Below are 72089 nucleotides of genomic sequence, written 5' to 3'. Positions count from 1 at the left end.
TATGGTACATATGGGCCAACCTTTACTCCCTGACAGCTAGATTAGACTCAAACTTTCCGTCTTCCCTTCCAAGGAAGCTCAGCAGTGCAGAAGATGCCGAGGGGAAGGTCTGGAGCTGGAAGCATCCAAAGGAAAAAGGCACAGGAAACCAGGATCCCAGTGTTCCCCATTCATGTTCCCATGACCCTCAAAATAATGCCAGTCCTACAGCCTATCCCCAACCCACTTCAAGCAGTTCATCCCAGCCCCATACACAAACCAGAAGCACTCATCCAGGACAGGAAGGAACCCATTCCAGAGTGAAGACAGTGGGATAAGGGACACAAACAGGGGGAGAGACAAGCCACCTTGTCAAGGAGGAGAGGGTGAGAGGAGGAGAAATCCTGCCCTGGCAGTCTCCCCCTGCCAATCACACCCTGAGTAGTTCCAAAGGCAAAGTGGCAAAGGGGTGCTGGTCCAATGGCACTAGTGGCTATTGGAGGAAGTGAGTAGGGCTTGTTCAACACCTGATCTTGGAGGGGAAGTCAATGCCACTTCTACTTCTGGCTTCTCAGCCTTCTTATCCCTCGGGGCTTACCCCACCTTGCTGCCCCATGGAGACAGCTGGTCCCACAAGAAGGAAGTTCAGTACCTTGTGAGCAGAGCAGTGGCCAGATAGATTCAGGCTGTGAACCAGCTGCTTCTCCCCCAGAACTCCTCTTTGGGATGCTGGCTCACCTTTACTGCATCCAGTAAGGGAAGGCAGGGAACTCTGCCTTTCATCATGTTGCTTTTAGATGACAGACCAGGAGTAGGCCAGCCTCTTTTCCTGGGTAGGCAGAGAGGTGTTGCAGTGATGCAGGGCTGATGCTCTTGGCAGCAATGCGGGCTGGAGTGCCCTGACCAGGTAACAGCAGCCTCCTAGGTTATAGTGAGAGGAGCCTGGAGGCCCAGGAGGGAGCACAGCACTCAGTCCTCTATGATAATTCTGGCACACTCCCAAGCCTCCCAGGAGGTTGTGAAATGTCCCCCTCACTATGTCTCCCACTTCTGTTGCACAGCTTGCTGTGCATGTGGCATATGATGTTTTCACATCAAAAGGGTGTGGGTTAGTTCAAGACGTAGCTAGTTGACTGCCTCGGCCTGACTTGGGGATCTCCCAGTCTTCAGTCCCATCGCAAACCAAAGCCCCTTGCTAGTGATTAAGTAGCAAACTAGCCGACACAAGTCTGTGGAAAGCCCTTTTTGTGGAAAGATATTATTTTATACACCAGTTGTTTTGTTGGAATCCTGTTGACAGTATTCATTGCAAATATTATATTATTTTTAATATTTTCTGTATTGTAGATCTGCTCCTCGGAAGACTGTGTATTGAGTTCTTTTATGAAACGATATTGTACTCAAGACACTTTCTAGCACATTTTGCCTATTGCATGTTGATATAAATGAAAATTCATTTTCTGTTGTTCCACTTGTTGTTTACATAAGTAATACTCATATCTTGATTTTTTTTTGGTAAATATCTATACAACCAGGAAAGCTCCTGGTAATTATGATCAAACTAATTTAATTTCTCATAGAATTCCCAGAGAGTTATTTTGATGACCAGTATTAGTCAGTTTTTCATTTTCACTTCCTCTGCATCCAATATTTTTTTCTGTTTGAATTAGTGGTAGATTCTCTGTGAAAACAATTTATTGCTTAAATATATTTAAAGGGGAACTATTAAAGGACAATAAAACTGGTATTTTTAAAAAACGCAGGCAACAAAATTTTTGTAATTCTACATTGGCAATAAGCTGTTCCGGGCAGCTCTTCTGTGTCTCATCATATTTTGTATTTCAGGGGAGTCATTCAGTCCTGAATGTCTTTCGAGTACTCTCATGGGTACCTGAAATTGCTACATGTCAGGATCTCATTACTGGTGCACTATCGGCTTCTCTATTGCAGGCATAGCAAAAATATGACAGCTTGTTTTCTAAGAGTCTCCCTTCCCAGGATTTACTTACTCTATATGTCATCTCATTCTTTACTTCAGATGTAGCAAAACAATATTCAGTGTGCATGCAATACATTTTCTATATTTCTATATATTAGAATCTCATATTCTCAGAGTACAATAGTGACCTGATGTACAGTTCTCTGCCCTGCCATGCTGGAGAGTACAATACAGTCAGAAGACCTATAAGTTATTGCTACCAGACAGCTGGATGGTACTCTGGGAAATTTTGTAACACAATCAGAGATAAAGGGGGAGGGGGAGGGAGAGCAGAGCACTGGGTCACATATGACTTCCTTGTTGCTCTACCAATATATTCAATTTGTTTTCATTCTCCGGCCACCCTATTGATTGTGGATGAATACTAGTTACAGATGCTAGTATCTATTAGTCAATAATTATGCAGTGATTACGGGCTGCTTGAGTTAGGGGAGGGGATTGTGCCTGCTGTTATTTTTGTGCCTGGACAAGATTTTTTTTTTGAATTCAAGGAGCCTATTTCCTACTCTGAATTGGGTCCACCACGCTTGGAGAGATGGAATTTAGCCTTTCTGCATTATTTTAATTTCTCAAACTAAATCACCTGGAAGGTCCAATTTGAACCACTTTAACTTATAAGAATTCCATATGAAATCCTATTATCCAGTTTATCTCTAATGGGGGAAAGAGCTGGAGAAAAACTTTCAAAATATCAAATTAAATCTAGACCCACAAGCCAATTTATACAATAAATGTGTGACTAAACAACGCACAAAGCAAATTATGTTTCCTATGGAGATTAAATCAATTTCATGCATAATTTATTAAGGACTATCGTGGGTGGCCTATTTTAAAGGGGGGGGAGACTAGGAAAACTGACTGATTTTTCTTCAGCAGCACCAAATGTATTTATATAATGCTGGAGCAAGTTGTACCATGTTCAAAAATGAAAACAAGCCAGTTTACATGGCCACTGAGCCAAACATTGCTTTAGTGCATGTATAGTACTGTACATACATAGTGCTAATATACACAAATCTCCCCTCCCTAAAATGGGTGAACAGAAATGTTGCAGTAATCAGATCAGACCTATATACCCAGATTTTGACTGGGTTGCCCATGATTTCTGTTACCTTATATGACATTCTTGCTCAGTCCTCCATTACATGAGAAAGAACTGCAGCCAAAGAATGTGTGATCTGACAAGTAGCTGAACTTCCAAGGATCTCCTCTTCACTGAAGAAGGATCTATGGTCTGATGATCAGCCATAATAATTAGATGAGCTATTTGGCTGGAGGCAGCCAAACTAAGATGGAGGTTTTTGGATCTTCCTCTGTTATGAGAAATCTATTCCAAAGAAAATTCTGTAGTCAGTTTCCCTCCCTCTGATAGTAAAGTGAGCTGGGCTCCACCTGCACTTTGCAGCAATGCTGGTCACTACTACCCTGATCGTTCAGAAGTAATGTGTCTTTTAGCACCCTAACCCTGTCAATACAGAAATGCTAGAACATTTGTTGGTGCTCTGCCCTGTGTTTGTAGACTACCCAAGCAATGGCAGCTGTAGTTACAAAACCTCAAACATTGAAGAAAGACACAGAAGGAAAACTTGACCATGTTTTGCCCTAAGGCTGCCATTTTCCAGGTCAGACTTTAAGAACTCCTGGAATTATAACTGATATCCAGACAACCAATAACTGTTCCCCTGGAAAAAATAGCTGTGCTAGAGAGTGGACTCTGTATACCATTACTAAGTAATCTTTCTTTAGTGGAGGAAATGGAGACAAAGCCTAAGTATTGTGTCTACCTCACAAGCAGAGTTATGTAAATCATGGCCCATATGCAAATGTTTTGAATATAACAAATAGTTCTACAAAGATTCAATAGCACTAACTATGACTTCTGGAATAGCTGTGAGCAAAACCAGCAAGTGATACTGTATTCCTGAATAAGGAATTCCTTCCAACTTTGAGAAATCATACTGATTTCATTATTGAAATGACATAAATATTGGTGGTTATGGGGGATGAGGTAAGGTGACATGTATGCCTCGTGCTTCAAGCCCAGAATAGGAGCTACTTGCCTTCATTTTATTTATTTCTTTTCAAGTTGAAAGATGTGCATACAGTTGCACAGAAGAGTTTGCATATCTGAAATAATTTCTTCTGAAAACATTTGCCATTATTCGAGTTTCCCAAATGTTCATTATCTACTTATAAGATCATTTAGTTAGGAGATAAAAGCAAACTATTTTCTAGTTTTAACATCTAGCAGGTGGACTGTAGGATGGTTTCTGCTTTGGGGTTGTATTTTTGAAAGTTTCTCAAAAATTCTTGCTACACTACCATCTGACGAACCTTTTCCCCATGTGCTTCTGGTAAGCAGCATCTGGTATTCAGCACTTCTAGTATTAGACTCATGAGAAATTAACTGTGTATATAACAGAGATGATTTTTTAATTATTTGTAACCTAACAGCTTCTATAGTTTCAAAGATTCTGTGGACCCTCTGCCTTTTCCTAGAATCAGGAATGTTCCTTGATTTTATGCAGAGCTTTGAAAGATGAACAGGCAAATATTTAGAGTACAAATGGAGAAAAAGTAAAAGTAAAGGTGATTATGGCAGCAAAGTAAATTCACTTCTTTGACATAATTGGGTCTCCCCATTGATATCCAATGGAGTTTTCAGGATTTTGAAGGAGCTGTTATTACAACCCCAAAAAGATGTTGACCTGGAAAACATAGAAGTCCTGGAGGGGGTAGCACTCCCCCAAAGGAGCAGGTTCATAACCTGTAGTTGTTACAGTATCCTCGTTTAGGGTAGGAGGCTTTGTTTTCCTCTGTGGCATGCAGCAACTTTTATTAGCTTTGGCTGGCTTGCCAGCTATCATTATTCCTCTAAAACCATGATTAAAGGTAAAGGTAAAGGTATCCCCTGTGCAAGCACCGAGTCATGTCTGACCCTTGGGGTGACGCCCTCTAGCGTTTTCATGGCAGACTCAATACGGGGTGGTTTGCCAGTGCCTTCCCCAGTCATTACCGTTTACCCCCCAGCAAGCTGGGTACTCATTTTACCGACCTCGGAAGGATGGAAGGCTGAGTCAACCTTGAGCCGACTGCTGGGATCGAACTCCCAGCCTCATGGGCAAAGCTTTCAGGCGGCTGCCTTATCACTCTGCGCCACAAGAGGTTCTAAAACCATGATTACCACATCTAAATTAATAGTAATAGTAATAGTAATAGTAATAGTAATAGTAATAGTAATAGTAATAGTAATAGTAATAGTAATAGTAATAGTAATAGTAATAGTAATAGTAATAGTAATAGTAATAGTAATAGTAATAGTAATAGTAATAGTAATAGTAATAGTAATAAGAGTTGGTTTTTATATGCTACTTTTCTCTACCCAAAGGAGGCTCAAAGCGGCTTACAGTCACCTTCCCTTTCCTCTCCCCACAACAGACACCCTGTGAGGCGGGTGAGGCTGAGAGAGCGCTGATATCACTGCTCGATCAGAACAGTTTTATCAGTGCGGTCGCTAGCCCAAGGTCACCCAGCTGGCTGCATGTGGGGGAGTGCAAAATTGAACCCAGCATGCCAGAGTAGAAGTCTGCACTCCTAACCACTACACCAAACTGGCTCTCCTAATGTATCTATATTGGACTTCTTTTACAAATGGTTCAGAAACATCAGCTGGTCCAAAATGTGGTTGTCAGGCTATTGTCAGGGATTGATTATAGGGATCATATCATGCCTCCCCTCCCATGCAAAAAGATATGTACTGTTTACTGCCATATCTGCCATTTCCCCAGATGCATGATATCTCTAGCCCCTTTGGGCCTCCCATTAATCCCATCAATTCCCTGGGTATTGGTTTCCTCTGACATTATTCTAATTTTTCAACTTGGAGTCAATTACCAATGAACATTAGAATTGGACAGTTTCCTTAATTATACACCCTTCTCCCAATCAATTCAATTTATCCACTTACCAATGCTACAATTAACACTTGTTTCCACTGCTGTTCCCTTCAGTCACAGTTTAGATATCAACCTTATAATCCTATCTAACCTCTTCCCTTCCATAAAGTTTAAACTTCAAGTACAACGATATAGGCTAGATATCAGGAAAAGATTTTTCACAGTCAGAGTAGTTCAGCAGTGGAATAGGCTGCCTAAGGAGGTGGTGAGCTCCCCCTCACTGGCAGTCTTCAAGCAAAGGTTGGATACACACTTTTCTTGGATGCTTTAGGATGCTTAGGGCTGATCCTGTGTTGAGCAGGGGGTTGGACTAGATGGCCTGTGTGGCCCCTTCCAAGTCTATGATTCTGTGATTCTATGATTCTAACATTCAGTCCTGACTTTTAGTAATACCATCTACTCATATTTCCTATCTCTACTTCTATCCAACATTACCTAACTTCTAATCCTTCCTGTTTCTGACTATATCTCTCTTATGCAAAGCTACCTGTTCTTTCTTACCTCCAACAATATCTAACTTAAATCAACCTTCTGATATTGAGGTTCCATCCAGTTCTATGCTTCTACATCTTTAAGTCTCTTCTGTCCAGAAAGTGAAATAAAAACACTAACATGAATGAATGCATTATATTGGTTATATAGCCAGAATTTCCAATCAAATTTGCTTTTATGGCATTTTTCTGCATTGATATTATGTGCCATTTTTTTTGTTGACAAAATATATACCCTGCCTTTCTGTCCTCATTAAGACCACCAAGGCTGCTGTCATATTTTAAAAGATTCATTATAAAAACCACTTAAATCAAACAAAATCACATCATTCAAACCACTAACTGCCATGTTAAAATACACATACAATACAATTAAATACATATGCATTAAAAACAACAGCGAAAGACAATAATTATAAACAATACTGAGGGAACATTGGATGAAACAAAATATCTTCATCTTTTGGCAGACAGCCATTTTACACCATTGAATTGCTTTGATGGGAAGCCAGGCTTATTTTTAAATTATATATTCTTACAAAGTATTGTTAATTAGGAAAAAAGACAACAACAATTTATATGGTAGAAGCTGTTCATGTCCCCCTTATATATCTGTCATGTAGCCAAGCTTTCTTTGAGTGACTCAATGTTTCTGAATGTTACTAGCAGTGTGAACATAATGGCACATCTGTCACATGTGAGCTTTGCCCATTTGGCTTTTCTTAGTTATTGTAACAAAGCATGTTTGTGTTTATCAAGTGTTCTGAATTGGATCAAAAATATTTCAGCATGGTGAAGTGGTTAAGAGCAGCATGGTGTTATGGTGAAGGGCACTGTGATGTAGTGGTTATGAACATTGTGTAATGGTTAACAGTGATGGCCTCTAATCCGGAGAAAAAATGACTGAGACTTACCGCAGCTCCTCATTGACACCTGTGGCAGGCTGGCTGGAGGTGGACGCAATTGCCCCAGCAGCCTGTGGGCTGGGCACTCTGCTCGCATGCAGCATGGATGGTGTCAGGATGAACCAGAATCTGCATTGCCTATAAAAGGTGCCATGAGTGTGGTTCCTGGGCCTCTTGCCCAGGACACCACAGGGAGCAGCTTCCCTCGCCCCTCCCCTATGTTAATGAGAATACAGCCTTGTTCTGTGTCTTGAGGGATCATTTCCTGGTCAATAATTCATCACAGCTGCAGTTTTGCATGGAATGGAGCCTGTCGGCAGGTAGTCCCATGGGCGATCGGACTCCCTGAGGTTTGAGCCTTCCTATGAGATGACATGTAAATGAACATGGCTGACTCTGCTGGGTGGCCAGGGACTTGTTTGTCAGGCAGCCCAGTTATAGCCAAATGAGTTAGGTGCCTGTTGCCTTCCCCAAACAGGTTACTTCCCATCGGGCAGACTTCAGTAGGCAAGGGAATCTGCTCTCCTGGCTGGGAATGGTGCAGATCTCCAGGGAATCCCTGGACCCTTCCTGAGCTCCCCTGCAAGTTTCAAGAAGATTGGACCAAGGGATCCCATCCTAGGGGCTCCCAAAGAGGGAATGTTGGCAGACCCTCTTTGGGAGCAGGACCCCCTGTTGCAATCTTCCTGAAACTTTCAAGGGACTCAGGGAAGACACTCCCTGAGCTCCCCTGCAAGTTTCAAGAAGATTGGACCAGGGGGCCTGCTCCCAAAGAGGGTGACACCATTTCCCATAGACTTTAATGGTGGGGAAAAATAATTTCAGCAGGTTACTTAATCAGGAAATTGGCAATTAACCTGCTGAAATTATTTTTTCCCACCATTAAAGTCTATAGGAAATGGTGTCACCCTATTTGGGAGCCCCTAGGATGGGACCCCTTGGTCCAGTCTTCTTGAAACTTGCAGGAGAGCTCAGGGAGGGTCTTCCCTGAGTCCCCTGCAAGTTTCAGGAAGATTGCAACAGGGGGTCCCATCCTAGGGACTCCCAAAGACCATTCCCCATAGAAGTCTATGGGGAATCAAGTTAAAACCAAAGAATATGACTCTCCATTATATAGAATCATAGAATCATAGAATCATAGAGTTGGAAGGGGCCATACAGGCCATCTAGTCCAACCCCCTGCTCAACGCAGGATTAGCCCTAAGCATCCTAAAGCATCCAAGAAAAGTGTGTATCCAACCTTTGCTTGAAGACTGCCAGTGAGGGGGAGCTCACCACCTCCTTAGGCAGCCTATTCCACTGCTGAACTACTCTGACTGTGAAAAACTTTTTCCTGATATCTAGCCTATATCGTTGTACTTGAAGTTTAAACCCATTACTGCGTGTCCTTTCCTCTGCAGCCAGCAGAAACAGCATCCTGCCCTCCTCCAAGTGACAACCTTTCAAATACTTAAAGAGGGCTATCATGTCCCCTCTCAACCTCCTTTTCTCCAGGCTGAACATTCCCAAGTCCCTCAACCTATCTTCATAGGGCTTGGTCCCTTGGCCCCAGATCATCTTCGTCGCTCTCCTCTGTACCCTTTCAATTTTATCGATGTCCTTCTTGAAGTGAGGCCTCCAGAACTGCACACAGTACTCCAGGTGTGGTCTGACCAGTGCCGTATACAATGGGACTATGACATCTTGTGATTTTGATGTGATGCCTCTGTTGATACAGCCCAAAATGGCATTTGCCTTTTTTACCGCTGCATCACACTGCCTGCTCATGTTTAGTTTACAATCCACAAGTACCCCAAGGTCTCGTTCACACACAGTGCTACCTAGAAGCGTATCCCCCATCCAGTAGGCATGCTTTTCATTTTTCTGACCCAGATGCAGAACTTTACACTTATCTTTATTAAATTGCATCTTGTTCTCATTTGCCCATTTTTCCATTGTGTTCAGATCTCGTTGAACTCTGTCTCTATCTTCCGGAGTATTTGCCAGTCCTCCCAATTTGGTGTCATCTGCAAACTTGATGAGTAGTCCCTCCACCCCCTCATCTAGATCATTAATAAATATGTTAAAAAGTACCGGGCCGAGCACCGAACCCTGAGGTACCCCGCTACTCACCTCTCTCCAGTCTGATGAAACACCATTGACAACAACTCTTTGAGTGCGGTTCTCTAACCAATTCCCTATCCACCTAACGATCTGAAAATCCAGATTGCAGTCCTTCAACTTATCCATCAGAACATCATGGGGAACCTTGTCAAAAGCTTTACTAAAATCCAAGTAAATGACATCAACCAAATTTCCCCGATCCAGCAAACCTGTTACTTGGTCAAAAAAGGAAACTAGGTTGGTCTGGCAGGACCTGTTGGAGACAAATCCATGCTGACTTCCTTGGATCACCAAATTGTCCTCCAGATGTTTGCAGATCGCTCCCTTTAATATCTGCTCCATTATCTTCCCCACAACAGAGGTCAGACTCACTGGTCTGTAGTTTCCCGGGTCATCCTTCCTCCCTTTTTTGAAGATCGGAATAACGTTTGCTCTTTTCCAGTCCTCCGGGACATCTCCAGTCCTTAAAGAGGTTCCGAAGATGATATCCAATGGAGTGGATAGGTGTACCCTCTTTGGGAGGCCTAGGATTGGACCACTTGGTCCAATCTTCTTGAAAATTGCAGGGGAGTCAGAGAAGACCCTCCCTGAGCTGCCCAAGAGGTTTCAGGGGTGCAACATACACCCTTCCCCCAGCCCCCAGGAAAGGCGGGGGGGGGAAACAGGGAAAAAAACAGAAGCAGCCACGAGGCTGCCAATGGCTTGGTGATTCGGCTGAATCAATGGGATTCAGCCGTGATTCAGCCGAATCTCTTTGATCCAGCCATTTTAAAAGTAATGACGGACCGATTCGGAGCATTTTTGATTCGGAAGCATCTGAATCAGCCCCGATTCGGCTGATTCAGCCATTTCCGAATCCGAACCGCACATCCCTACTCCCAACCCTTCTATTGTCTAACCTCCTCCCCCTGCCTCTGGCCCATGATCGTTCATATCCCGGCCTTGTCATGATGAATGGTCAACAGCATCTTCAAATGTTTAACAGGACGGCTGCAAATTCTCTCTTGCACACAAACCCGAATAGTGTTTGTATCACAAATGTCCATGACCTTTCCTGCCAGTTTTTCCCACTTTCCTTTCCCAAGCCACAAATTAACATTTCAGAAGTAATTCAATCAATCATTCAGAAGTAATTTACCATCAGTATGCTATGTCCAGGGCCCATCTTTGCAGAAAATTACTCATCCCAGTCTTTCCAAGCATGATCAGAATGGAAGCTTTCTTAGGTTGCAGACTCAGTGCTCAGGGGAAGGGAGAGGTCAAGAAAGATGAGGGATCCCTCCTACACCAATAGTTAAGTAATTTAGTCATAACGTTGTTGCTTACAGCTGTAAGAAGTGTCAGCATAGCCTGGGACAAATGGATTTTGGCATCAAGTGACCCACATACCAGTCAATGAACTCCAGACTCACCCCAGCCCACCTGCTGGAGTGGTGGGAGAACTATGGGATGACAACATGTTGGATTACATGAGGATGACTGCCACTAAGTGGTTTCCTCTGGCACTTGAGTGTTGAAAATACTCTTACAGATTCCAACCAATCAGGTCAGAACATGTTCATGGCTGGAAGCTCCCCCATACTTTTTTGCAAATCTGACTCAGCTTGGTGTGCCCATGAAGCCCAGGTTGTTTTTGTCCAAATGTATCACCAGCACATCTGGGGGCTGATGATACTGTATCTGATGCTATACATTAGATAGCAGAGTGTGTCATCTCATTCCTCTGGAGCCAAACCAAGTGTTCTGCAGTTTATCTTCCAGGCTGATGTTACTGCCCCATTTAGATGAATCAGTGTAGATTCCTGCCCAGGGTTGTTATTGTGCCCACATGGGAATTGTAATTCCTGAATATCTGGAGAGCTACAGTTTGGCTACCCCTGGGGTAGAGCATAGGATACTGGAGCTTGTCCTGGCAGACTAGTGTTCTATACAGCTGTGGAAGTTCACAGGATAGCCTATGGCCAATTGTTACCTCTCAGTGTTAACTATTTCACAGGATCATCAGTACGGTAAAGGAAGAAATAAAATAATACAGGAGATGAAATCTCTATTTAAAAGACAATATTATTTAGGTATCTAAAACACAGAATATAAGAGAATAGGACTACTAAGGAATATATTTTTTCACTAATTAAAGGACTCTTGAAGTTCTTTACACTAGGCCAAGACTTATAACACAGCAGGACATACTTGAGGAAACGTTGTGTGATCAACTTCAATATACAAGGTAACAGAATATTTGAAATGAGTATGGCCACTGACACTGCAACTTTCTATCCCTAGGGAATAGATGCTTTAGGATGCTTTGGGCTGATCCTGCATTGAGCAGGACTAGATGGACTGTATGGCCCCATCCAACTCTATGATTCTATGATTCTATGATTCTATGATACTTGGAAGATTCAATAATCAATTTCCTCTCTTAGACAAATGAGCAGACATTACCCATAATTCCCTCATTCTTTCTTTTGTAGTGCCTTCCAGATGATTCAGGGATGCCCTCCCCCCTCAGCCACTGAACTGCAAAACTTGTTCTTTTTTGTCTCTACAGCAAATACACACACTTTCAAGAACAGAAGCCTCCCTCCAAATAGGCCACTTAAGCAGATTTCTTTCTGCTTACAAGCACGAGTTCTTGAACAGACCATATAGCTATATTTCATCATAATTATAGCTGGGGAAAATCCACCTGGCAAACAAGCTTGCGTGTTAAAAGTCTGTCTCAAGCTGCAAGTTTGGGACTTACCTGATGTGAACATGAAGGTAATAGGAATCAAAAGAAGTAGTACCAGACCATCAGGGGAGTCTTTGGGGGCATGAGTGTGGAATGCAAAATATAGTCCCCAGTCTATTATTAAAGAGAAGGCTGAAATGTATTTAGTAAGAAGGAATAGACCAATAGTTCAAGCATCTGGGGCCTGACCTCAAGAAGCTCTGCACTGTACTGTAATTTATTCCTTAAAAGTACATCCATTCATTTCTCCAGAATATTTTCTTCAGAAGAACCTTAGCATATTTTGTCTTAGATTTCTAGAGAGTTTTATATATGAAATAAACTGATAGGGATTGATCTATATTTCTTGGTGGTGGAAAGTACCAGCAAGTCAAAGCCGACCTGTAGGGTTTTGATGGCAAGAGACTAGTAGAAATGGTTTCCATTGCCCACCACTACATAGCAACCCTGAGCTTCCTTGGTCATCTCCCATCCAAGAACCAACCAAGGCTAAGCCTGTTTAAACTTCTGATGTTTGATGAGGCAAAGCAAGTCCTGGCCATCCAAGTCAGAGTATCTCCTTCTTATGCACCTAGATTTGCCTGGGCACTAATGTAGGAACCCACTCTTAGTCAAATTTGATGCAGAATTAGAATCAGGGAATACTGGAGAAGGTGATGTAATGGTGATAGGAAACGGGCAGATGGTTAATTTTAGAGGCATTACCAATGTGACACATATCTGCCAACAATGGTCAGGAGTGACAGCTGGCAAGTGTGGAGGAAGAAAAATGGAGATAAGGAGTGACACTAGATATGGGGACGGAGAAAAAACAGAGAGGATTGATAATAAGTAGGCATGGGAGAGGGGAAAAGAGAGACAGAAGGAGCAACAGGAGGGAGGTCTGAGTTCTGGGATTCCCAAGCCAAAAAGATACACAAGCAAAATCTGTTTCAGATAGTTACTATGATTTTTCTGGAACTGTTACAAATCTGGGATTCTTAGGAATGTTGAAATACCCCCTCCTACATCATGGCAGTGGTCCTGCCTTTCTTTCTCCTTTTCCTATCACTTACCCCACTTTACTCTTATCACCCCACCCCATGGTGAGGGGGCTGGCAAGCATTGCTTCAAGACCACTCCCATGATGGTGGGAGAGAGAGGAGAATCAGCTCCCAGAGCTGTCATTTGGGGGGGGGGGGTGGCAGACCCTGATATCAAGGGTGGGTGGGTAAGTGGCAGGCGGCAGGGCAGGGGGAGTGATGTGGATGGCTGCTAGCTTTCCACTCTGGTGGTCTAGAGCCTGCTGTTCACCCTGCTGTTCAAGCTTTGCAAAACAGGTTCCTAGTATTCTGTCATTCAGACAATTCACTCATCCTCAATCATCCTGCCGTCCCTTGTCATCTTAGGGTGATAGGTGGGTTTCGAATTCCCCAGGTAGACATTATCCTCAGCTCACCACAAGTTCAAATCCATCAGTAGGAAACAAGAGCCTGCACACGTGACCCAATGCCATCACAGAGTCTAAGTAAGCAAAGCTGACATTTAAAATCACAATAAGAATCCCTGGGAGAACACTGTAACCTTTTGAGGCATTCCATGGATCATCGAAGTGTAGCAGTTCACTTCAAAGACAGATTGCAATGTGTGAATGCTGAAGGAGAATTCATTAACAACATTAGGACGATCAACCTCACAGAACTAAATTGGAATCTAGCATTGTTAACACATTACAAATGCTAATTTTCTATATTTCCCACCTTCATGCACATCTCCTAGCTCTAATCAAGCTGATTACAATTTATATTGTTCCTCTGTATTCTGATTTTGGCTGTCCCATCATTGTAATACCCCTTCCACCCTATGTTCTGAATATAAGAACATTCTCTTTTGTATCTGATAAAATGATCTATGACTAACAAAATATCTTGGGGTAAAATAAACTTTAAGTGACAGAATCATAGAATATGATTCTATAAGTTGGGCGAGACCTCCAGGGTCATCTAGTCCAACCCTCTGCAAATTGCAGGAATTCACAACTACCTGTCGACCCACGGGATGCACAAGCAATCCCCCCCTCCACCAAAAATCTCCAGAATCCAGCCTGGACTCAAATTTTGTTTTACTACACCTATTATGCATTTACACAGTCACCTACCCAAAATGGGTTTTGTTACACAGCATGTCAAAGAGGAAACAAGGATAATGCCTTTTCCTCATTAGGTTACTTTTTACTAAGTAGGGTTTATTTATTTCATATGGAGGAACATACACATGCAGGCTGCAACCTTAAGAACATTGTCCTGGTGTGGCTAAAGATGTCGTCCTGAGAGGGTGGCAGGGCATCTGCTCTGCTATCTCTGAAGCCTGACAGGGGTCAATTGTGCAAGCAATTGGCAGAAAAGAGGAGGGGTACGCAAACCTCACCTCACCTTTCTACCCAGGAAGTTCTTGGGGCCGTCTCCAATCCTTTAGGGAGTATATCTCCCTGGATTATAGGCTGTCAGCGTTCCAGGTCCAGAGGACGACTGCCATTTTCTACCTCGGACTTTCTTTTCTTTCTTTAATCTTAAAGTATCTGCTTCAACCCTACATGATGATTTACCACAAATGAACGCTTTGAACTGAGGGGAGGACTTCGGCTGAGTTCCAAAACATCATTTACTGCAAGTATCTCTCGCTTTTTTTTTCTCCGTCTCTCTTCCTGCATCAAAGCCCTTTGTTTCCCCCCTCCTCTTACTCTGCTCTGCCTGAAGCCACCTCGTTAAGAGGCAGGCTAATTCTCCTAACTAAGCAGAAGAAGGATTCAAATCAACTCGAATTAATTGGCAAAAGCTCTTATTGTAATTGTTTTGGTTTTCGGAGATAGAGATAAGAGCAGTGAATGTGAAAATCTCACGAGAACTTTGTGCCAGTACGAGAATCCCTGCCTTAACCGGCTTCAATACGTCACATGCCTGTGCCGGAACATCAGAGGATAAAACAGAGGACCTCTACTGGCCACTTGTAAAATTGTTTGGGGCCGGGTTTTTTTAAAGTCAAAATCATGTCTATGTTAAAAAGATTGGCTCATCTAATAGAGATACAAACCCAAGATTACAAAGTATTCTTAGATGGATTGATCAAAAATATCTCCAAGGAGATCCAAGATGGCAAGGAAGAAGTCTTCAATAGGAATGATGGATCAATAACAGTGACTGATGACAGCTTTAAACAAGGTGGAAAACCAACAGCAGAAGAGAAATCTGAAATTCATATCTTCAAGGAGATCCAAGATGCCAAGGAAGACGTCTTTAACAGGAATAATGGATCAATAACAGTGGCTGATGACAGCTCTAAACAAGGTGGAAAACCAACAGTAGAAGAGAAATCTGAAATTCTGGAGACGGAAAATGGGATGCCGGAGTTCTGCAGCCCAGATAAGGACACCCTTTTTAAAAAGACATACAGCCATCTCAAAGCAAGAGTGTACAAAAATCAATCAAAAGAAATATGGATCTGCAGTGAAAGTAACCGATTTAAAGGATCTCTCTGGGGAAAAAATTGTATTGATACTGGAGTCCAGGAGGTGCAACGGCCTCAAGATTTATCGATGCATATTTTGCGGGAAAGAGTACAACTGCACTTTCTACGCCAAAGGCCAATGGGACAGAATATAATTTTACGGGAACGACAAGATGTAGCAAGCCTCGAGATGAGACCCCCTTAAGAAGACCGAAAGCTCATATTGTTTTATGTTTAATGTTATACCGTATTCTATATTTCCATTTTTATGAAAAAGGGGAAGCAGTGTCTCTTTCGCTCTTGTTTTTTTTTTTGTCTCTTTTCTTTTATAGGCATATAGGTAATATAATCATTAGTGCTGAAAATGTAAAATGGGGTTCTCCCCCCTTATTTTTTCTTTCTTCTATTAGTGAATTGTCCTAGGACTAAAGCCTACACTGAGGATGGTTCTTAGAATGGGTCAAGCAAAAATTGTTTTGTAGATGTATTAGAACCAAGGATAGGGAGAAGCTATAGAAGACTGAAAGCTTATATTGTTCTATGTTTAATGTTAAGCATTTAATCTAAACCTGGAAATCTTATTATTCTCTGTATTAACAACATATACTGTATCCTATATTGCTATTTTTATGAAAAAGGGGAAGCAGTGCCTTTTTTCTCTCTTGTTTCTTTCTCTTAGTAGGCATATAGGTAATATAATCGTTAGCGTTGGAAATATAAAATGGGGCTTTCCCCTCTTATTATTTTTTTTATTGGTGTATTGTTATAGGGCCAAAGCTCATATTGATCTGTAGAAAATGCAAAGCTCTCAACTTATACCTGTCAGGATGGCTCTTAGAATGGGCCAAGTATAAATGGTTTGTAGATGTATCTGTATTAAGGATAAGGAGAAATTATGAAATCCTTTTGTAATTTTTTTTCTTTGTACATCTTTAAGGCAAAGCCCTACTTTCCTCTCCCTTTATCAGGGTATTGATACAGGGCCAAAACTAATACTGTGCTATAAGAAATGTTTAATGTTAAGCATCTAACTTAAACCTAGAAATATCTGCTAGGATAGCTCTCAGATTGTATCAAGCAGTTAATGTGAGGTCTACGATCTCTCAAGTAAGTTGATTAATAATAACTTTTCTTTTGTATATCTAAACAGGCTTTTTTTTTTTTTAATGTAGTGGAAATGTGGATGGCTCTTAGACTCATGGCTCTTAGAGTTTTGGGCAAAAGTTTATATCACTGTGGAGTCAATGTGGGGTCGTATATTCTCAAATGATGACTATATTTCTATCTTTATGAAAATAAAAAAAATCATTATAAAAAAAAAAAAAAAAAAAAAAGAACATTGTCCTGGGACTTATTTCTGAATAGATCTGCTTAGGCTTGCTCTCACCATCCTTTACATGAAATCTTAAGTGAAGTTGTCTTATATCAAGTCATTGAACTCCATATTGTCATCTCTGATTGCTCGAAGCTCTTAGGAATATAAATGTCATTTCCAACATACATTGCTTTTAACTGAAGGAGCTAAGCACTGAATTGGAAATTTTCTGCATGTAAAGTAAGTTTTATACTGCTTTTCTGCTGTGGTTGGTATAGAATGGAGGGTGAATGAATGCTTAAATTTTCCATAATATTCACCTTTGTGATAGTCCAGTTCCAAATCTAGTTTCAAATGGCACATTGTGTGCATCTGGACAATTATTTCTATTTTTGTGCTCTGCTTGGTATTTTATATCAAATGGTTAATCATGTTGTACATAATTTAGCATTCATACAATAGCCCATGTATTGACTTTTGCATTTATTATCCAGATCTCTATTTACAGTTGTGATTGGCTTTTAAAACACTCATTATCGAAAGAATCTAGTCAACTAGAATTAGAATGGGCAGAGAGGATTCAACTTTACAATATATTCTGAGGAAAGTGGCAGAATGTTATGCATTCAAAAGTTGATTTTTAAAAGCATTACTTTCCTTCTAGAGCACAGGACAAGTTATATGATCACTTGCAGTTTTTAAAAATTTGTATAACAGCTTCCTGATGGTTAGTCTGAAAAGTGGTCAAATGAGGATTTTAAACCTGGCCTTCCTTTATTATTATTATTATTATTATTATTATTATTATTATTATTATTATTATTATTATTATTATTATTATTATTATTATTATTATTATTATTATTTCAATTTATTTCCCGCCACTCCCAAATGGCTCGTGGCGGGTTACAGTGTCTTAAAAACCCCATTAAAACTCCCATTAAAAGACTTTAAGATGTCACAACATGGTGGCACAATAATAAGATCCCCTTCCTACCCCCATTCTTAAAAAAAGGGGGGGGTGGAGGAACATGAGCTCAACATTGTTGAAGCCCCTGTATAGGCTCGGTGTAGGCACATGCCGGTCATCTCTCCTGAGGGCAATGGTGGTTTTTCTGTGGACTTCTGAGGCCTGTTGTCATTGGCCAGGGGTGGTGGTGGTGGTAGGAGGAAGGAAATAGCTAGGTATTTTGCCATTACTGTTGATGGCTATTTTTTTGTGTTATATGTGATTTTATAGTCCTTGTGAACCTTGATGTGAATCACCATGAGCTGACTGTTCGGGAGTGGCAGTTGATAATTATAAGCATAAATAAAAAACATTTACTCTCCAGCCAAGCTGACTCTCCTATCATATGGCAAAGGTGTTTCATCAACTTGGTTGTCCACATCTATTTTCCAGGGTGTAACTATGGGCAACATTTGAGAGCCTTGTTTGATTTTTATGTATTTAACCAGGTGTTTCTGTGCTGCTTTTCTTCCAAAGTGGGAAAAAAGAAAATTTCAGTCAAAATGTAAGCGATACAATTAAATAAACACACAAACACATCCTGAGTAGATCCTGCTTTACAAGTCTGGTTATCATAAGCCTCAAGCTCTTTAACTCATATGCAGGAGCTCACACTTCTGGTGATGACCTGCCCTTACAATGGCAGCAAGGAAAGAGATAAAAACATAGCTTGGAGCTTGTACAGTTAGCAAGATGTTCCCACAGCAATTTCTTTTCTTTGCCCTTGAAGCCTGCAAATAAGATCACTTCAAAGAGTGAATTTTGAATCTGTGGTGCTACATCCAAAGAATGCTTGCTTTCTGTAGCTGGAACAGTGCATTCTTTTGAGGTGATAGATGTGCTGTGGCACAGTGAGAAAGCATCACTCTCTAAAACCTTCAGTTAGAATGTTTTCAGGTAGGCAGAAACTACTGGGAAAGACCAGAAACCCTGGAGAGACACTATCAGTCAGAAAAGACCATGCAAATCTGAGTAGCCCAAAGGCTGAACTATCTATAAAGAAATATTGAATGTTCTGGAGGTTTTTCAAATGCTTTCCCTCCCAAGGTATTCTCAGAGTGCCAACATTTTTAAAAATCAGTTGATCTCAGTGGTTGTCATCATACTGTCTACAATGAACAAATAGTAAGTTCAGAAATATTTGTTACTGGTTACAGTCAAAACAAGCCACATTTTTCCTTTCACAGAAAACAACAACAATAACAACTGTGGAAGCACCAAAGAACAACCAGTTAGTCTTTGGGCCATTTACACAGGCTGACAACATGCATGTAAGATAGCATCATTAAAGCTCCAGTGAAACCTTCACAATTTCTATTATTTATTTTCATTCAGACTAATACATATTATGTCATATCATATGTACCATTCTACACAGAGCTAACCATGTACTTGATCTGGAAGCTTCAACTGGTACAAACTGCAGCAGCCCAACTCCTTACTGGAGTGGGATGGAGAAAGCACATTTAACCAGTGCTCTCCTAGATGCACTGGCTCCAAGCTGAAGACTGAATCAGTTTCAGCATATTAGTACTTACATTTAAAGACTGATGGATGACCAGCTTGACTCCCCCCCCCCTCCGGAAACATTTGCCAGATGCTTGGAAGCAGTGACGCTATGGCTCAAGCACAGTAAGCTGAAACTCAACCCTTCCAAGACAGGGATCCTATGGCTGGGTAGGAAAGGATCAGGCTTGGAAGCATATCTCCACTACTTGGACAGGGTGCAATTAGAGATCTCATTCTCTGCAAGGAATTTGGTACCTTCTTGTCAGTAGAGGCACATATCATGAGAGAAACCCAACTGGCATTTTCCATCTGTGCCAAGCAAAGCTACTAGCATCCTATTTGGCCCCAGAGCATCTGGCCCCAGACTATGTGACAGTCACCTCCAGGCTAGATTTATGTAACTCACTCTACACAGGCCTACCCTTGCTTTGACCCAGAAGTTGCAGCTGGTGCAAAATGTGGTTGCCAAGGTCCTCACAGGAACATCTTGGAGGGTCCATATGCAGCCAGTACTAAAACAGCTGCATTGGTTACCAGTGGTCTTCTGAGTCAAGTTCAAGGTTTTGGTATTGACCTTAAAGACAATTCATGGTCTGGGCTCAACATATCTGAGGAACTATCTCCTTAAGGCCCCCCACAGAGCACTTTGCTCTGCAGGCACTAATAAACTGGTGATCCCTGGACTGCATGAAGTGTGCCTGGATTTGACCAGGACCATGGCCTTTTCAGTCCTGGCCCCTCCCTGGTGGAATGAGCTCCCGGAATATTTTAGGGCCCCTGTCAGAGCTGGCATAGTTCTGCAGGACCTGCAAGATGGAACTCTTCCACCAAGCATTTGGTTGAGGCTAGGGCAAGAAAGATCCTTGGGCCTCTCCCCCAGACACTCAAGATACCATCTTACATCTTTGTCCATCTGACTCGAGGCATGGGTTTGTTGGTTTGGGTATCCAAATTTCAAATCAGGCTCTTCTAAATCCCGTAATCTTCTCTACTTCAGCTCAACCTAGTCTTTTATCCAAACTAAACAACAGGCTACAAAAGGGTGTATGAAATCAGATTTCTGAGTAACACTATGTAGCAATGACAAAACTATTAATGTAGCTATAAAACAAACCAGTTATGTATAAAACAAACCATATTATAAAAGTCCCCCAGGTTTTCTTCAAAGTAACAAAGGAGGTGTTGGGGAGAAATATTTTATCTTTTATACTTTGAGATTACATACACACACACACACATATATCCTTCATTTCTGTATTTTCTTTACACTATTTCTTTGTTTCCTCAAAGAAGTAGTATAAAGTATAGGGAAGAATCATTAGTTCCATCTTTCTCTCCTCCTCATAGAGGATGGTAGGCTTCTCTCTGTGCTTATGAAATCAGGAGCCAGCTGCTTGGGGATCCTCCAAGAAAGAAGAAGAAGAGTTGGTTCTTATATGCCACTTTTCCCTACCTGAAGGAGGCTCAAAGCAGCTTACCTTTCCTCTCCCCACAACAGATACCCTGTGAGGTATCTGAGAGAGCCCTGATTTCACTGCTCCGTCAAAACAGTTTTATCAGTGCCATGGAGAGCCCAAGGTCACCCACCTGGCAACATGTGGGGGAGCAGGGAAACAAATCTGGCTCACAAGATTAGAAGTCACCCAGCTGGTTGCATGTGGAGGAGCGCAGAATCGAACCTGGCATGCCAGATTAGAAGTCCACACTCCTAACCACTACACCAAAGGGGTAGGTACCACCCCTTGCTTCCCTGAGAGTCTAAATTTCACAGATACACAGCTGTGCTTACTATTACACCAATCCAGGAAAATGTTGGTTCCACCCTTCTCTTTTCCTTGAAGAGGATGCCAGCTGCCTTACCACCCTGCACCACAAGAGGCTCACATCTACAATTACAGCACCTTAATAAAACAAAAAGGGATACAGCAAGTAGTCCAGCATTTCATCCCTTACTCCATTTCTGTCTTCAGAGAAGAAACATAACTTGGACTTGCTTGTTTCTACTTTTGTCCTCCACCCTCCCTGCATACCTTTTCTAGTGCTGAAATGACCACATGTGCCCCACAGCTGTCTTGGGACTCAAAATGTGCATGGGGGAGAACATAAGAGCATCTTATTCAGCAGTGCTGTGGACCCAATCAGGCCATCAAAGCATTCATAAATCACCTTATTAAGCTTTAAAGTGGCAGCAACATCCATAGGTCAGATCAAGGACACTATCACGTATAGTTTGGCCCCAAAACAATTCCCCCCTCCAAAAAAAAAAACATAGCAGTGTTGTAGAACCATCTGATTTTGAGGGGAGAGGGAACAGACAGCAAGATCAAAAGGAATATCTAGAGAACAGACTCCCCAAAGAACAGGAAATTATTAGGCTTGTGCATCTCTAGAGAATTTCAAAACATCAGGTAATACAAGTAGACTTGGAGAAGTGAGAGGCACAATTTTTGACATTAGACGGTCTAAATTAGATCCAGAAATTTTGCACTGTTTTCCGAGATGATTTTGCTACCTAATTAATCACATTCATTTGTGTATGCCCATTTTCTTTGAAATTGTCTCTAGGGCTCTGGACTCTATTATAAGTGAAGTCACTTTGTACAGACAGGAAGCATGTCTTAGTGCGCTAAAACTGAACTTTAGAGACTCAAGATCAATATTACCACAAATGTCCTCTGTGACCTTGGGCAACTAAAAGAGCCTCAATTACACAGGAGCATAATGTAGGCTGGTGGTAGTATTAATTTCAGAAGTACATTGTGGGGGCAGATTCACTGCAGCAATGCCATTTGATTAAATGATAATAACCACTATATGGGCTTGACATAATATCGTGAGGGCTGTGTCCTTACAGAAGGCATGAAGCAACTGAAGAAAATATATTAGTCCTTTCAAGATTTCTTGTCTTCTGTAGTTTCAAGAAGTTTCAAAAATACAGGTTTCTTTTCTATCGGCCTGACTCTCTGAATTGTGAACTTAGTGGTAGGGATCATGCCACTTCCAAAATAAATAGTGATTAAAATAAGTGTAGTTTGGAGATTTCATGGCATTTGATTTTGAACCAGTTGGATGTTAGCGGGCATTAATAAGCAGATATTTATGCTATACTCATTAAGACAGACTTGGTACTGTATATACTCACATATAAACTGACCCGCATATACGATGACGCACCTAATTTTACCACAAAATCTAGTCAAACATATTGACTCATATATAAGCCAAGGGTGGGAAATGCAGCAGGCTACTGGTAAATTTACAGGGTGGCCTAAGCGCTTAATCCATGCTCAATCATCACAGTTTCTCCTATCCAGCCTCCCCCCCCCAACAAATACAGAAAAGTCAAGAGGATGAATAGCTTCTGGTTTTTGTACCCTGCTTTTCACTAACCAAAGGAGTCTTAAAGTGGCTTACAACTGCCTTCCCTTTCTCTCTTGATGCCAGACACCCTGAGAGAGCACTGACAGAACTGCTCTGTGAGAACAGCTGTGGCAGGAGAACCAAACAGTGCTCTCTCAGGGTGTCTGGCATCAAGGCACCCAGGCCAGCAAACCAGAGTAGAACAACAGTACCCAAAGTTGGCAACCAACTACAACAAATACAACAGCGAGCAAACTGAGGGCTACAGTGCCCCCCAAAACAAAACACTGAAATAAATAACTGTAAAACTGAAAACAGAAAGAACTGTAAAAATCAACTTTTAAAAGAAACACAACCCCAAGAGGAAAAGATGAACAATGCTGCCCCTCAGATAAAAGAGGAAAACACTAGAAGAAACAGTAAATCCCAGAGCACCCCCAAAACCCACCCCACTCGCAGAAACCAAAATAATAGTTTGGAAAAAGTGATTAGGGAAAGAAGGGGAAAAAATATCGGAATCCCTCAGTCAAACCATTGATGTCCTACAAGCTGCCAGAGGGGAGGAGGGGAGCTTTCAAGATCTTTGCAGAAGGCAAAGTTTAACTGTGAGCAACTAGCTCACTTGCAAAGAGCTCAGCTCGCAAATGCAATGCTACGATTGGCTGGCTGGGAGCGGGCTGTTAATCAACTACCCGCGTATAAGCTGAGGAGGTCTTTTTAGTGCTAAAAACTGTGCTGGAAAACTCGGCTTATATGCAAGTATATATGGTATATGTTTTTGTCCTATGAGCTTTAAACTTGTCCTATGAGCTTTAATCTATTCCCCCCCGTTTGATTAACTATTAATTAAAATATTTTACCCACTGCCAGCACTTAGCTATCATAGGCAAACAACTCTGGTTCTCTTTTCTGAGTCACCAAGTGCATTGATTTCCAGTTGTACAGGTACCATGACCCACAAGTTCAAATTTACTTGGTATTGTGACCCATTGGTTTGTTCACATGAAGTTTAGATTATTGTTGTAATGTATTTTAATTGTATCTTTGCATAATTTAGTACTGTTACTACTAAATTTGTTAAATTTATGTATGTATTGCTTACATACATGATCTGCAGGGTTTCTTTTTAAGCGAACATAAGAACAAAGAAAAGTAGCACCTTCCCCACTTAAGTATGAGTTCAACAGGGCACCAGGCAAAGAAGGGAAGGAAGCAGTTGCCATAAACCAAAATGAACCCGCAACCTTCTTCAGCAGGCTTTGCCACATGTTTTCAAATAATGACCCACACGGTGGGAAACACTGGCTTAGTATATACTTCCTGTCTGCTGTCATGTATATGTGAATAATTTCCTTTTGCCTCTGAGGAGTAGGTGGAATGTCGTCTTATATTCAGGAGGCCCCATGTTTATGTTGTCTGGGATATATTAAGCATTTCCCTCTGTCACATGCAGGGCTGATTGGCACAGCAGAACCTTTCACTATCAAAATGTCTCCTGCCATCTGGGGAAATGAAATCCAACTTCAAGGAGTAACCATGAGTCCTTGGACTAAAAAAAATGACAACTTCTCCCAAATGTTGGAAGTAATTTTATTTAGATTCAAAAACCTTTCTGATATTCACAAATAGGCGTTTTTCAGATCAAATAACCTTTAGTGAATTTCCAGTCATACAAAGGTGCACTAAATCTTGATGAAAATGTAGCTTTCAACATCTTGATGGGGATCATACGCCATAATGTAACTCCCCAACATGTCCAATGCATCATAAATATTTGTATAGGAGTTCGTATAAAACTCAAGACTGTCACAGTCAGTTTCTATTCACTCCCCCCTCCTTTACATTTTCTGCTTTCATCTTACCTTAAGTGCTTCAGTTTGGATAAAATCATCTGCAGTGATGTTGACCTTTACAGACATGGTGTCATAGTGGAAACATAAAATAATTCTTGCATATGAAGTAGGGAGAGAATTTAGGATGTTCATTATAAACCACTATTGTAATTTACTGCCGTTTGGGCTTTACAGTAGCAATGGCATACTTTTTGATAAATGAATTCTACTTCAGGTTGGATAATTTTTAATATAAATAGCTGGAAAGTGGTCTAAAATGGTCTTAATTAGACCAATCCTTTTCCTTTACAGTAAAACATTAATGAAAATGAATTGATTCCCCCTTTTTTTAGTAAACCTCTTCTAGGAGACATTTAAAGAATATTTCCTGTAACCTATTCTGCTGTAGTTTTTATTGGTGGCATGTGGTAAAATCCTACTGTCTTATGTGAAGAGAAGTTTAGTACAAAGTACCTGTGGTACCTGTGGTTAACAAAAGCACTACCAACTGTTGCATAAAGTAAACTGCCCAAGCTCCATAGACAGTTACATTTTTTATTTCCTAAAATCCAGTTATATGAACATAGTATTTTTAGAATAGTTTGGAAAAATAATGTATCTCAGAAGGGTGTCACTTGTTTATTCAACAGAAGGCCAGGGTCTAACAGCACCCCCAAGCTATGAACCTGATCCTTCATAGGGGGTATAACAGCATCCAGACAATTTGGGTACCTAATTTCCTATACCCCCTATGAAGTAAAGTTTTGCTTTACCCTTTTAAAGGAGGGAAGCAAAAACAATGAGTTAAATGGCTGCCAGGCTTCAATGGCTGCAAACCATTAAATTGCTCAGTTTCTCTCCATCCATTTGAAGTGGAAGAAAGCAAAACCTAATGGCTGACCAGTGGACCCATTCAGCTCCCCTATTTCATTTAAACATAACAGATGACCAGCAGACCTGCTCAGGTTTAAATCGATGTGAGCCATTAAACCCTTCAGTTTTACTCCCCTCACTTCTAAATTAGAGGCTGTAGTAAATGACAGAATAGAAAGAAGTTACATCCTAGCCATAATAAAAAATTTAAAATAGCTTTACCCATAAAATTAAAATTAAAACATAATTCCTATATGAAAGGTTTTTACCCTGTTTTTTATTACCCAGAGGAGTGCAGGCTCGTCTTCCCTGGCTACCTCTCCAGGTCATCATTTAAACCTTCTGAAGTTCACTATTCCTTATAACTGTGTGGCTACAATGCAGGTGCTTGTTTGTTTCCGTTTTGGCATATGATAGGGCTCCCTATTCTTTATATATCAATACAATGGAGATGCAAGATATTAATCTATTGAGATATGAACATTCCTCTTTTGTCTGCATCAATGAATTTTTATGAAGTAAAATAAATAGAAAACATGAATCTACAATAAATAATCATTGAAAGTAATAAAGTGATTGTATACCATGTGAAAGACAGGTTGGTATGAAATGGATATGTGGGCAACATTGACCCTTCTGCCTCTTCTGGGGCTTTATATTTATTTTATTTAGCAATTTCAAAATAAAATTAACTTGCCTTGTTTTTAAAAGCTGGGGATAGTACCTGAAGTGAAGGTGAAAAGGATATTCCTTTTGAGGATTGCTACAATTTCTTTTAAAAATCATAATACTGCAATATGGGAACAGGATGAACAATGGATCCCAATAAATGGCCTACAGAGATTGCTATCTCAGTAATTTAGACTCCTGTACAATATTAGAAACCAAAGGCCAGAGGCTGCTAAAGTAGATCTTGTGTTTGCTGAAAACTTGGAAAACAAAAACTAGAAGTTACGCAGTAAGCTGCTAGTCTAGAAGTGAATTTGAACATTCAAGGAGATAGGTGAGGAAAGTTTATAAGGTCATGACTACATGATTGCTGTGAACTAAAAAAGTCTGTGTACCTTTGATGCAAGACAAAAAGGTTAGAAACAGCTGGCCCAAGGATAAAAATGAAAAGCTAATAGCTCAAAGGCTAACTTGGTACAGAACAGAGGGCTATTACTGTAAATCAAAGGAAAATCTACCTGGAACAGAAAAGGGAGGGTACTCTTAATGAACAAATATGTAGCAGTTTGTACATTAATTGTATGAATATACCTTCTGATATCTGATTTATCTGATTTACATTCTCACATTCTCACATTAATTTTTCAGGAGCTTACCCATTCTGAGCTTGATCAAGACAATCTGAATAAGGCCTACCCATTTGAATGGGGACACGCCACGCAAAACAGAAATGGAATGAGGATTATCCCAGAAAATTATGAAGTCACCAAGGGGAGAAAACGGGATAAATTTGATTACAGAATCTAAAACAATTTCCAGAGTCACTACTTCATTCCCTTGATTTACATTCATTAAAGTCACTAGTGTAGGTATTATGAAATAAAAAGGTAAAGGTAAAGGTATCCCCAGTGCAAGCACCGGGTCATGTCTGACCCTTGGGGTGACGCCCTCTAGCGTTTTCATGGCAGACTCAATACGGGGTGGTTTGCCAGTGCCTTCCCCAGTCATTACCGTTTACCCCCCAGCAAGCTGGGTACTCATTTTACTGACTTCGGAAGGATGGAAGGCTGAGTCAACCTTGAGCCGGCTGCTGGGATTGAACTCCCAGCCTCATGGGCAGAGCTTTCAGACTGCATGTCTGCTGCCTTACCACTCTGCGCCACAAGAGGCTCTGGTATTATGAAATAACAAAATGTAAAGGAAGCCACAAAGTGTGATATAGTCTGGAGTTGTTAGGGAGGTAAAAATGTTTTCATATATTCCAAAGAATTTTCCAGATCCCAAATCTAGAATGTCAGAGCCAATTAATAATTAACCTAGCCACTATACAAGCCTAGGAATTGCCTGTGGCACCAAACTTGGGAACCATAAATCCAAGAGAAGCCACCTCTTTTCCATGTGCCCCCCCCCCGAGGCTGAAGGAAAGCTGCCACCTGCACATTATTCTTCTTTTCCATTCTCCTTCTAGTCCTGCCCAAGTGCCAGCTGCCTCCAGCACCATGCCTCAGTATCTGAGTGGGGCATTGTGTGCAGCAGTGCTGGAGCTGTCTGGGCCTCTGTTACCTGTGGCTGCTGTTGCTAGAGCATGTGAGGGAAGCAGCCATAGAACACAGGGAGCACTGAGACCAGAGGCAACAGTGGCAGCAGCAGCTGCACCCAGTCCAATTCTGCCTTACATTAGGCCCCAGAATAGAAGGATTTCAAAAAGACTAGAGGAAAAACAACAGTAATAGCTTTCTTCCCTCTCCAAGTCCTCCTTTCCATTTTTGCCAGTCAGGTGAAGCAAGTTGACTTCTGATAGGGCTCCCAAATGCTCAGGGAGTTAAAAGTTCTCCAGACTGGGTTCTCACCAGAAAAACTGCCGCTCCCAAGAGAAAAATGGTGGCCATGTTGTAGACATCACACATACACAATGGTTGGAGGGTAGACTCTATCCTTACTCTCAATGGTGCCATTGAGAGGAAAGAGGGAATGATAGGGAGCCAGCATGCCTGCACAGTCATCTCCAAGGCCCATTATGCACAGCCGCCAAAACGGCGATTTTGGGTCACATGGAAAACGCGGAGGGGGAAGACGCGAAGCAAACCGGTTATGCACGGGATGGGGTGCGGTGGTGGCAAAACCTAGAGCGGCGGGTGTTGAGGCGTCGATGCGGAGCCAAGAGGAAGTGAGGCGTCCGGGGGCTGCTGGCTTCTCTGCAGATGTGGGGGGGCGGTCCCAGTGCCCCTTGTGAGAGTCTGGGCCGGATGCCACGGGGTGTGGTAGGAAGGGGCGGTAACAGAGGCAGGAGTGCCCACATGGATGCTGCATCGGCAGGAGTGTGTGTATGGCGGCATACAGCAGGTGTGTGATCCCAGGCCGCTGGCCTGGGTGTGCGGCGGCGCCTTGCCATCATGACCCTCTAGGGACCCCAGCTGCAGCCATCGCCCTCACAGACATCCTGTTTTCCCCCCTTGGAGGGGATGCCTCGACGGACAGTGCGAATGCTGGGCTGTCATTTTCAGCGCCCACGTGAGCTCCCACCGCAGATGCTGCCTCTGCAAGGCTGGACTTTGGGGGGGGGGATTTGTTTGATCCATGTTTCCCCTTCCCCTTGGTTTACTCCCCGTTTGCCTCTTCCCTTCTTTCCTGGCCCGGTTCCTCTGTCCCATAGGTTTCTCCTTTCTATTGTTTTTCCTATGTTAAGATTTGTATTGTATTTTATATTTGTGCTTTGTTCGTTCACACTGTTTTATAAAGTTTTTGCATTTTCTTAGAGACCTCGCCTCCGTTCTCATTTGTGGTTGGGTTGTGTGTAAGAGGAATGGGTGGGAGGTGGGTGGCTGGCCTCTCTGCCGTCCTTAGCCGTGGCGATCCCCTCGCCCCCCTCCACTGTGAGCTCTCCATCCGCCTTTCCATCCGTGTTCCCTTGGATTCCCCCCGGCCTGCGCCGCCGTTGGGTTCCGGCAGCCGCTTGAGCAGCCGCACCGCCTCCAATCCTCTGGCTTCCCCGATTGTGCATGTGGTCCACTCGGCGCCACCTATGGTTGTGCCCTGGTCGCCCGGGAAGATGCGCTTTCTTCCGCGTTCCGCTAACGCGGCTTTTTCGGCGGCGTGCACCAAATCTGTGGCCGGTTGCAGCCGACTCCGTGCGTTATTGGTGATTTTAGTCGCCGCCATTCCATCCCGAATGCATGCTAAACCCCCCGTGCACAATGGGTCCAATAGTTGCCTGTATCCAATAGTTGCCTGCACTCTCCATCCTAGGTATGCAGTAGTAGTGAGTGTAAGCCTCTGCTTGCTTCAACTGGTCCACCTAGTGAGGGTGGCACATCTTGCACTGGCTGGCTATGGACCTCTCTGGGGGATGGACATGATTCAGCCTCAACCATCATACTTGACTGAATGCCTGATGGTGGCAACTGAGTCAATAAGTTGGGATCCATACAGCATCTATCACTGTTAGTACATACATTCTGTGATCCAGCTGGGAGGCACCCCACTCCCATTCCAAAACTTGTTCCACTGTCATCACCCATATCTGCCCTACTGTTGATACTTTCACTTCTGCTTCTTGGTCCTTGAAACAAAAAAATAGTGTTTCTTAGGAGGTGAAAGGCTAGTAAGTCAGAGTATGTGCCCAAAGGAGTACAGTCTAGTAATGTGAAATGGTTTGAGTAAGTACAACACTTCTGTGCTGTCATCTCTATCCAAATGATTGTGAGGATTTGAAATACCTATAGTAATAACCCATGAGAAATGCTTTCACAGAATTAAAGAGGTTCTGAATGCAATTTACTGCTTGCAAAAGCAATATCAAAGATAAACAAGGGAAGGAACTGACTGATCAACGTAGCATCAAGAACAGGTGGTGGGAATACCTAGAAGAACTGTACACATGCAGAATGGAAGTTTGTCCTCTTCAAATTAAAAAAGGAATAGAAATAGAACTTGAACTGGCTATTCTTGAGAAGGAAGTTTTATGAACCTTGAGTTTATTGCCAGACAACAAGGCCCTAGACATTGACATCATGCCTCTGGAACTGCTGAGGTTGTACCAATCAAAACCATTAAAACTTTGTGCCAGAAAATCTGGGAATCTAATGGCCAGAGGAGTGGAAATGATCTGTGTTCATCCCACTACCAAAAAAGGTTGCTTCAAAAAACTGTTCTAATTACTGTACAATAGCCCTTATGTCTCATGCTAGTAAGATCCTGCTCAAAATCATACAACACAGAGTAACAACCATTGAAAGAGAATTAGCTTCTAATGGGGGCTTTCATTGGGGGCATGGCACTCGTGAACATATAGCAAATCTGTGCTGGATTTTGGAAAAGTCACAGGAATATTAGAAGGATGACTACATCTGCTTTATTAATTACGAGAAAACTTCTGATTGTATGGATCACAACAAATGATCCTGTGGGAAGCCCTGTAAAATTTCGGGGTGCCAGTGAATTTAATCAAACTGATATAGTCTCCCAACACAAACCAATAAGCTCCGAACATACACCATTTGGTGATGCTAAGTGCTTCAAAACAAAGAAAGGAATGCACAAGGTTGTATTCTTTCCCCCTTCCTGTTTAACTTATATGCTGAGTTAATTATGAGAGAGATTGAACTCAAAGAATCAAACACTTGAATTAAGACTGGAGAAAGGAATATAAATAATCTTTGGTTTGCTGATGACACTATCCTCCTGTCCGAAACTAAGGAAGACCTAGAATAGAATTGATTACAAAGGTCAATGAAGTAAGCAGGAAATTTGGCCTTTTTTTAAACAGTAAAAAGACAAAAATAATGGCCACTGCAAAAAACAGACATGTCACAATATCAATTAATGATGAAGAGATTGAATGCATTCAAGAATTGTTCTTGGCTCACAAATTGATGTGACTTGCGATTGTAGTATGGAAATAAAATGATGATTTGCGCTGGGTTGCTCAGCAATGATGAGCTTGAACTAAACATGGAAAAGCAAGGACATAAGCCTGACTACCAAATATAGTTTAGTTAGATCTATCATATTTCCAGTAGGCACTTAAAGCTGTGAAAGTTGGATGATGAAAAAATCGGACAAGAGAAGAATCGATTTATTTGAACTCTGGCGCAGGAGAAGGCTTCTGTGGGTTCCATGGACAGCAAACGTAACAAACAAGGAAATACTATAGCACATAAAGTCTGATATCTCATTGGTAGGCAACATCATGAAACTATGGCTCACTTACTTCGGCCATATCACGTGATTCAATGCAATGGAGAAAGCAATTATGCTACGATTGATCAGTGGAAAAAGGAAACCAGGCCAACAAAGAGCACGGTGGTTGGATGCAATCAAGATGGACACTTGCCAGAACATTGCATGGCTGAGGGATGAAGCATGGGATTTGGGATCTTGGTGACAGTTGTGCCATGAGATCGCCAAGAGTCGGACATGACTGAATGGCTAACAACAACAACAACAACACAGTACTAATCAAAGATGTAGTTGTGATAATCTGGTGATGCAGAATACCTGTCAACCCAGCTATCATAAACACTTAAACAGGAATGATAATAGTTTTGTAGCAAGAGGGTATCAGACAGCTGGCAAAGTTGGCTTGCTATTCATTTCCAGGAATATGGGATAACATTGTGGCTGCATGCAACTGCTTACTGCAGACAGAGAGTACTTTATTCGTTACACAGGTATTATTAAATACCATAACATTTGAAGAGGGTACAATAGTACTAACTGAAAGTGGTTCCAACATGCAGAGATATAAGCCAAGTGCTTTCTTTTTAATTTAAAATTGTTTTCTCATCAAATAAGTAATATTTTTTCCCTTGAAAGGTTTTCTTTCTCTCATTTGTCGAAGGACCAAATGAGTCTCTGAGGTCATTCACAGTTATGAAAGAAACAAACAAAAAAATCTCCTTTCTGAAGTAAGATATTCTTTAGCCTTCACTGGAAAACAAATTATTTGCTTGGATGGAAACCTTTTGTATTTTGGTATAATTGCTGATATCTGTGGACGTCCGGGAAAATGAGATGTTCTGTCTCAAGGAGTTATAACTTATCTCTGTGAATAAAATCTAAATAAATAAATTGAAACAGACCTCAAAGTATCATGCTGTTAAAGCATACATGGGGTGCAGCTGAGAAATCAGGAAGAGGCCCTAAGTGATAACAAGTAGACAAGAGAAAATTATTTCACACCAGGATTGGGCAGATCTGCTTCTGTAAGGCTGTGACTGTTTTGGGGGGGCATTTTGGAGGAATAGTTTTTTTTTTCTCCTTGTATATTTGAAAAGAATGTGTAGCATAAATTCTAGCCCTTAGGATAACTGAACAACATTTTTTTTTTCATTCTCACTATACAAACTATGGTTCTAAATTTGTTTTATATACTAAAGTTGTATTATTTCAGTTTAGGAAAACAGACTCCCCAGCCATGAGTTGGAGGAATCATTTGTGTCTAAGTGGGGAAACAAGGATGAATTTGGGCACCCTTTAGTTTATCTGGAATAAGTCTACTGACTTAAATGAAACAAATCTGGAATCATTACTCTGAAAACTGCAGCCACTGAATGTATATTACAAAATCAAAAGTTGGCCTTAAAAATAAACAGAGAATATTTTCTAATTTCATATTGAATTTCTACTTTTGCTTCTGATGCATCAATAGTTCTATGAACTTTGACACAGTTTGGTCCACCAATATTCAGCTTACAATCATGAATCATCATTTCCTATACTGAGTTCTGGAAGTTCTATAATAAAAGTACATCTGTACAACTTGTCTGTAGTGCACAGATGATAATTGCCTCTGTTACTTATTCCAGCAAATATTGTTTGTGAACTATTCTTTGTTCTTATTGTCAGTAAAACTGGTCTAGTTACTTCCTTTGTGCTGCAGGAGACAAAAGCCTGAATATAGTAATACGTAAACACAAACAGCCATTGACAAAATGGTAACTTACCAAGGTGTGAATGAGATAATGATGATGTTAGCCATTCAGTCAACTTCGACTCTTGGTGATATTATGGCATAACTGCCACCAAAATACCCATGAATGGGACCATGAGATTACTAGTTTGCATTATTTAGCCAAATGATTTTTGGGAATTGCCCTGCTTCCCAGATTTCTGATTGGGTTTACAAGTATGGGACCACTTTAACCCTTCATTCTACAGGATACAGGTAACAACCTTTTGAAATGTTATATGAACAGTGTGGTAGGTTGCCACCTGGTAACTTGCTGGTGTCTTTTCTATAACTGCCTGTTCCTTATTAGCAGTGCCATTCTAAGCAGGTCTACTCAGAATCATACTCAGGTCTTTCTATGGGTTTTACTGTCAGAAAACAGTATCCAACCGACAGTTACAAAAATTTAAATGACCTAGATTTCTTTTTCTAGAGGAGATTGTTTCTGCAAATTTCCAACTCATTAGTCAATTCCTGAAATGCCCCTCCTCCTGCAGGGGGTCGGCATATTTTCAGAAAGACTATAATGATAGTCTGGTGTGAAAAGATGGAATTTAGCAGAAATTGTCATTTTCTTTCAAGGAAATTAGATTGCCCTTTGGATTTTGAAATGTGGTTGGATACAGACCATTCAAAAGTTGGGAATGGATGTACTCTGAAGTGATCATCTGATCTGCAAGTATTCCCACCACTAGTTGCTCTATAAAGGGATTTCTCCTTTCGAAAATAACTGGCATTTTAATTGGTTTTTTGGAGCAGATGTTATATTTGAGGGTCTGGAACAAACCTGCACAGATAATGGAATGGCCTCAGACTAGAAGAATGCAGTTCATTTTGCTTCATAGTTCATGGCATGCTCAGTTCATGAGCCAAAAACTATCATGAACTGTTAGGCACCAAACAAACCAGTGAAGCTCATGATACATTAGAACAGCCTCCCCCATCATGGTAAAGATGCTAAAATTATAGGGGATCTCTCCTCTACCAGCCCTTCAAGGTTGGTGGGGATTAGATTTTTGGGGTCTGAGTTACACCCCTTTAAAAAAAAGCACCTCCAAGAAAGTTCTTTCTAGTGAAATAATAGGTGCATGTTCAGAAGCGTATAGAAGGGGGTGCACATACCCAATGCAAGTGCAAAATACGATAATCTCAGAAAAACTCTCCTTGATGAATGGGTCAATGCATGGGCTGGAATGCCTGTGAGGGCAGCGACAGGGCTTCAGGGAGAATCCCCAATGATACATGATGTCTCCACCATCCGAGCCCTAGCCCGATCCAGGCCGTCAGAAGACCTGCATTAAGAAAATGTGGATTTTCCTGCGGGCTAGATCCACTGTGGGCACAGGCGAAGGCTAGGCTGGGCTAGCCCTGCGCATAATCTGAGGAGCCAGGCTTTTGGCCTGGCTCCTCCTTCGACCTACAGTGTCCCTGCAGGGACACCTCTCACCCCTGCCAGCTCTGTGGCTCCACAGAGCCAACAGGGGTGTCCCCTCACCATGGTGGGAGAGCAGCATGCTGCTCTCCACCATCATGCAGTGGGGGCCCCATGCCCCTGATCCCCCCCATCACCGCTGCCATGGAGTGCTCCGGGCCCCTCATTGTATGTACGGGGCCATTGTGTCAGGGCAAACAGTATGTGCCGGGTGAGCCCCTCCACCGTGTGTACGAGGGGAATGGCGGGGCTTTTTGCCCCACCACAATTGAATGGCAGCAGCCCGGTGTAGCTGCTGTCATGCATAATAGGTCCTTGCTGCTCTTCTACATACCCTTTAGGTTATGTGCAGATTAAATTTAGGGGGTGCACATTATGGCTTCCCAAGGAAGTACTTTTTTGGGAAAGTAGGAGGCACAGGTTAAAAAGTGTATAGAATGTGCCCGCTGTAAATTATGCACACCAAACATGCAAGGAACCTCATCCTACCTTTGAAATATGGTTAACATTTTGATAGAGCAAAGTTTGTCTTGAATTGTATGCACTCACAAAGCACCATGAACCTCTACAAACCACTGGAATGTTTATGGAAAGTTTCTGCTGGTTGACTGCCATGAACTTCAATGCACAAATTATGAACCAGCCAAAATTTATCATGAAGCAATTGTGAACCGGTTCATGCCCATCCCTAAATGTTACAGAGTTGTGATGAGAGGAATTCATTTCCTAGCTGTTCCTTGTTTTCCAATTTGTTTCAACCTAGAATAACAGACACAAACTGTTACTTAAAATACAATAACTCTTGCTTCAGACCACCATGGTTTTCAAAGTGACTAGGACTTTGGGTTCCAAACCACTGTTTAGGAAGCACATATTGCATTTCAAACTATCAATTCAGGTATTCTAAATTAACTGCTTTGTGAACTGGCCTGTGAGTATATGATCTGGTCTTCCTAGCCGGAGAGGTTGCTTCTGAAATAGAAAGTATGAGAGCAGAGCATTGAAGAGGCTAGCTTTGTGCTAAGTGTGCATTTGAGAAGGTTAGATGGTAATTTAGGGACACTTAATACTCATTTGTTCTGATATAATTTCCTCACTTCCAACATTTTGAAAATGTCATTGCTTTATTATAGTACAGCTCTGGCTGTTCTGATAAATGGAGGATGCACATAGCTGTATAACTTCTGAATTATATTTAGAAGGTTTAGAAGCTTTACAATAAAATTTGCATTTTGTGAAAGTAACACAGAAGTCACTGAACAATCATTTCTAGACATGAGGAAGGGGGATATTTAAAGTTACAATATATCAACTGACTTAGGGTCTTCTGATGTGTGCAACATTAAGTCTTTCCTAACATTTATTAGATTTACATTGCAAGAAAAAGAAAAAAACTGAAGAATAGAAATTATACCATTTCCCATTCCCTCACTCTCAGTAATAACTATAAACTGCACCATCTGGCTATGGGTAGCATATTATTAAAATACTTGTGTTGTCCAGAATTCATTCATTTCTCAGGATTTGTACAGGAGTGTCAAACTAGAATGATATCAAACAATTATCCTTCAATGTGGAACAGGGAAACAAACAAACAAACAAGAATCCTGAACTGAGTCATAGGACTGCCTCATTCTTCAATGGTTTGGTAGGTACAATTTTCCTTGAATAAGAACAGTACACTGGTGCACAAACATGTTGTAACCTATACACTCCTCTTCTCAAGCATGGCATGAATGAAAGCTTCATGGTTTGTCATGCCTTCTATCGAACTCCAGTTTGTTGAGAGATGCATATAGAGGCACTCAAACAAACTTGAGGTCACCCCCTCAAAAAATACTTAGACTGAGCTGTAGGGAGGAAACAAAGTCCTTCCTAGAGGTCTGCATTTGGAGTTTGACTGAACACTTCTCAAATCAGAAAACTTCCAATCATAGTCAACAAGCCATTGTGATGGTCATAAACCAGGAAAATGCAGTTTGGTTCATGGTGTACCAAAGGGCATAGACCATCTCAAACAAAAATCCTGTTTGTATGAACCAAACAAACTTGTAGCATGGTAGAATGGCCTCCTGTTGGGATAGACACAACAAATTCACAGTAATTCTTTAGGTGACTTTCCTCTATGGGCATCCAAGTTTGGTGAGGTTTGTATTCATCCAAAGGAGGTGCCCCCAGGAAAGTGCTTTATGGAGAAATGAGATGCAGTTTAGGATGTTCGGGAATGTATTGTGCTGTCCCCCCAGCTTCCTAGAGAGACTGAATCAACTGTGAATCTCTGCCCTTCTCTACCTGCTTACCAAGTTTGAGGAGGACTGAATTATAAACTGGCTTATTTGGTTTCCCCCTAATTTGGTTTCCCCCAGACTGCCTAGCAACAAGCCCCTGTCCCCCAGCCAGGTTAGCCAAGTGTCATGGCCCCATCTCCAGAGGGTGCCTCTGCACCACTGCCTGAGCTCATTCTGCCAGATCTCTCAGAGGAAGAAGTGGAGGAGCTGGAGCAAAGCAGCAGGATGCTGCTTAGAGAGGCAAGTCCCGATAGGGAGCCACAACCAGGTCCCAGCCAGACAAGCACCATGCCCTCTGCACCAGCATTACCTCAGCCTGCAGCAACACCCCTGAACAGCCCAGACTCATCTCCAGAGCGCAGGAGGGAATGCAGGAGGACAACGATGGCAACACGCAGGCAAAGTGCTCGGCTTAGACTACAGCAACAGGCTAGGTTGGGCTCAGGTGGGCCTCATTCATCGGAGGAAGGCTGAGTGCCAGGTGCAGCCACTTGGTGTGACAGCTCAGCTTGTTCTTAAGCACAGCCGAAGTTCTTCCCAGTGTGGCTGCAACTTTGTGCACATGTCCACCTGTTGCCTTGACTGGTTTCCTGCTCCCTGACGCTTCGGTGAAGCTCTGCTTGACTGATTCCCGGCTTGACCCTGCTTCACCCGACTAGACTACGCTTTGATTGAATGCTCCACAGATTCCCGGCTTGACCTTGGTAAAGATAAACGACAACTCTTTCAGTTCTCCTTTGGACTTCATCCACTAGCAATTCCTGATAAGTCCCAGACTGGACTTTTGACTACTCTCTGGTACGCGCTTTGAACTTGCTTGACTTTGTAACCGTGCTCGCCATGGCACTAACCCTGTGTATGCCAGGCTAGGGCAGCACACCAAGTTTGTTTATGTGCTATCTCTTATGAAGGCCCTGAATCCCAGTGAGTCCAATTACCCACCCGACTCCCTGCCAATAGGCTCCATCTGATGCAAACCCCACAAGTGTCATGATTAACCATGAAACATCCACCTCAGACACAGCCTAAATTTGTATACAAATCACATAGGGTGGAAGGGAGGAAGCTGCTCCACGGTGTGCTGGGGGAAGAGGCTGGGACCCACGTGTGTGGCACCTTTATAGGTGCCATGGGTCTATCCTGCCTCCGTCTACACTGTACATGCTAAGAGAGTACAGCGTGCACCCCATATGCTCCACTGGGGCAGTTGCGTCTGCCTCCAGCCCACCCTCCAACATGTCAACAGGTGGCTTTGCTAATTCTTTACCACACATTAGGCTGAGAATGTGTAACTAGCACAAGGGCACCCAGCAAGCTTCCATGGCAGAGTTCAAATTTGAACTTGGATCTCCTAGATTGCAGTCTGACCTTTGAAAAATATATACTAGGCTTTCAACACCTGTTTTCTGCTAAGGCATATTCTCTGGTTTTACTATATAGAGATTGAATTATGTTTTGATATTGTGTAAGCTACATTAAAAACTATGACAGAGCTTTCACACTTCTGCAGGGCCTGCAAGATGGAGCTCTTCCACCAGGAATTTGGTTGAGGCTGGGACAGTTAAGAACAGGGGCTCCTCCTCAGCTTGGCCAGGATAGTAGGCAATTCCCCAGTAACATCCAAACATTCCTGAAGCACCGGATGAGAGATGTCAAAGTGGGGGAGGGGGACAAAGGCCACCATCTGGGTGGTTAATAGCTTTAAAGGGGGACTGGTTTATATTTTTATTGTGGAGTTTTATTGTTGTAACCCACCATGAGCAGCCAGGAACAAATAAAATTAATAATAAAATAATATGTTATAAGACTGAATAAAGATATCCCCAGTGCAAACACCAGGTCATGTCTGACCCTTGGGGTGACGACCTCTAGCCTATTCATGGCAGACTCAATACGGGGTGGTTTGCCAGTGCCTTCCCCAGTCATTACCGTTTACCCCCCAGCAAGCTGGGTACTCATTTTACCGACCTTGGAAGGATGGAAGGCCGAGTCAACCTAGAGCTGGCTGCTGGGATTGAACTCCCAGCCTCATGGACAGAGTTTCAGACTTTATGTCTGCTGCCTTACCACTCTGCACCACAAGAGGCCCATAAGACTGAATAGAAAAGCTTAAATTAAATAACCATGTGCAAGAGGACAATTCTATTATTTTTATACTAGAGGCAAAGCCCATTGTATGTGGAAATACAATGGGCGCTAGCCTTTCCCTGCAGGGAGTCCCTGACAGCCGCGCTCCACACGACTGCCGGGGGCTCTCTTGTCCGGCGGTCTGACGCGGCGTCAGGCCGCCATCAAGGGAGCAACTGCAAGCTGCGCTCTGCGCGGCTCGCAGTTGCTCCCTTGTCGGCAGGGCGGGAATCAGCCGGGCCAATCGGCAGGTGCTTTGCGCCTGCCGATTGGCCCGGCCAATGGTCTGTCCAGAGGAAGGGGCCAATCAGCACCCTTCCTCATCCCGGACAGAGCCCGCCCTAACTCCTCCCCCTAAGCCCTTACAGCTTTATTCACTCCGCAGCGCCCGCGGTGCCACGGGCTGTGTAAAGATTGTAAATATTACTCTCAAATAAACCTCTCCAGATGTATTGGTTTAGAATGCTTATTATATATTTTTCCAACCAATATCATTAATTATAACACCTATTATTTATGATATAACATGTACTCTAAAGCAGGGGCAGTCAACCTGTGGTCCTCCAGATGTTCATGGACTACAATTCCCATGAGCAAATGCTGACAGGAGCTCATGGGAATTGTAGTCCATGGACATCTGGAGGACCACAGGTTGACTACCCCTGCTCTAGAGTGTATACTAAAGAACATTTGATAATATTGTTTAGCTGTGATGTTTATTTTAGTGTCATGCTAATTTGCCTGATTTTAAAAGCCTCAGTTTTGTGGGAACACTTTCTCTAATTCAATATTCAGTCTTTCTTTTTATATTTAGTATAAATGCATAATAATAAACAGTTCCAAAGAATTACTCTTTCATCTAGAATATCAATCCCATGTGCACAGACAGTAGGGATCACTTGCTGGAGAGAAAGTATGAAGCCTTGAAGCATGTTTGGCTGCAATCACTGGGCCTCATGTAGACTTGCCAGTGGGAAAGATATGGCAACCGAGCTACTTCTCTGTACATTCTGAAGTTGCCATGGCAGCATTCCCTTTCAACTGTGTGGTAGTACACAATTAACCACACAATGTTTGAGGCAGAAGAAGAATATTTTTCCTGCCTACTTTCCATAACTGGGTTTGAGGTATTTCTGTAATCTGGCACCATCAAATTTATTTGGCTACCTATCCTATCGATTAGAATAACAAATGGTGGGTTTAGTGTGGGCAAAATTCCTAACAGTTTTAGGAAGAGGGACATTCAGATGAACCCCTCAGGGCTCATCAGCTAGAAAGGATCATGGGCTGAGAATCCTCTACAACTTGCCTTCTTATTGACTCACATTAGTGCTAGCTTAAACTCAGCCTGGCTTGGTTTGGAATTGGGCAAACTGAACTGTTTTTCTTGGTTGCCTTTGAAGACCATTTCTGAAACCGGGACACATTTTCACTGGCAGTGATATGAGCCTAAATCCCCAGCTTCATTTCATGAGCCCATAAAGCCCAGGTCTCAGTCCTTTACACTGACCTTTACACTGTGCGTATTCTGTAAGGAAGGCTATATAACCCAAGGAACTTCCAAAGATAAACGTGATTTGCAAGGGATGAGACATTCGTTCAAAGCATGTGCAAGCAGAAATAATGCCAAGTTGTGCAGGTGCAAAGGGCAGTTTACACTCTGTAAAATCTCTAAAAGATATATCCTGACTTCACAGACCAAGGACAGATTTAAAATGATCTTTTTTTTTTAAAGTCAGAATGACACAGCCATGACCCTGTGGAATATCTGTCTTCATCTTTGACTGAACGTGCAGCCATAAAAGCTACCATAACAAGAAACATGTAGGTATGAACTCAGTTTATTTTTCAAGGCTTGATCTGCCCATGGTCCAAATAGGGTAAGAAGCTCTTATGGACAAACTAGATGAGGCAGCATTCCCCTGTTCACCCTGGGGACACATCGCAATTCTGTAGAGTTCCTACTAAGGAACTTCTTTTAACAGCTCTATGGGGGCCCAATTATAGTCAGCACCACCATGGTGTGGGTGGACCAAGAGCTCCTGCCTTTCACTGCACTGTTTCCAGCCCCAAATGGCAGTGGGCAGTCTTATTTGCTGACTTGGAGGGTTGAATTCAGGATGTCATTTTGCTTGACCTGCCATCTGATTCAGTCCTCAAGAAAAACAAGTAGGTGATCCACTCACATGTTCAATTCACATGTAAATAATCATTTGTTCATAGCATTCAGGTGGATAGCTGTGTGGGTCTGAAGCAGCAAAATAGAGTTGGAGTCCAGTGGCACCTTTAAGACCAACAAAGTTTTACTCTAAGTGTAAGCTTTCATGTGCAAGCATCCTTGAATAATACAGATATAGTGAAACAAAACTTCCTCAACCATTACATACAGATGTGGGGGGTGGGGGTGTTGCCATGAAGGGCTAATTAGAATCAAGATTCATGAGATTGTGACCTAGATAACATAAAAATATCCGTGCTCGTACAGTGGTCAGTGTGCACAGACCTACATGCACAGTGTGCATAGACCTACATGCAAACCAGTATATACTAGTATATACAAGTAGTAATTTTATCATCAGGTTCAGTATAGAAGATGGAGAATTAAAACAATATATTGTAAACTGAAGGTCATTTTAAAATATATTGTTGAGTTAATCTATCTCATGCTGGGTCTTCCTCTTCTCTTGCTGCCTTCAACTTTTCTTAGGATTATTTTTTTTACAGTGATTCTTGTCTTCTCATAATGTGATCTAAGTAACATAGGCTCAGCTTAGGCATTTTAGCCTCTAGGATGAGTCCAGGTTTGCTCTATCAAAAATTAAGTTTAGTTACTCTGAACTGGGTCCTGTGGCTATTCATTTAGCATACAAGTCTGTGCACATTAACTTGGAAGTATGTCCTTTTGAACAAAGTGGGATTTGTTGTTGTTAGGTGCGAAGTCATGTCCCATCGCAGCCCCATGGACAATGATCCTCCAGGCCTTCCTGTTCTCTACCATTCCCCGGAGTCCATTTAAGTTTGCACCTACTGCTTCAGTGACTCCATCCAGCCACCTCATTCTCTGTCGTCCCCTTCTTCCTTTGCCCTCGATCGCTCCCAGCATTAGGCTCTTCTCCAGGGAGTCCTTCCTTCTCATGAGGTGGCCAAAGTATTTGAGTTTCATCTTCAGGATCTGGCCTTCTAAAGAGCAGTCAGGGTTGATCTCCTCGAGGACTGACCAGTTTGTTCGCCTTGCAGTCCAAGGGACTCGCAAGAGTCTTCTCCAGCACCAGAGTTCAAAAGCCTCAATTCTTTGACGCTCAGCCTTCCTTATGGTCCAACTTTCGCAGCCATACATTACAACTGGGAATACCATAGCCTTGACTAAATGCACTTTTGTTGGCAGGGTGATGTCTCTGCTTTTTAGGATGCTGTCTAGATTTGCCATAGCTTTTCTCCCCAGGAGCAAGCGTCTTTTAATTTCTTTGCTGCAGTCCCCACCCGCAGTGATCTTGGAGCCCAGGAAAATAAAATCTTTCACTATCTCAATTTCTTCCCCATCTATTTGCCAAGAATTGAGAGGGCCAGATGCCATGATCTTTGTTTTCTTGATGTTGAGTTTCAAGCCAACTTTTGCACTCTCCTCCTTCACCCGCATCAACAGGCTCTTTAATTCCTCTTCACTTTCTGCCATTAGAGTGGTATCATCTGCATATCTGAGGTTGTTGATATTCCTCCCTGCAATCTTGATCCCAATTTGTGACTCCTCTAATCCCGCCTTTCTCATGATGTGCTCCGCATATAAGTTAAATAGGCAAGGCGACAGTATACAGCCTTGCCGAACTCCTTTCTCAATTTTGAACCAATCAGTGATTCCATGTTCAGTTCTCACTTGACCTGCATATAAATTTCTCAAGAGACAAATAAGATGCTCTGGTATTCCCATCTCTTTAAGAACTTGCCACAATTTGTTGTGCTCCACACAATCAAAGGCTTTAGCATAGTCAATGAAGCAGAAGTAGATGTTCTTCTGGAACTCCCTAGCTTTCTCCATGATCCAGGGTATGTTGGCAATTTGATCTCTAGTTCCTCTGCCTCTTCGAAATCCTGCCTGTACTTCTGGAAGTTCTCGGTCCACATATTGCTGGAGCCTAGCTTGTAGGATTTTGAGCATAACTTTGCTAGCATGAGAAATGAGTGCAATGGTGCAGTAGTTTGAACATTCTTTGGCATTGCCCTTCTTTGGGGCTGGAATGTAAACTGATCTTTTCCAATCCTGTGGCCATTGTTGAGTTTTCCAAATTTGCTGGCATATTGAGTGTAGCACTTTTACTGCATCGTCTTTTAAGATTTTGAATAGTTCAACTGGAATGCTGTCACCACCACTAGTTTATTGTTCCTCAGACTTCCTAAGGCCCATTTGACTTCACATTCCAGGATGTCTGGCTCCAGGTCAGTAACTACCCCATTGTGGTCATCAGGGATGTTAAGCTCGCTCTTGTATTGTTCTTCTGTATAATTTTGCCACCTTTTTTTAATCTCTTCTGCTTCTGTGAGGTCCCTACCATTTTGGTCCCTTATCATACCCATCTTTGCATGAAATGTTCTCTTCATATCCAATTTTCTTGAAAAGATCTCTGGTCCTCCCCATTCTATTGTTTTCTTCTATTTGTTTGCACTGTTCATTTAAGAAGGCATTCTTATCTCTTCTAGCTTTTCTCTGGAATTCTGCATTCAATTGGGTGTATCTTTCTCTTTCTCCCTTGCCTTTCACTTCCCTTCTCTCCTTAGCTATTTGTAAAGCTTCCTCAGACAGCCATTTTGATTTCTTGCATTTCTTTTTCTTTGGGATGGTTTTAGTTGCTACCTCTTGTACAATGTTGCGAACCTCCGTCCATAGTTCTTCAGGCACTCTGTCTATCAGATCTAATTCATTAAATCTATTTGTCACCCCTACTGTATATTCGTCGGGGATATGATTTAGTTCATACCTGAGTGGCCTAGTGCTTTTCCCTACTTTCTTCAATTTAAGCCTAAATTTTGCAACAAGAAGCTGATGATCTGAACCACAATCAGCTCCTGGTCTTGTTTTTATTGACTGTATAGAACTTCTCCATCTTTGGCTGCAGAGCACATAGTCAATCTGATTTCTGTGTTGACCGTCTGGTGATGTCCATGTGTCCTTGGGTTGTTGGAAAAGAGTGTTTGCTATGACCATTGTATTCTCTTGACAAAATTCTACCAGCCTGTGGCCTGCTTTATTTTGTACTCCAAGGCCAAACTTGCCTGTTATCCCAGTTAACTTTTGGTTTCCTACTTTAGGATTCCGAGACTGCTCCTAGGCCTGGCAGTAGGCCGCGGAGCCCACCGCCCCCGTCCCGAGCCTTCTGCCAGGCCCCGGAGCAGCCGAGACTGCTCCTAGGCCTGGCAGTAGGCCGCGGAGCCCACCGCCCCCGTCCCGAGCCTTCTGCCAGGCCCCGGAGCAGCCGAGACTGCTCCTGGGCCCAGCAGTATGCCGCAAAGCCTGCCGCCCCCATCCCGAGCCTTCTGCCGGGCCCTGGGGCAGCCAAGCCTGCCCCTGGGCCCAGCAGAAGGTCCCAAGGCCACCTACTTTACTCTGTTCCTCCCTTCCTCCCAGCATTCCCTTTCTCCTTCCCTTCCTCCTAGCATTCCCTTTGTTTTCCCCTTTCTCCCTTCCTCCCTCTCTTCCATCTGCCTCTTTCTGGCTACCTGTTTCTCTCCCTCTTCTTCTGTCTCTATCTTCCTCCCTTTCTTTCTGTCTTTCTGTCTCTCTCCTTTTCCTCCTTCCTTCGCTCCATCCCTCTACCCACCCATCATGCTAGGGCCCGCTGTATTTTGCCCACAGCGAGCTTAATATCTAGTAGGAAGGCCTGGAGGATCATTGTCCATGGGGTCACGATGGGTCGGACACGACTTCGCACATAACAATAACAAATAGTCTAATTTCCCTAATGCTAGTTGAACATGAATCATCTACATCAGGGGTAGTCAACCTGTGGTCCTCCAGATGTCCATGTACTACAATTCCCATGAGCCCCTGCCAGCATTTGCTGGAGGACCACAGCTTGACTACCCCTGATCTACATTGAAGGAAAAATTAAATCTATAGGAATCTCTTCCTTGTACCTGTTATCTGAAAAGTCTGCTTTTGATTTTATTAAACACAGACTGCTAGACAGAACTGCAAGAACTTGGCAGTAAAGCTAGAAATACCTATGCTCCAAAGAGCTTGGGGATCTCACCAAGTTCTAAGTCCCTAGCTGCATATTTCTATCATTTAACCATCCCACAGCAGCATACAACATTTACACTAGCTAGAACTAATGTTCTACCTTCTGTTGTGCTCTATGGGAGATTTCAACAGATCTCATATCCAGCTAGGCTTTGCCCCTGTGGACAATGCTATATAACAGCAATCACATTTTTCCCCATTGTCCATTTTAATTCTCGATCTGAGCTAATTTTATTAACTCGATGCTTTGTAAAAGAGAACGGCATTTGGATAAATTTAAAATTCATTTTCTTTAGACATCCCAGAACCCTGATATAATTGAAACGGTTGCAATGTTTTATATAACTGTATTCTGTCTTACTCTAAAGCATGAGATCTGCCTTTTATTCTTTATTGCAGTAGGTCCTACTGCACTTTTCTTCCATTTCTTTTAATATGCCATTAAAGGCTTTGTTGTATTAATTTTGTAATAACTTGAGGGGCAATGTACCACCTTAAAAATATTGTACCAATTATCTTTCAACATTTGATAGTCAGAAAATTTCAACTCATTAACCACAGTCTATATTTTATCATACAAGCTTTAATTTGTTCTATATCAGGATCACACTACAATAACTAATTGTAGATTTTTACCTAGAAAATGTTTTATATCATAAACAGTTTTTCCCCCTCTTAGCTGGCCCTTAATATAGTTATCTGAACACCTGTCCATTTGTGGAGCAATAATAACATTTCAATCACCATCAAACACCAACTGCTATATAAGATCTGAATCAATTTAGCAATAAGTTGTTTACAAAAAAAATCTTATTTTCATATGCAGCATAGATTCCAAGCACCAGAGTTTTAACCTCAACAAAGTCAATCTCAACCCCCACAAATCTACCTTTATCATCAACCAGCATCAACTTGGGTTTTAATCATGGGTTTATAACAAAAACACATACAATTTTAATTTTTATTATCCTGCAATAAATTATCCTGCAATAAATTATCCTGCAATAAATTTCTCACCCAGGGACCTATAAAATTAGAAATCTTGGTCCAATTTACTTAGAAGTGATGGGGGCTATTTAATGGCCAGGAAGCATTAGCTCCCCTGAATTTTCGGTGTTATGCACTTGAAAAAACAGCAACTCCCCTCCCAATGTTCCCTCACAGGGAATAATAGAACCTGAAATTCTGGAATCCTGGAAGAACCCCACTGGGGGAGCAAAATACAATTAAATATTGATATTTACTCCCTTCCTGAAATCGGAATCTGAAAATATAATTTTTTTTCAATTCATAGTCCTATGAATCATTCATACTATATGTGAATTTTTACCAAGATGTATTCCCATCTGTATTTTCAAATTTTCAATTTTCAAAAATTGTGACTGGTCTTAAACCGTAAGAGAATAAATTCTTCTAAAAGAAATTGTGTAGAGAAGGAGGAGTTAAAGAGTAACATGACAGAAGAGTGAATGAGATATTTTCATTTTGAGTGATACTTTACACTCAGAGGCCTTCTGAATCATATATCTATTGTATTTTAAATCTAGACATTTTCCAAGGGCAGAGGTTACTAGGTGAGCAAGATAGTTACATGTCAGGAACACCTGCTGTGCAAGGCTTTTCAATGCAATTTATTTTCACCAGTCACAGCAGGGACTGTCTGTAAAGGCCAAAGATGTATATGTTTCATCACATGCTACATACATTCAAAAAATCCAATTAGACACCAAACATATTTGAAAATTAGGCAATGCAATAACATCAATTCCACTGGAACCAGAACAGCTAGACATGTCCTAGTTCTTGTCTACTTTCTACAATAGAACAGTGTGACTTTCTTGAACTGCCTTTCTTGTTATTAAGCAAAACTGTTCATAGTTGCAATAGATACCCACAATGCATTAAGGTGTCTGCATATTTTCTGTAGTTTTGAGTCTCTCTCACACACATTCCCTGGGGTTAAGAAACCTCATGCTTTGTTACTGCAGTCTGAAACCTTACAAAGCCCAATGGCTTTCTAAATCATCCAACATTCCAATTCTCACAACAAACAGCTAAGTTTACTTAGGACTGCACTGCAATTGAGATGCCATGATTAATGGTTTGATAGTGTTACTTTTTTAAGAGCCTCTTGTGGCGCAGAGTGGTAAATCAGCCATCTGAAAGCTTTGCCCATGAGGCTGGGAGTTTAATCCCAGAAGCCGGCTCAAGGTTGACTCAGCCTTCCATCCTTCCGAGGTCGGTAAAATGAGTACCCAGCTTGCTGGGGGGTAAACGGTAATGACTGGGGAACGCACTGGCAAACCACCCCGTATTGAGTCTGCCATGAAAACGCTAGAGGGCGTCACCCCAAGGGTCAGGCATGACTCGGTGCTTACAGAGGGGATACCTTTACCTTTAGTCCTACTTTTACAACACTTTGAAATTGTGATTCCTTCGAAGAGAGCTTCTTGAAAAAATAGAAATAGAAATGGAGCTATTAAAACTGTGCCATCTACTAAACTTCTGCATTTTGAAATTCTTAGGAGAATATCTGGATGGAATTCAGCAATGACATGTTTTTTTTTTTTCAAGCAATGACATGTTGTTGTTTTTTAAATTTCTTATCTGGATTAGACATAAGAACTACATTTTAAAATAATTTATTAGTCTGAGGTGACATGAATAAGGTGAATATATAGCTAAGTATTTTGAAATATCAGCTGCTGAAATTGTTAATTTTAAGAAACCATCATCTTCAGCAGACAGAAATTATATGAATTGTTGTAGACTTTACAGAGAACTTATATCTGTAGCATAATATATTTGGAATGCAATGTTTACATGCTGCATAGAATGTAACTAAATGTTATTCTAATTTGAAGATCACAATCTAATTTGAATTGAAGATCACAAGCTCTCTCTGAAACTCTACTGTTTTGAACTCCTACTGCAATGACTCATACATTCATAGAGTTGGAAGGGGGTCATAACAGGCCACTTAGCCCAACCCCCTGCTCAATGTAAGATCAGCCTAAAGCAGCCAGGATTTTATGCCAATAAAGGTACTCTGAAAAGCATCCAGGATATCTGTCCAGCCACTACTTGAAGACACTGAGGGGGAGCTCACCACCTCCTTAGGCAGTCGAATCCACTGCTGAACTACTCTGAAAATGTTTTTCCTGATAACTAGATGATATGGTTCTCCACATACTGTAATCCCATTATTGCCTTATCTTCTGCTGCCAGCAGGAACCTTTCCCTGCCCTGCCCTGCTCTGACATCCTTTCAAATACTCAGAGACAGCAATCATGTCCCCTCTCAGCCTCCTTTTCTTCAAATTAAACATTTCCAAATCCTTCATCCTTTCCTCATAGGGCTTGTCCCCAGGCCCCAAATCATTCTCCTCAATCTCCTCTGAACCCTCTCAATTTTGTCGATGTCATACTTGAAGTGATGCCTCCAGAACTACACCCAGTACTCCAGGTGTGGTCTGACCAAAGTAGTATACAGTGAGACTATGATATTTTGTGATTTTGATGTGATGCCTCTGTTGACAGCCCAAGACTGCATTTGCCTTCTTTACTGCCACATCACACTGTCTGCTCATATTTAGCTTACAGTTCACAAGTACTCCAAGATCACAGTCACACACACTACAATCCATAAGTATACCTCCCATTCAATATACATGCTGGGTCAGTTTTGTGACCCAGATATAGAACTCCACAGTTCTCCTTATTGAATTGCATCTTGTTCTCATTTGTCCACTTTTCCGGTATATTCAGATCTCGTTGAACTCTATAACTATCTCCTGGTGTATTCACTCCTCACCTATTTGAATGTCCTCCATTCTGTCTCCTTTTATCTTCTCTCTTCCTTACCCTGTTCTCATACTACAGGAGTATCTATATATTTGGGAGAGGGTAGTTTATGGTTTTAAGAGTTTCCTGTTTTAATTTGCTTAAAAGCATTCATGCTTTTGGTAGTTAGTAAATTAGTCTTTCATTGAATTGATTGGTCTCTGTTGTTACCAGAAATATTTAGCTGTGGGGAATTGCTTGTGAGAGGTTTGATAATGTGGCATTAAGGATCATTTGCCAATATTTATGAGATGATTACACCCTTTAGAACTCAAGGAGGACAACATATAGTTATAGTAAAATAATAACAATTTTAATGGAAGGAAAATAACAACAAGAAACAGGCAAAATATATCTAGCACATTAGTATTCGAGTGGATAGGAAAATAAAGTGGGAAGAAGGATTACAATCAGTCCTGTAGTCCTGTACAGTGTAGAGCAGAGAGGCAGAGAACAAACAACATAGCCAGTGCATAGGGTGTACTGAATGGATCCAAATTAAAACACACATTTTTGGCTTGGGAAGAGAGCCAGTGTTTAAAAATGTTTTTGGGATGTGGGGTATGTGATGGGAACCAGGTAAGCACAGGATGGAACTTTCCATAGGTGCTAAGTTGGACAATGACCTTTTCTGGAGTAGGAGATGGGCCTTGATGAGCTTAAACAAAAGGGAGACATTATGTGAATCTATAGGTTTGGGGGGACAAATTTCCCCTGGCAGATAGGCAAAGGAATGAGTCATAGGTGTGACACAACAGGAGATGGCCTAGGAGCCCCTAGGCAAATACAGTTCTGGCAGTCACTTAATCAGCAATACAATGGGGTGCTGATGGGGACTGAGGAAAGCAAAACATGTTTCAAGCTGCTGTTGTCATGTCGAATTTTTGGCCGAGAAAAAGATGGAGTCTGGTTCAACATGGTCTTGGCAGACTTTTAACAGTGTCTCGCTTGGGCACAAGCCTAGACTATTGACAGGTATCCCTGGTTGTTGGGGACAGTATGCCATACTGTAGGACAGGGTCCTGCCATATATAACACTGTTCCTTTTCCTTTGGGACTATTGCTCTGGAATGAATTTACAGCCCACCTTTCTGCCTTCAGAAGGACCACCAGGACACCTAACAATTCAAAACATATTTGATATTATCCCATTAAAAAAACAAACAAACATTAAATCAAGTACACCAAAATCAAGTACACCAAAAGTGGTGCAGTAAGGACTGTAAGCTAAAATCAGCCATTAAAAGCTCATACTCATCATTAAAAAATTTTTTAAAAAATAAAATAAATAAAAAAAAATACAATTAAAATGTTAATTTGGAAAAGGCAAAAGTTTTATGTGATCAGAAGAGAAACCAGAGTTTCCTGGGGAGAGTTGCAGGAGTTTGGGACTGTGATTGAGAATACAAAATATCAACAATGAATACCACTAATAGCAAAGTTAAAAAACAAAACAAAAACTAACCAGCATTCTGCCACCAAAACTGCTTGTAAATACAACGGGTGCTAGAAAGTGTGGATGGGAGAGTGTTTTGCCTGATAGTGGGTTTGTGGCAGGGGTATTGTAGGTTTTTTGGCAGACGGGATGGGAGAGGTTTAGGAAAGTATAGAGATAGTGGGGAAGGGATATGCAGTAGTGGTTTGTGAAGGAGGGATTAAGTTGTTTGTTGTGTAGAAAAGTGCATTTCCGTATGGTGAAGAGGATGGGTCTATGTGTTGGAGGAGAAGAAGAGGCATGGTGGGTTTCCATCCAGCGAGAAATTTAAGGGGAAGGAGAAAGATAGGAACAGAGATAGTGAGGGGTAGAGTGGGGTCAAGATAGGACAGACAGACAGACAGACAGACAGACAGACAGACAGACAATCAGGCAGATTTTGCTTCCCTGGAAACTGGTAGCCTACTTGACCTGCAGACTTGGGGGGCAAAGAAGCAGACAACTGAATCTATACATCTCCATGATAGTAAAGAGATGGGTGGTTTGTTCAATAATTGTCACAGCTGTAGGTTTGCATGGGATGGAGCCTGTTGGCAGGGAGTCCGGTGTGAGATCGGACTCCCTGGAGTTCAGGGCCTCCATATGAGGTGGAGCATATACAAGCATGGCATACCCAGCTGGGAGTCCAGAGGTTCATTTGCCAGGTGGCCTGGGGGCACTCAAATCAGGTTGGTGCCTGGCGATTCCCCCCCCCCAATAGGTTGCTTCCCATAGGGAATCTGCTTTTGTGGCTGGGAATGGTGCAGGTCCCCAGGGCGCCTCTGGTCTCCGTGGGTTGTTGGTGCAGTCTGCTGACTGCTAGGTCACGTTCCCTCTCCCATGTTGGGTCAATCCTCTTGTGGGGGGGGGTAATAAAGCTGTGTCTTTGTTTATCCCAACATTGGTGTCATGTCTTATTCCAGCAAATAATGCCCTCCAGCAAGTCAAATAATTATGGCTGCAACCAGATCATGGCAGGATTCTGACAACCAGGCAAATCCTGCCACAATGCTTCTTGTGTAAAGCAGAGGTATAATGCATGTTTTTTGAGAAAAATCACAGTGAGGGGAGCATACTAGGGATGCTGCAAATTTTGTGGCAATCACTTTCAACTGTAGGACTCACTCTGTTTGACTTTGTCAATGAGATATGAATCAATTGCCAGGTCTGTTTGGTTCAATACCAAATCCCTCAAACATCTGCCAAACAGGTTTACATCAGCAGTTCTGCAAACCTGCACATATGTGAAAATAAGGCCAAGTCAAACACGTTGGCAGCCATTGATGCTGTTAAGGACTACTTAGACAAGTATTCAATGGTAAGATTTATTCTTAAACTCAGCTTTTATTTATGACTGATTGATATGATTTGTTACTGATTAAATATTTAAACAATTGCCTACCAAAGTTGAGCAGTGGTGCAGCAAGGAGAATAAAAGGTAGAACTCCACTGGGCTTAGTGAGAACATTCATTAGATAAAAGCTGACTTTTGTACTGTTAGGAAGAAATAGCTGAACAGCCACAAATGCATCAATTTTCAGTGTGGTGAGAAACTGTCTTCCTCTTTGCAACTAACAATTTATAGTTTGGACTTTTGGTTCCAATATGCAATACTTTGCACTTGTGCACATTGAACCTCATTGATACATACTCACTCAGCCTCAACAGATCCCTCTGGAGCACCTCACAGTCAGAGGCACCCATCAGGGAACGTGGATCCCCATGCCTACTGGAATCATGGTTCCATGGGAGGTGACCTGTGGGGAGGGGCTAAAGGGTACAAAACTCCTTGGCTGACCCAGGGCCACCTGGCCAAAACTAGCCCCACATGCCTTCCCCACCGGGTCAGCCCCATGCCTTTTTACTACCCCTTGTGAAGGCACTGTGCCCCAGGGATTCCAATTACATGCCAGACTCCCTGCCAACAGGCTCTTCCTCATGCAATAAAGGGTCATTACCTACTACCTGACTTAGTAGACCTTGTAGAGAAAAAAATTAGAACAACGTAGTTGAAGGCTAATTATTACACACTTGTAGTTGGACTACTAGATTTTTTTTTCTTTTAGCAACAAAGCTTGGGAAAATGGCCCAGATTATAATATATCCATGATTATAAAAAGTAGAAGACCTATTATTATTTCATGTATCCAAATAAATATCTAAACTGTGCATGCACACGAAAGCTTGTATCTTGAATAAAACTTGGTTGGTCCTAAAAGTGTCACTTGACTGAAATTTTCTTCTGCTGCTTCTGACCAATAAGGGTGCCCACCTATCTGAATAATAGAATCAGGTAGGCTCCCATGTTGGTCTGAAGCAGCAGAAGAAAGTTGCAGTCAAGTGGCACTTTGAAGATCAACAATGTTTACTTTTGTAAACATTTGCCTATAGGTGGGAGTGGACTATGAAACTTGCCTACTTAATTACCTCAATTAATTTTGCCTTTTTAAGGGATGTTCTGTAGCTTAAAAGCATCTTGAATTTTTCTGAGTGCTCCTTGTTTTGACTTCAGTTCTTCTCGCAACAACATGATGATTTAAAGCCTTGTTATTCCCAATTCACAAATGATAAACAGAAAGACGACCACTGGCTTATAAGCAACCACAGAGTCTATAGCTGAGATGGGATTTGAATCCCGGGCTCTCCTGAATGTAAATTCAATCTCCAGTCAATACACCTAGCTATAAACAAGAGTTAAAGTATTTCTTTGATTAAAAGTAAAAGAAAACTTCTCTCTCTATCAGATCTTTTCCTTATGAGAACTCTCAGATATTTTGCCATAATTTTTAAAAACGCAAACAATACTTGTTGAGCTCCAAACTTTATCAAAATTACACCTGCCATAAGCAATTAACAAAAATATTTCCCTCTTTCACTGTTTGAAGACATGTCAGAGGGAAAGGGAGCTGCTGAATCTCCTAAGCTTTACTTTTAATTAGCCAAAAGAGCAGCTTTTCTGTTGCAATATCATTGGCTATTATGATGGCAATTTATGAAAGACATTACACCATAGTTATTTCCCATGACAAATCTCTGGTATTTTCAAAGGTTGCAGCATTGCAACTTCTTTCACTTGAGAAACAAATAACATCCTTTACCATTTCTTTTTGATTTTTACAAATGGCTAGCAAAATTCACTGAAGTATCTGGTCTGTTAAATTGTATTAGTATATTACCTTATTTGTGTAAATACAAGAAAAGGTGATACTCAAAGGTCTATATATACATATGTCCTAGAGAGCGAGTGCCTCACTGAATATCCTTCTGTTCAAGTCACTTGTCATTTGATGGCGCTTCTCATTTAAATGACAAATGCTCACATCATTGCTTCCTGCAAGTTAGTTCCGTTTGCTTCATGGTTATTTCATAAAAGGACACTTGCGTAAAAGTGAAGCCTGAATAACCATCTTCAACAGAATTGCTTTTTGGGGACATGAAATTTCCCTTCTGGCCCTTCATTGGTTACAGGCTTTCATGTATATTTCATCCCAAGTCACTTCTTAAATAATTGGTGTTTCCATTTTGTATCATCCTTGTTTCTATTTGCAACATTTACTGGCTTCATGGATGTACACCAGGGAGCCCTGGGTTTGGCACAATACTTTGCAATATTCTCAGATATATAAAGAAAGTTGAGCTGTTTAGCTACTGGGCATGGACAGTGCAAAACTTCAAGATGTATTTGTCGCTTAGCTACACTCTTCATTATGATGAGATTGGTGGGGACACCTTCAGACTATTGTATCTTATGCCTTTTCCTTTTTCTGTTCATTTCTTAGCTATACTTTGAAATAATACTTCCAAAAAGCATATCAAATTCTAACTTTGCAGAATCACCTTTTGTCTACTAGTGTTTAAATGGCTTCCTGTTCTGATGTGGATGTTATGAACAAATTGGCCAGGGAGAATCATGAGTGAAAAAGACCTAAATGCCCGTCTGTCTGTCTGTCTGTCTTGCATCATTTATCTAGACTTCTGGATAAAATAATGTTGATAACAATGGCCTCTAACTTGGTCAGCTTTCTATATTCATGTGTGCCTGAATCCTCACATTAATCTTGTTAGTTTCTTGTTAGTTTCCTCACATTAATCTTGTTAGTTTCTATTATTATTCTATTATTAGTATATGTGTACTTATATGTGTAATCAGACCTCTGTTGTACAATCAATGGTTTTTTACAGCATACAGTTAAATATCATGATATTAGTAAAATGGATTACATATCAGTTGCATCATATAAATACTAGCTGCTAATTGGAAACATTTAATAAAAAGACAGCTTTTGTCCAGGATTAGACAAAAAGAAAAATAATAATTAGCATTGCACACATTTCTTTCTGGGTGTGTGGGACAGGGGAGAAAGAGAGACAGAGACAGACTGAGATTACTGCGCTTCTGATCTTCTGTGCTGCAACCCATCAGACCCATTTCCACTTCTGTAACTATAGTGTAGAAATGAGATGGAGAAAGCCCTTAAATTTAGATCTCCTGCTGATACAAAGAGTGCAACACAGAGAGCGGGCTTCCTGTAAACAAGACCTTAGATCAGAAGAATGAAAGGATAAATGTGAAGAGGAGATGTTAAACAATTTAATGCAACTCACTGTGATTTTGATCTGTTAAAAGAGACATATTTGAGCTAGATATAAAAATGAAACCTTTGGCTTTGTGGTCTTTCTTTATGATTGATGTCTTGTTCAACCATTTTTATTTCTAGGGTAACAGTACATTAGCTACATTATGCATTATATTTTAAAAGTCAGAATCATATAGTGCTGGAAGAGACACATAGAGCCATCCAGGCCAGCCTCCCACCTTAAAACACACACACCTGACAGGTGCTCATCCTGTTACCTCCTGAAACCTTCCAAAAATGAGATTCTACCAATCTCCAAGGCAGCATATTCCATCTATGAACTGCCCTCACTATCAGAACATGATTTCTAGTATTTAAGTAAAATTTTTGGAACAAATCATCAAACAGTCAGTCCTTGAACAACTGGAACACATAGCTGTGATTTCTAAGACTCAGCACAGGTTTCACAAGAACAAGTCATGTCAGACCAACCTTATCTCTTTTTTTGAGAAAGTGTCTCCCCTGCTGGATAAGGGGAATACTGTGGACATAGTTTATCTTGATTTTAGTAAAGCGTTTGATGAGGTTCTACATGATATTCTTGTTGACAAGCTGGTAAAATCTGTTATGGATCCTAATTTTGTCAGGTGGACAAATAACTGGTTGACTGATTGTACCCAAGAGGTACTTGTTAATGGTTCAGCATCCTCTTGGAGAAGAGTCACAAGTGGAGTGCCCTAGGAATCTGTCCTGGGGCCTCAACGTATTTATAAGTGATTTGGATTAGGGATTAGAAAGGATGCAGAGAAAGCAGAAAGGCTCAGAGCCTATTTTACATCTGTTTTTTCTCACAGGTCAAAGGGTTTAGGCACATCTAGAGATGGCAGTAGCCAAGAGATAGTGTCTGGGTGGCAGGTTGACATGGACAGAGAGGTTGTCAAGAGGCATTTAGTTGCACTGGATGAGTTCAAATCCCCTGGGCCAGATGAAATGCACCCGAGAGTGCTCAAAGAACTTTCCGGAGAACTTGCAGAACCCTTGTCCATCATCTTCAGGACCTCTTTAAGGACTGGAGATGTCCCGGAGGACTGGAAGAGAGCAAACGTTATTCTGATCTTCAAAAAAGGGAGGAAGGATGACCCGGGAAACTATAGACCAGTGAGTCTGTCCTCTGTTGTGGGTAAGATAATGGAGCAGGTATTAAAGGGACTGATCTGCAAACATCTGGAGGACAATTTGGTGATCCAAGGAAGTCAGCACGGATTTGTCTCCAACAGGTCCTGTCAGACCAACCTGGTTTCCTTTTTTGACCAAGTAACAGGTTTGCTGGATCATGGAAATTCGGTTGATGTCGTTTACTTGGATTTTAGTAAAGCTTTGGATAAGGTTACCCATGATGTTCTGATGGATAAATTTGAAGGGCTGCAATCTTGATTTTCAGATAGTTAGATGGATAGGAAATTGGTTAGAGAACCGCACTCAAAGAGTTGTTGTCAATGGTGCTTCATCAGACTGGAGGGAGGTGAGTAGCGGGGTACCTCAGGGCTCAGTGCTCGGTCTGGTACTTTTTAACATATTTATTAATGATCTAGATGAGGGGGTGGAAGGACTACTCATCAAGTTTGCAGACAACACCAAATTGGGAGGACTGGCAAATACTCCAGAAGATAGAGACAGAGTTCAATGAGATCTGAACACAATGGAAAAATGGGCAAATGAGAATAAGATGCAATTTAATAAAGATAAGTGTAAAGTTCTGCATCGGGGTCAGAAAAATGAAAAGCATGCCTACTGGATGGGGGATACACTTCTAGGCAACACAATGTGTGAATGAGACCTTGGGGTACTTGTGGATTGTAAACTAAACATGAGCAGGCAGTGTGATGCAGCGGTAAAAAAGGCAAATGCCATTTTGGGCTGTATCAACAGGGGCATCACATCAAAATCAAAAGATGTCATAGTCCCATTGTATACGGCACTGGTCAGACTACACCTGGAGTACTGTGTGCAGTTCTGGAGGCCTCACTTCAAGAAGGACGTAGATAAAATTGAAAGGGTACCGAGGAGGGTGACGAGGATGATCTGGGGCCAAGGGACCAAGCCCTACGAAGATAGGTTGAGGGACTTGGGAATGTTCAGCCTGGAGAAAAGGAGGTTGAGAGGGGACATGATAGCCCTCTTTAAGAATTTGAAAGGTTTTCATTTGGAGGAGGGCAGGATGCTGTTCCCATTGGCTGCAGAGGAAAGGACATGCAGTAATGGGTTTAAACTACAAGTACAATGATATAGGCTAGATATCAGGGGGAAAAAATTCACAGTCAGAATAGTTCAGCAGTGGAATAGGCTGCCTAAGGAGGTGGTGAGCTCCCCCTCACTGGCAGTCTTCAAGCAAAGGTTGGATACATACTTTTCTTTGATGCTTTAGGATGCTTAGGGCTGATTCTGCGTTGAGCAGGGGGTTGGACTAGATGGCCTGTATGGCCCCTTCCAACTCTATGATTCTATGATACTTATTAAATTTGCAGATGATAGTAAACTGGGAGGGGTAGCAAACACAAAAGAAGACAGAATCAGTATAGAGGATGATCTAGTTAGGCTCGAGAAGTGGGCTAAACTGAATAAAATGAAATTCAATACAGACAAATGTAAAGTTCTGCATTATGGTTGGAAAAACCAAATACACCAATATAAGATGGGGGAGCCTAGTCTTGGCAGTAGCATGTGCGAGAAGGATCTAGGAGTCTTAGTAGACCATACATTGAACTTGAGTCAGCACTGTGACTCAATGACTAAAAAGGCAAATCGGGTTGTAGGCTGTATCAAACGGAGTATCATTTCCAGATCATGGGAGGTGAGGGTACTGCTTTACTCTGCTCTGGTTCGGCCTTACTTGGAGTACTGTATTCAATTTTGGGCACCCCAGTTGAAGAGGGATGTAGACAAACCTGATCATGTCTAGAGGAGGGCAACAAAGATGGTGAGGGGTTTGGAGACCAAGATGTATGAGGAAACTTGGCGGGAACTTGGTCTTTTTAGCCTGGAAAGGATATGACTGAGAGGGGATCTGATAAACATCTTCAAGTATTTAAAAAGGTGCCATATAAAGCAGGGGTAGACAACCTGTTGTCCTCCAGATGTTCATGGACTACAATTCCCATGAGCTCCTGCCAGCATTTGCCCTGATATAGAGCAGAGTTGTTCTCTCTCGTCCCATAGGGATGAACCAAAACCAATGAGAAGAAATTAATTCAAAAGAAATTCCATCTAAACATCCGGAAGAAATTACTGACAGTTAGAGCAGTTTCTCAGTGGAACAGGCTTCCTCGGGAGGTGGTGGGTTCTTCATCTTTGGAAATTTTTAAACAGAGGCTGGATAGCCATATGATGGAGAGGCTGATTCTGTGGCAGGTTACAGTAGTGGCAGGTTACAGTGGATGAGCGATAGCGTTTTGAGTAGGGTTGGGCACTCCGGCATCTAAAGCGGCCATTTGCACCCACCAAGCAACACCATGGCACAGAGGGGAGGGGAGGTGTGGGTGCCACTGTGCTACTCAGTGCACACACACAGGTGCAGAGCTGTGCCAGCGCCCAAGCCTCACCTCCCTCCACACCACGTTGCTGCCTCCTTCAGGTGCAAATGGTTGTTTCGGATGTCAAAGCATCCAAACCTAGGGGCTTTCCGCATTCGTCCAAAATAGCACAATGGTTACTAATTGAAATCGCTACAGTTTTGCCATTATGCACAACGACGTTGACAATCTGCAACACTCCTGAAACCGATCTACAAAAAGCGCTTCGTTGTAGCACTTTCAGGGAAATCCCAAAAAGTGGATTCACCCTCTGGGAAGCGCTACACTCCTGCAACCAATCTGCAACACTAGCGGGAAAGTTCTGTGCATTACCATTGTTGCGGTTTCTGCAAAGTCCCTCTCCCTGGCTCTCTCCTCTGATCTTCCGGTGAAGCGATCGCCATTTTTTTTTCTCCGAGCGAGCGGAGATCAACGCACCAGCGAGCCTTCGTTTACCCAGCAAGGCTTCCCTGGCTGCAGCCCCTCTGTTTAAAGTCACCAAGCACAAGCCCGTTTGCTGGTTTATTTTCACTTTATTTTCACACTGTTTTCGGCTGAAAATCGCGCCCGTGAGGGGGGGGATTTTTTTTTTCACTCGGGGGGAGTGTGGCAATGATGAAACGGCAGCTCAAACACCACCCGCTAGCTGGATGGGTCTCTCCATTGCAACGAATCAATGCATATTCGTTGCAACGGGTGTTTTTTTTTTAACTTCCTTAAAGGGAAAGGGGCTGTTTGGGAGCATGATAATGGCTGCCCATTGGCTGCTTGATGGCCAGGGATGGGACACAGCTTAGCAATAGCGCTTTCTGGCTAGCGATTTTTGCAGAAACCGGAACCCTGTGGGAAACGATAGAAACACAACTGGATTCCACTACAAAGGCAGGTATGTGTTACGCCGAATTCCACTATTTAAAATGGCGATTTTTCATTCAGCAAACAATTTGCTACATGGATCCCGGTGCGGAATGGCCCCTAGTTGTGAGTGGCCTGCGTAGTGCAGGGGGGTTGGACTAGATGACCTTCCAACTCTATGATTCTATGACATCAGTGCCCTCTTAATGGATTCTACAAGACCTGCAAAATGGAGCTCCTCCACCAGGCTTTCTTTTCAAGACAACTGAACAAGGCACCAACCACTAACCACAGCCCCTTCCCACCATCTACTGCACTAATCAGAAGAAAAAACGGTGAAGGAAAAGCTGAGGTACTGATTGCTGAATGTTGACAACTGTTGATTGTTAAATTATTTATTTATTTATTTATTTATTTATTTATTTATTTATTTATTTATTTATTTATTTGGATTTTTATACCACCCATTCTTTGCAGCTCTGGGCTTAGTTCAATGCAAGTTCTCATTTCTCTCATTGTTAAAGATGTTATATATTTAAGTTAAGATGTTTATTGTATTGCACTGTATTATGAAAAGTTCCAGTGTAAACTGCCCTGAGTTGAAAGGGAGGGCAGTATCCAAATATAATAAAAGAAATAAAATAAAAATTAATAATTAAATACTAATACCTAATAATTGATAATTTAGTAACTATTTTCTTTCTCTATTATAACATTTTTAAGCTGCCTTTCTCCAAGATCTGCAAGCAGTTTACAACTGCAAAAAAATCAACACTATAATTCAACAAGATATATAAATAATTTGGACACTTTCTAACATGAAACAATATTCTGTAACCCTCTACTATAGAGATCTACCACTTCATTAGCTTCCAAGTTTAAGCATATTTATTATCAGGGATTGGTAATTTGCTCTCACCCAAGGACTCACCCATGCCAAATTCCAGGCTTATAAGAAATATTGCATTGGGAAGCCTTCAGCAATTCAGCAAAAATGACATGGAAAAGTAGGCACGTTGTATTGGCTACTGTGACCCAAGAAAAAGGAAATAATTACAAATCAGGTATAGGAAGGTGTTCAGAACAGACCCACTAGGAGGCTTTTGGCAACCCAATGCTGCAGACAATAGAGTAGGGAAAAATGGCCCTAAATCAGGCACTTCAGTCACACTGTAGTAATTACAGTATCAGTACAACAAGCAGCCCCCCCCCCCCCCAGTCATTGAGATACTGCAATGATTGGCTGGAATGGTGTACACTGAAAGCTAATATAGCAAATCTCTTTGGTAGTATAATATAATCTACTGAATGAATAAGTGTGACTGTCATTTATGCCATCTTCTGACTCATTCGCTCCCAGCATTAGTGAGGTGCCAGAGTACTTAAAATTGGCAAACTTTAAAAAATAAGCATATAACTATAATTATTGTACAACTACAATCTTTTTTCTTTTAAAGAAACTTCAGGTTAATTTTTATTATTTTATTTATAGTCCAGGTTGTTATAAAACATTCTAGGTGGGACTATTGTTGAAGATAATTCAGAAACTCAGATTATGTCACTGTGCAGAAAAACATATATTTTTCAGGGATCATAATGTACACATTACATCTGTACTGCAAATTCTCAGTTGATGTTCTTGGCTTTTAGTTTAACTTTAGGTAATGTTCTGAACCGGAGGATGAAATAAAAATCCAACCTTGATATCTATTACAAATGTTATATAGACAAGAAAAACAAAATTTTCTTTGAAGCAACACATGAAACTGGATAATGGAACTCTTAAACAGCCTGCCAAAAGTTTTGCATGAGAAGTGGGCATAATGCTGATGTATGTAGGTATGTCGGAACTGGATATAATTGCTGACTTTTAAAAATAGCACTGGCTAATTCCCTGTGAGCCAGTGGAAGCTGCTGAAGAAGATGTGGGTTTTTAAACTTTGGGTGTGGATAGGTAATGAATAGCCTTGAGGTCCTGAATTCCCAAGCAGTTTATGTTCATGTAAGATTGCACAATTTATACAGAGAATTTGAGCATTTAGTAATTTCTTTTTTATGCATTATGACTGTTACATTATTACAGGATGTTAGAGAAAGAAAATAAAAATAGGTTGAAGCTAATATTTGTGAGCATGCAATTAGGCTGGAGAGCAAGACACATAAATGGCTTGCATTGTTGTTGTTGTTAGGTGCGAAGTTGTGTCCGACCCATCGCGACCCCATCGACAATGATCTTCCAGGCCTTCCTGTCCTCTACCATTCCCCGGAGTCCATTTAAGTTTGCACCGACTGCTTCAGTGACTCCATCCAGCCACCTCATTCTCTGTCGTCCCCTTCTTCTTTTGCCCTCGATCGCTCCCAGCATTAGGCTCTTCTCCAGGGAGTCCTTCCTTCTCATGAGGTGGCCAAAGTATTTGAGTTTCATCTTCAGGATCTGGCCTTCTAAAGAGCAGTCAGGGCTGATCTCCTCTAGGACTGACTGGTTTGTTCGCCTTGCAGTCCAAGGGACTCGCAAGAGTCTTCTCCAGCACCAGAGTTCAAAAGCCTCAATTCTTTGATGCTCGGCCTTCCTTATGGTCCAACTTTTGCAGCCATACATTGCAACTGGGAATACCATAGCCTTGACTAAACGCACTTTTGTTGGCAGGGTGATGTCTCTGCTTTTTAGGATGCTGTCTAGATTTGCCATAGCTTTTCTCCCCAGGAGCAAGCGTCTTTTAATTTCTTTGCTGCAGTCCCCATCCGCAGTGATCTTGGAGCCCAGGAAAATAAAATCTGTCACTATCTCCATTTCTTCCCAATCTATTTACCAGGAATTGAGAGGGTCGGATGCCATGATCTTTGTTTTCTTGATGTTGAGTTTCAAGCCAACTTTTGCACTCTCCTCCTTCACCCGCATCAACAGGCTCTTTAGTTCCTCTTCACTTTCTGCCATTAGAGTGGTATCATCTGCATATCTGGCTTGCATTAGAGTTACCTGGAAACCTTGTTTGACAAATGGAAGATTAACCAAATGTTATTTGATTGTTAAAAAAAAATCTGTGTACTCCCTTTATATAGGCAAGTTTACAGCAGTATCCCTTTATATGGAAGCCCTGGGCGGAAGAAGGCATGATAGTTAGTAATTTTTCAAGACATGACTAGCTTTAGAAACAAAGGCTTCCTAGGGAAGTGTTGGGTTCTCCATCTTTGGAAATTTTTAAACAGAGGCTGGGTAGCCATCTGATGGAGAGGCTGATTCTATGAAAGCTTAAGTGGGTGGCAGTTACAGTGGATGAGCGATAGGGTTGTGAGGGTCCTGCATAGTGCAGGGGGTTGGGCTAGATGACCCAGGAGTTCCCTTCCAACTCTATGATTCTATAATTCTAACTTTTGCTCCTTTTCTATATTCAGCTATTCTTACAGTTTCATGAGAGAGCCAATTTGATCTTTTTTCTGGCTTCTTGTACGGTATAAGTGTTTAATTGCTGTTTCAACAACAGATGATTGAATTTCCTGCAACAGATCATCAGGCATCTACTCTCTTGCATCCAATAACTGAAATATTTTTTCACCTCCACTGCATATGTGAGCAGAATTCTATTTACATCAAACTTCCTTAACCATGATGTTCTCTTGATGTTGCAGAGTTTTGCTTTGATTTTAACCAGTAACAGTTCATGATCTGAACTTCAATCAGTACCTGTATAGGTTTTGATAGCATGGTTTGAACTTGGACCAACATCAGCTGAATAAGATATTGGTTTCTGTGTAGTCCATTTGGTAATGTTCTAGTGTATAGGTGATGTTTATGCTGTTTGAACCAAGTGTTCATGATGTTAAACTGATTTTCATAGCAGAATTGTGCCAGACCATAAATTACTCCGGAAGATAGAGACAGAGTTCAACGAGATCTGAACACAATGGAAAAATGGGCAAATGAGAACAAGATGCAATTTAATAAAGATAAGTGTAAAGTTCTGCATCTGGGTCAGAAAAATGAAAAGCATGCCTACTGGATGGGGGATACACTTCTAGGTAACACAATGTGTGAATGAGACCTTGGGGTACTTGTGGATTGTAAACTAAACATGAGCAGGCAGTGTGATGCAGCGGTAAAAAAGGCAAATGCCATTTTGGGCTGTATCAACAGGGGCATCACATCAAAATCAAAAGATGTCATAGTCCCATTGTATACGGCACTGGTCAGACCATACTTGGAGTACTGTGTGCAGTTCTGGAGGCCTCACTTCAAGAAGGACGTAGATAAAATTGAAAGGGTACAGAGGAGGGTGACGAGGATGATCTGGGGCCAAGGGACCAAGCCCTACGAAGATAGGTTGAGGGACTTGGGAATGTTCAGCCTGGAGAAAAGGAGGTTGAGAGGGGACATGATAGCCCTCTTTAAGAATTTGAAAGGTTTTCATTTGGAGGAGGGCAGGATGCTGTTCCCATTGGCTGCAGAGGAAAGGACATGCAGTAATGGGTTTAAACTACAAGTACAATGATATAGGCTAGATATCAGGGAAAAAAAATTCACAGTCAGAATAGTTCAGCAGTGGAATAGGCTGCCTAAGGAGGTGGTGAGCTCCCCCTCACTGGCAGTCTTCAAGCAAAGGTTGGATACATACTTTTCTTTGATGCTTTAGGATGCTTAGGGCTGATTCTGCGTTGAGCAGGGGGTTGGACTAGATGGCCTGTATGGCCCCTTCCAACTCTATGATTCTATGATACTTATTAAATTTGCAGATGATATTAAACTGGGAGGGGTAGCAAACACAAAAGAAGACAGAATCAGTATAGAGGATTATCTAGTTAGGCTCGAGAAGTGGGCTAAACTGAATAAAATGAAATTCAATACAGACAAATGTAAAGTTCTGCATTATGGTTGGAAAAACCAAATACACCAATATAAGATGGGGGAGCCTAGTCTTGGCAGTAGCATGTGCGAGAAGGATCTAGGAGTCTTAGTAGACCATACATTGAACTTGAGTCAGCACTGTGACTCAATGACTAAAAAGGCAAATCGGGTTTTAGGCTGTATCAAACGGAGTATCATTTCCAGATCATGGGAGGTGAGGGTACTGCTTTACTCTGCTCTGGTTCGGCCTTACTTGGAGTACTGTATTCAATTATGGGCACCCCAGTTGAAGAGGGATGTAGACAAACTGGATCATGTCTAGAGGAGGGCAACAAAGATGGTGAGGGGTTTGGAGACCAAGATGTATGAGGAAACTTGGCGGGAACTTCTAGGTAACACTGTGTGTGAACGAGACCTTGGGGTACTTGTGGATTGGAAACTAAACATGAGCAGGCAGTGTGATGCAGTGGTAAAAAAGGCAAATGCCATTTTCGGCTGTATCAACAGAGGCATCACATCAAAATCACAAGATGTCATAGTCCCATTGTACACGGCACTGGTCAGACCACACCTGGAGTACTGTGTGCAGTTCTGGAGGCCTCACTTCAAGAAGGATGTAGATATTGACTAGCAGGTGGCGACTTTACCAGAAACGACGCAAACCCAGCTCTTTGGCAGCAAAATGGCCGCAGCCGTTTATTACCCTGGACCCCTCCAACCGGAGGGTTGGCCCGAATGCATGAAAGGGAGCCTCCCTTCGCCAGCCGTCCGGCTGACCACCTGAACCACGGCGCTCCAGCTCCACGCCTCTCTCCCAGCCAGGAGGATGGGACGCCTTCCGCCGCGGGATCCTTGGGAAGCGGCCTCGAAGGACCCAACGGGCATCCGCCTCCATCAGGTCCTCAATTCGCTTGGCCCCGGGCCCCTGGCCTCCCAGCCGGGTAGGCCGCACCCGGTTATGGCCGGTCTCATTAGTGAGACCCCCCCTTTTCCAGGGAGTCCCATACGCAAACGGGCTCCCCGCCAAAAGGCTCCCTTCCTGTCATAACCCACAGCTGCAACAAAGAACATGAAAGAAAAAAGGGAGGGAAGGGAGGGTAGCTGTCCGGGTGGCGTGCAGAGGGCGAAAGAGGGCGGGCTGCCTCCTCACGGCCTATTTAAGGCCGGCAGCCCTACCCCTCCCCGACAGGCCACGGCGCGGCCTGATGACGCGGCTGGGCCCTGCTGCCCCTGCTTCGTCAACAGCGGCCGCGCTCAATCGCGGCTGCAATAAATTGAAAGGGTACAGAGGAGAGCGACGAAGATGATCTGGGGCCAAGGGACCAAGCCCTATGAAGATAGGTTGAGGGACTTGGGAATGTTCAGCCTGGAGAAAAGAAGGTTGAGAGGGGACATGATAGCCCTCTTTAAGTATTTGAAAGGTTGTCACTTGGAGGAGGTCAGGATGCTGTTTCTGTTGGCTGCAGAGGAGAGGACACACAGTAATGGGTTTAAACTTCAAGTACAACGATATAGGCTAGATATCATGAAAAAGTTTTTCACAGTCAGAGTAGTTCAGCAGTGGAATAGGCTGCCTAAGGAGGTGGTGAGCTCCCCCTCACTGGCAGTCTTCAAGCAAAGGCTGGATACACACTTTTCTTGGATGCTTTAGGATACTTAGGGCTAATCCTGCGTTGAGCAAGGGGTTGGACTAGATGGCCTGTATGGCCCCTTCCAACTCTATGATTCTATGATTCTTTGATCATTTGCTTCATTCATTTCTCCAAGTCTGAAGTTGCTAGTAATGTCTCTCTCTGCTTGTGTGCCAACTTTTGCATTAAAGTAACCTATTAGGTAAATGATATCCTTCTTGGATACTTGTTTTAAAACAACTTGAATAGCATTGTAGAACTCTTCAATTTCTACCACTTTTGTACCAGTTGTTGGAACTTATACTTGGATAGCTGTGATACTTATTATCTTGACACAAATTCAAATTGTCTTGATTTCATAATTGATCCTCAAAAAAAAAAAACTGTCTGCTGCTCAAGAAAATGTTTTGCTTGCAATGAAAGCCATGCTATTCCTACTTATGGACTTGTGTTCAGAATAATAGATGGTAAAATCCTCTGGTCATAAGAAACCATCTTCTGTCCAATGTAATTCACTGATGCCAAGGACCATTCAATCTGACCATTTCTCTTTTAACAATTTCCAATTTTCTTTGAGCCAGTAACATTCCAAATGCATCTTTGTAAAGTACAGACCCTTGTTTTCATCACTGGCAGCATCAGCACCTGTGGTTCTTGCTGGATTTGCCCCAGGCACATCATAAAATCCATGGCTACTTGTTGCAGGTCCTTGCTCTTTCCCAGTCATTTGTTGGGTACCTTCTGGCCTGAGGGGCTCACCATGGGGCACCATATCAAAATGGTTTGAGCGCTGTACCATAGGATTTCCTTGGAATTCTTTTTATAAGGTAAGTTGCCAGGTCTTTCATTAACCCTCCTCATTTACCTGGGCTTGGGACCAGCATGCTCAGGTGTACACAAACCCTGGGAGATCAAAGTACAATTCCTTTGTGATTCCTACCTTCTCACATATACTTCAAGGGCTAAGCCATTCACTATCATATTTAAGGGTTGCTGTACTTTTCAAAGTAAATATTGGAGGGAGAGACTGCTGCATTTAAATTCATTTACCAATTTGACTTCATTTCTTTGGCCTTGACTAAGGATTATAGATGCTCTTTCTGGAAGAATAATTGCCTCCCTTTGCTTATTCATTGCATTCATGCTTACTTTTCATATTTGATGTTCCATAAAATGTATAGGCTGCCTTCATGTTTAACACTCTACTTGTCAGAATAATGGTGTCTGGTTTTGTTTTTCTTGCTTATTATTTTAGTTCCACCTTCAACTAATATAAATACATGGATAAATAAATATAGCAGTTACTATTTCCTCTTCAGACAATTTCTTTAGTCTTATGAAATGCACTGTGACCTACATATGTTCATGGCACAATATACCAAATAATTATTATGGGGCCATATTTCTTCTTGTTTTGTTGCTGCTGGATAAGATGGCTCATTATTCCAAAATATTCAGGATCTAAAACTTAGAAACAAAGGAAAGAAAATCCTCAGCTGGTATCAGGGTTTTGAATTAACACTACTGAAACCAATAGTGAAATACCAATATTATGCCAGCTGAGGATGTGGACCAATATGTAGATCCACTAATCGTAGAGAACAGGGTAAAATCCTCTGAGACTTTGTTACAATGAACACAGGAAATGCTTCATTGCATGAAGTAAGGCAGCAGCAGCAGCACCTAACAAGCCAGCTATTCATGCTCATTACTGCTAATTTCACGGCTGTTTCTCATAATACGAATGACCCAGCGTGCAGAGACACCAATGCTTGCTTTACATTACATTGGATAATTTATGTATTATATTCATTTCTCTACTGCTTTTGATCTGGTACATCAGAAGAAGGAAGTACTTAAAATGACATTAGACAAGAGTTGCCATCGCTGATAGCTGATGGCAAAGAAAATCAAAAGGTCTCTTTTCAAGAGTAGACATGTGCTTCTTTAGGGGTTGTTGAACATTTCAGGTACTTGTGAAGTATTTGGCTAGGAAATCCAGATAAAACTCTAAGTGCTCCATATAAGTGGGACTCTTATTTTCTACAAAGCAGACACTGAAATAGAATGAACAGAAATGGTATACTCTGACAGCTTCAACTGTCCAGATAGTAAACCACAAAGAACATTCATCACAAATTTTGCCCTGTTCATGGTTTACAAATCAAAATTTATGACAGGTATACCATCATGAACTTCCATGAACTTTGAAAGCAGTTCAAGGTGGTTTGTAAATAGAGCAGAATACAGAAATTTAGAGGGACTATGGATCCCTCTAGACCCCTATATCTGGTTCCCTGATAAAGTTAAAAAACAGCTGAATGGCAGGACTTGTTATAATGTAACATCAACATTTGGAAACTGCACATAATGGAAACCTGTTTCCCACAAATAAAGACCCTAATGCAGAATTACAGCTGATCTCCAGATGATCAGTTCCTTTGGAGGAAATAGCTATTGAAGTCAGACCATAATTTAACACCTTGACCTATTATGCTTTGTGGCAGCTATGCCAGACTGCTGCTGTTTTTTTCTTTTTTCTTTTTTATGGTGGGGAAGCATGCCCCACTGCTTCCTGTATACAAACAGAGGGAGATTTCCCCTGCCGAACATGGTCCGCCCCACAGTTCAACATGAGTACACACAGCCGGGTCAGAAAGGTTCCATGATGCTTTGCTGCAGCAGTGTGGGAAGGTTTAATTCCATAAAGATGGGATTGCATCACAATGCAATTCCACCTTTGTGGAAATAAAACAACACCCCGCTCTACTCCATGTCACTCTGAAGCGTCACAGAGCTGAACAGGGTGTTTTCTGTCCCTGCTGGGACACCGTAGGCAGGGAAGGAGCTGGGGGAGAAATCAGACTTGGCCCAGCATGGCCACCAGCAGTACCCATGGTGAAAACAAAAGGTGAAAAAAAACAGCATTTTCTTGCTATGGGACACCAGAACCCCTAAAGTGAATCAGGGCCAGGAGGGGGCTGGGCCAGTGTTGACATCATACATCAGCAGGAATTTGCCACCGTTGGCAAAACCAGGTGGCCAGTAGAAGTAGGCTTATTCCACATGCATAAAGTCCTTTTGAAGCATCCTCCTCCAAAATCCACTCTCCTGAGACTCTGCTCCCAAATCTGTAGGGATTTTCCTAGTTGGAGTTGGCAGCCCTCATTGTATAGCCATAAGAAAAGTAGATTTCATCCTAGAAGGATATAATTTATGATGTCTTTTAGATTCTGAGATTTGTAAAGCACCAAAGGATCAGATATTTCAGACTCACTCAAATGATAATAGGTCACTGTTGATTTTTTTCTGGATGTAACATATTTTACAGTTCCTAAAGCAACAGTTTCTGAATTCATAGTATAACATATTTAACACTTCCATTAAATATAAAAATGCAACCTCCAAAATGTCAGTTGAATACAAGCTGCTAACTTTTAAAACATTCCTTTTACCAGTGCTGAACTATGGTGAAATTTGTCTCTTACAAGATACACTGCCATAAAACAACAAAGCTTTCATACTGAATTAAACTCAGAAAGCAAATTGTTTCACACATATGAATGTCATCAGTTTAGTCCCTTATATCAGAATACAATTTAAGTGTCATGGACTGTATTTAGCAAATGTTATAAAGGTCAGTTTTATACGCCTGTCTGTCTCAGTAAGGAGATAAGTAACCAGGAGTTACATGTCACTCTGAAAGATAAAAGTGCCTTACTTAAGAAATGCATTCATTTGTTCAACATTGACCCTGAATGTTATCCTAACCTTCCCCTTATTTTTCATTTAGTTTATTTTGTTCAACAATGCATCAGTAGACAATTTGACCTCATAACTGTTGTCTCAAGAGAAGGATTAAGTCACAATGGTAAGGTAGTTGTAGATGTTGCACAACCGCTGCCAAAGTTGTATATGGGCCTAGATAAAAGGAGAAATTCATGGCTGCAAGCCCAGTATATTCACCAATACGATCGAGATAAGATTTATCATTCATTCAACCTTCTCCTTCCAATTCTCTAGTGACATCCCTCCTTTCTAAAAGAGGACATTAGAAAGATAGCAACGGGACAATGTCCAGTGCGCTCAACCTTATACGAATTTTTCCAGAAAAGCTCTGCTGTTCCTACTGACTGTGCATTTCTGTTTTATTCTGACATAAATGTTATCAGGTAAGAAATAGTGATCTTTCTAAAGGCACAAAATGAGCATTTCAGAGTCGGATTTGAACAGTTATCTTTGATCCAAGTTTAGCTGTCAGGAAGGTACCGTATCTGTCATTGGCCCTATTCTCATTGGTTAATCACAGCTTAAAATATCCTATATACTCCTCCTAAAGCCCTTCCCTGCCTCTTAGGAAACAACTTCCCACATGCTTGCACCAACAATATTTCTGCTCCTCAATGTCTATGTGAGCTTTTTAGAATTGCATGCCCTTTCTCTTTTGTTTAGCTTCTCTATCCTGAATGTTTCTTTTCTAAGCTGTAACTCCACAGACCTCTGTAGTGCAATCCACTACCAAGCCTACTGCTTCTGATCATTTTGTCACTTAATTCCCTGGAATTTGGGGGCATTTTCCCCTCTGGGCAGAAGCAGATGTCAAATATAAAAGAAAAACAGGGTACATTTTGTTAAAAGGTGACATAAAGAGGAATATTTATTCTTGGCTGCTTAAGTAAAAGAGGTACCAACCTGAAAGGCATTTCAAAAGTGAGGCAAGACCATGGAAAAATCTTGTATTTGTTGCCACTTTAAATGGTCGGGACACTAAAAAGCATGGAAGGGAACAAAAACATTAACTTGTGGGATGGGCACTAGGAGATGAGGAAGTTTTTTTTAAGTATTCTTACCATTCTGAATTTTTTCCAGTTTCAAATATGCAATCAGCACAAGGAGATGCAGCTTCTGATAAATAGCCTGGTCACCAAATTTTGGACCAATTCAAGTTTCTAGACAGTTTTCAAAGGTGCTGTTGTTGTTAGTTGTGAAGCCGTGTCTGACCCATCGCGACCCAGTGGACAATGATCCTCCAGGCCTTCCTGTCCTCTACCATTCCCCAGAGTCCATTTAAGCTTGCACCGACTGATTCAGTGACTCCATCCAGGCATTCTCTGTTGTCCCCTTCTTCTTTTGCCCTCAATCGCTCCCAGCAATAGGCTCTTCTCCAGGGAATCTCTCCTTCTCATGAGGTGGCCAAAGTATCTGAGTTTCATCTTCATGATCTGGCCTTCTAAAGAGCAGTCAGGGATGATCTCCTCTAGGACTGACTAGTTTGTTCACCTTGCAGTCCAAAGGACTTGCAAGAGTCTTCTCCAGCACTAGAGTTCAAAAGCCTCAATTCTTTGACGCTTGAGCTTCCTTATGGTCCAACTTTCACAGCCATACATTGCAACTGGGAAGACCATAGCCTTCACTAATTACACTTTTGTTGACAGGGTGATGTCTCTGCTTTTTAGGATGCTGTCTAGATTTGCCATGGCTTTCTTCCCCAGGAGCAAAAGTGTTTTAAATTCTTTGATGCAGTCCCCATCTGCAGTGATCTTGGAGCCCAGGAAAATAAAGTCTCTCACTACCTCCATTTCTTTCCCGTCTATTTGCCAGGAATTGAGAGGACGAGATGCCATGATCTTCGTTTTATTGTTGTTGAGTTTCAAGCCAACTTTTGCACTCTCCTCCTTCACCTTCATCAAGAGGCCCATTAGTTCCTTAGGTGAATCAACAGGGATGCATTCTACCATAACTCTACCAGTGAAGATGGTCAGTCAAGGAGAGCAAGAATATTTCCATTAAAACATCAAGCACAAGGTTCTGGTATTGACCTTTAAGGCCCAATGTACATGTGGGACCATTTAACTCCCTATGCCCCCTGCAGGGCTTTATGCTCTGTGGGTACATACAGGTTGGAGGTCCCTGGCCCATGTGAGGTTTGCCAGGCCTTGACCAGGTAGAATGAGCTCTTGAAAGAGCTTAGAGCCCTGCTGGAACTTCTTCACTTCTTCACTTCTGCAGGGCCTATAAGATGGAACACTTCCACCAGGTGTTTGGTTGAGCTCAGG

General features: G+C 41.9%; 1 long non-coding RNA gene across 2 annotated transcripts; it reads left to right on the top strand.

The window, feature by feature from the left end:
- Positions 1–40062: 40062 nt before the first annotated feature.
- Positions 40063–55155, top strand: LOC143840676 (uncharacterized). Of its 2 annotated transcripts, none has more exons than XR_013232305.1 (3): positions 40063–40140; positions 40749–40837; positions 54917–55155. It is a non-coding gene; the product is annotated as an uncharacterized LOC143840676 (long non-coding RNA). The 2 variants fall into 2 exon arrangements; XR_013232304.1 differs by having other exon boundaries at positions 40749–40841.
- The last annotated feature ends 16934 nt before the right edge of the window (positions 55156–72089 follow it).

The sequence above is a fragment of the Paroedura picta genome, chromosome 6 (genome assembly GCF_049243985.1).
Source record: "Paroedura picta isolate Pp20150507F chromosome 6, Ppicta_v3.0, whole genome shotgun sequence".
In the NCBI taxonomy this organism is placed as follows: domain Eukaryota; kingdom Metazoa; phylum Chordata; class Lepidosauria; order Squamata; family Gekkonidae; genus Paroedura; species Paroedura picta.
Note: the sequence above shows the minus strand (reverse complement) of the source record. Positions and strands in the feature narration are given on the sequence as shown.